This window comes from Miscanthus floridulus, chromosome 16 (genome assembly GCF_019320115.1).
Source record: "Miscanthus floridulus cultivar M001 chromosome 16, ASM1932011v1, whole genome shotgun sequence".
Classification (NCBI taxonomy): Eukaryota; Viridiplantae; Streptophyta; class Magnoliopsida; order Poales; family Poaceae; genus Miscanthus; species Miscanthus floridulus.
The window spans coordinates 93160406-93232346 of NC_089595.1; the positions used below are offsets into that span (position 1 = coordinate 93160406).

General features: G+C 46.0%; 3 protein-coding genes and 1 long non-coding RNA gene across 4 annotated transcripts; 1 reads left to right on the forward strand and 3 right to left on the reverse strand.

Annotated features, from left to right (window-relative positions):
- Positions 1-17517: 17517 nt before the first annotated feature.
- Positions 17518-18678, reverse strand: LOC136510039 (uncharacterized). The gene is made up of 4 exons (XM_066504616.1): positions 18607-18678; positions 18233-18368; positions 17925-18130; positions 17518-17830 (listed from the first exon to the last, which is right to left on the reverse strand). The coding sequence occupies exons 2-4, from the start codon at positions 18323-18325 to the stop codon at positions 17560-17562; spliced, it is 570 nt and encodes a 189-aa protein (XP_066360713.1). The 5' UTR covers positions 18326-18368; positions 18607-18678; the 3' UTR covers positions 17518-17559.
- Positions 18679-21583: 2905 nt separating this feature from the next.
- LOC136512254 (uncharacterized) lies at positions 21584-23603 on the forward strand. Its single transcript, XR_010773017.1, has 3 exons — positions 21584-21717; positions 21860-22027; positions 23395-23603. It is a non-coding gene; the product is annotated as an uncharacterized lncRNA (long non-coding RNA).
- A 7931-nt stretch (positions 23604-31534) lies between these two features.
- On the reverse strand, positions 31535-32554 carry LOC136511029 (uncharacterized). The gene is made up of 4 exons (XM_066505274.1): positions 32501-32554; positions 32213-32431; positions 31814-32129; positions 31535-31728 (listed from the first exon to the last, which is right to left on the reverse strand). The coding sequence occupies exons 2-4, from the start codon at positions 32420-32422 to the stop codon at positions 31535-31537; spliced, it is 720 nt and encodes a 239-aa protein (XP_066361371.1). The 5' UTR covers positions 32423-32431; positions 32501-32554.
- Positions 32555-44404: 11850 nt separating this feature from the next.
- On the reverse strand, positions 44405-45931 carry LOC136509848 (two-component response regulator-like APRR1). Its single transcript, XM_066504431.1, has 3 exons — positions 45425-45931; positions 45166-45342; positions 44405-45077 (listed from the first exon to the last, which is right to left on the reverse strand). Exons 1-3 carry the CDS (start codon positions 45929-45931, stop codon positions 44697-44699), a joined length of 1065 nt encoding a protein of 354 aa, XP_066360528.1. The 3' UTR covers positions 44405-44696.
- Positions 45932-71941: the final 26010 nt, after the last annotated feature.

Genomic DNA, 71941 nt, shown 5'->3' on the forward strand with positions numbered 1-71941 from the left:
CTCCTACCGACGATACGCGCCTAATGAGCTACCTATCTCGGCCTATTGCCGGTGTTAAGGATGACGACGGCGCCAATGGCGGCACGGTGGTGCGGACCGATGGTGAGCCATCGACGGCGACTAAGATAGCTCAATCCTTGGCTACACCTAGTTTCCCCACCCCAATGTGACTCTAAATCACCCCCTAACGGGACCCGTGGTGGTCGGAGATGGGCCAGCCACTGTGACAGGCCACAGCAGCGAAGTTCGATGAGACCGTGCGCGGCGTGGGAGCTTACCGAACGTGGCTAGCAAGCGACCTTGGGCGCGATGTGACGGTGGAAATGTGGAGGAGCTATGGAGGTGGCGAGTGGGCGAAGAGGTGCGAGCTTGCGCTGGCTACGATGACGGCAGAGCTGATCGGCGGCAATGGTGGAGCTGCGGCTTCTCTGTTGCTGCGCTCGGTGGAGGCGACGGAGGAGCAGAGCGCGCGGGCGAGCAGGCAGGCAGCAGTGCGTTTCCCATTTCAAGATAGCCAGCGCACGGCGCAGTCAGGGCGAGCCGAGCGCGTGGCGGACACGCGGCGGCCGGTCTCTGTTGCCGGTTGGCCATGACCGGTCTGAAGCTCGCGTTTCAGCGTTCATCGAGTCCGACTGACAGGCGAACTTTGACACCGATTAACTCCTAAACCGTGACATATTAGAAGAAATAATGAACATGAAAGTTGTAGCCCGTACTTCCATCTTCAATTTCTATTTAAGTGCCAAGGACTAATTCTCAATGAATACAGAGTAAAATTGAGACAAAGTCAGCTCCTTCAAACTGTAATTGCAATCAATACTTAGAAAATTTCTTAAGTGAAGAATCAGCCCTGATTTCTGGCTTGTGGGCCCAAATTGAACATGTTGTGCACATTTTCATGACTTGGCTTCTAAACAAAGTTTGTTCCTTATTAAATTTTCTACAACTTTGCTTTAGGTTGCTCAGACATGCAAACATCCTAAGCCACACTTTTTAAACAGTCAAACAAAAGGGTTCAGGGGTCAAATTTGGTCAAACCATGACTTGGGAACCTAATTAGCCAAAGTGATCAACATGAACCATGTTCCAAAAGACATTCTATGTGTAACTAAGTTACTTACAAGTATTTCTAGCCACACCATGCATTGGTCACACAAGAATCAATCAAGGTATATACTAAAACAATGAAAAACACAAGAAATGTTGCAAATGTTTCATAGTCATGTTTCACATGTTTCATGATCTTGTTGCATAGTATTAACTAATCTTGTTTCACTAAGTGAGTGTCACATGTTGCTCTTCAGTGTTGCACACTTTACATTTCATAAAAGAACAACACACATGAAATATACAACATGTTGCAATGTTTCGTAATTATGTTTCATGTGCTACAAGTTCACGAAGGGATGCATGATGCTCATGTTCATGAAATGCAGTGCAAATGTGGAAGGCAAACACCTGGGGTGTTACAGCCCTCCCCCCTTATAAAAATCTCGTCCTGAGATTTAGAAAGCGTACCATTGTTGATAGAATTCCTTATAACCATCCCTCAAATAGTCTTCCCTTTCCCACGTTGCATCGCGTTCACTACCCTGATTGCTCCACATGACTTTGTAGAACTTGACTACCCGACTCCGAGTCACTCGCTCATGAGTGTCAATCACTCGAACCGGCTTTTCTTCAAAGGTCAAATCAGATTTTAACTCGATATCCCCCAATGGAACTCTCTCTTCAGGGACGCGAAGACATTTCTTCAATTGGGATACATGAAAGACATTGAAGATAGCACTCATCTCAGGAGGTAATTGAATTTTGTACGCCACTTTACCACTTTGTCCAATGATTTCAAACGGACCAACATATCTCGGCGCAAGCTTTTGCTTCACACCAAAGCGTTGGACACTCTTCATAGGTGAGACTTTCAGATAAACGAAGTCTCCAACTTCGAACTCAATAGGTTTCCTACGTCGATCAGCATAACTCTTCTGCCTAGCTTGAGCTGCGGCCATGTGGGTTTGAATAGTATGGACTTGTTCTTCAGCTTCTTGAACGAAATCAATTCCATAATATCTCCTTTCACCGGCTTCTACCCAGTTCAATGGGGTTCTACACTTCCGGCCATACAAAGCTTCAAACGGTGCCATCTTTATGCTCTCTTGATAACTATTATTGTACGAGAATTCAGCTAGGGGTAACCATTTTTCCCATGAGCCCTTAGCCGAGATGACACAAGCTCTCAACATATCTTCTAAGATTTGATTCACCCATTCAGTTTGCCCATTGGTTTGCGGATGATAGGCAGAACTTCTTACGAGCTTAGTCCCTAATAATCCGTGTAAGTGCTCCCAAAAGCGAGCAGTGAACTGTGGTCCTCTATCCGAGACAATAGTACGAGGGATCCCATGAAGTCGGACTATCTGGTTGAAGTACAACTCCGCATAGTCGGTTGGACGAAAGTCTATGCGGACTGGAATGAAGTGTGCCGACTTGGTCAGTCGGTCCACAATTACCCAAATTGAGTTAAAATTCCTCTGAGTGGTAGGGAGTCCAACTATAAAATCCATACTTATCTCTTCCCATTTCCAACCTAGAATAGAGAGTGGCTGAAGTAATCCAGCTTTCATGTGTACCGCCTTGACCCGACAACAAGTGTCACACCTAGCCACATAAGCGGCTATCTCTTTCTTCATTTTGGTCCACCAAAATCGAGGCTTTAAATCATGATACATTTTACTACTACCAGGATGAATAGATAGTTTAGAGGAATGAGCTTCGGATATGATTTGATTTCTAAGCTCTCTATCCTTTGGAACTACCAACCTATCCTTGAACCATAACACGCCTTCCTTATCTACTCGAAAATGTTTGGTTTCTTGCTCTTTCATCTTGCGCTTGATGTGAAACACACCTGCATCTGTCTTCTGTAGCTCAATAATTCGACTCTGTAGAGTACAACTGACAGTGATGTTGTGCAGGACTGCAGGATGAAGGAGCTTTGACAAATGGACATCACTCTCAATCAACGAGTGGCAATGAGACTTTCTGCTTAAGGCATCCGCGACGACGTTTGCCTTACCAGGGTGATAGTGCACTTGAAGGTTATAATCCTTGATCAACTCGAGCCATCTTCTCTGATGCATATTTAACTCTGGTTGAGTGAAGATGTACTTGAGACTTCTATGATCAGTGTAGATGTTGCACACATTGCCAAGTAGATAATGTCTCCAGGCCTTCAAAGCATGAACAACTGCAGCGAGTTCCAAGTCATGCGTGGGATAATTCGCTTCATGCTTCCGAAGTTGGCGAGACGTATAAGCGATGACTCTACCCTCTTGCATAAGAACACCTCCTAACCCAATACCTGATGCATCACAGAACACATCAAAAGGTTTCTCGATATCCGGTTGCGCCAAAACCGGAGCCGATGTTAGAAGAGTTCGCAGGGTATGGAAAGCCGCATCACACTCAGGAGTCCAGACAAACTTCATGTCTTTTTGCAGCAATCGAGTCATAGGCTTGGCTATTTTAGAGAAATCCGGGATGAAGCGACGATAATAGCCAGCCAACCCTAGAAAACTCCGAACCTCATGCACCGAGATTGGAGCCTTCCAGTTCAATACTTCTTGCACCTTGGTGGGATCAACCATAATTCCACCATCGGACAACACATGCCCAAGAAAAGGTACCTCACGAAGCCAAAATTCACATTTGCTGAACTTTGCATACAGCTGGTGTTCTCGCAATCTAGTAAGAACCACCCGCAAATGTTCAACATGATCTTCTTCATTCTCAGAATAGACCAGGATATCATCTATAAATACCACCACAAATTTGTCCAACTCAGGCATAAACACTGAATTCATCAGATACGTAAAATGTGCGGGGGCATTGGTCAATCCAAAAGACATAACAAGGTATTCATACAGGCCATATCTTGTAGAGAATGTAGTTTTTGGGACATCCTCAGGCCGAATTTTGATTTGATGATACCCAGATCTCAAATCAATCTTGGAAAAGACTTTTGCTTTAGATAACTGATCAAACAAGATATCTATGCGTGGCAGAGGGTACTTATTCTTGATTGTAACTGCATTTAAGGGTCTATAATCTACACACATGCGTAGAGATTGATCCTTCTTCTTCACAAAGATGGCTGGGCACCCCCACGGAGATGAACTAGGGCGAATAAGGCCTTTCTGTAGCAGTTCATTCAACTGGGTCTTGAGTTCGGCTAGTTCATTGGGAGGCATTCTATATGGCCTTCTAGATATGGGAGCTGTACCAGGAAGTAACTCTATCTTGAATTCTACTTCTCGATCCGGGGGCAATCCAGGCAAATCATCGGGAAAAACATCCGGAAAGTCACACACGACAGGGATATCTGCCAGAGACTTTGCTTGCACCGCATTGGTTGTACAAGAAAGATTGATGTCTCGGGGTAACTGTATAAGAAAACCCTCCTGATTACCAGGATCTCTAAGCATAACTACCCTAGTCGATGTATCGATAAGCACTCCATGACGGCTCATCCAGTTCATTCCCAATATCACATCGATACCTAGCCCCGGTAAAACTACCAGATCAACCTGATAACTTCGCCCCTCTATCACAAATTGTACATCCCCAACTACCAGCTTGGTTGGGATAATACCACTGGCAGCCCTAATACAATAACCCTCACCCTCAACAATATATATTTTCTGCATAAACTTGGATGCAAATGCTGGACTAATGAAGGAATGCGAAGCACCTGAATCAAATAGTACAACTGCGGGGTGTTGGTCAATCAGAAACTTACCAGCAGTCACTACCTCTCCTGAAGGAATCTCAGTAATATTAGTGTGGTTCACTTGTCCCTGACGGCCACCCTGGTAATTATTCTTCTTAGGGTAAGGGCATTCCCTTGCCCAGTGGCCTGTCTTGTTGCAGTTCTAGCACGGCATGTTGCTTGGTGGAGCCCTGGAACTGCCCTGACTGGTAGTGCCCTTGGGAAGAGTAACTGTAAATGCCTTGCGAAACCCAGTCTTGGCGGGATTCTTCTTCTGCGGGGGGCGAAACTTGGCGGCTGACGCTGGAGGACGGAATGGAGCCCTTTGTGCGACGGGAGCCTTAGATTGTGAGGCGCCCGCCTCATAGGCCCTCTTACGACTTTTTGAAGCAGCATACACAGCATTGTTGTTCTCTTGCGATAAAGCATCACTCACAAACTCATTAAAATGAGCACACTTGCAATTTCCCATGGTCTTCATCAGTTTGGGGCTAAGTCCCCGCTTGAAGCTTGCAATCTTCTTGGCATCTGTGTCCACAAACTCGGTAGCATACCTTGTAAGGTTGTTGAAAGCTTGCAGGTATTCATTCAGGCTCTTGTTTCCCTAAGTCAGCTTCATGAACTCTGTATGTTTGATCGCCATAAGACCAGGAGGAATGTAATTTCCCCTGAAAGCAGACTTGAACTGATCCCATGTGATTTGGGCATTAGCAGGCATAGTGGACCGATGATGACTCCACCAAATGCTAGCAGGCCCATGAAGTTGGTGCGATGCGTACTCAGTTTTTAGCACCTCAGTCAAGCGGAGCAGACGGAACTTCTGCTCGAGAGTATTCAACCACTCATCAGCTTGTAGAGGCTCCTCAGCCTCCTTGAAGATTGGGGGTTTCGTGTCAAGGAAATCCTTGAAATCACTGTATTGATTTGGATCCGGTCCTTGGCGTGGACCACGGCCATCACGATTCGCAATCGTACGGAGGGCCTCGGCCATAGTGCGCTGTCCTTCCGCAAGCATTGCTATTAGTTCCGTTGGTGTGGGTGGTGGTGGCGGGAGATCATCATCATCACTCGCACCGGTGGAACGAGTACGAGGCATCTACACAATGCGCAACCAGTAATTATTGATGATGTCAGCACATTGGAGAAGAACAATATAATCGTGCCAAACTGTATTTACTGACGAGAATGAAAACTTCATACAATAAACAGAGGCAATAATTCATTCTCCAATCACCACATCATCAAGTAAATTACTAGCGCCATACGCAGTGCATTCCAACATGACAAGTTTTAAACTTCACCATTACGATACACATCCCGAAGGGAGCGAATTAAAGTACATTACCAGTATGACTGCAAAAGCTTAACTCATGAGACTTGCTAACGAACTACTCGTCGAAGTGATTACTGTCCACATTGGAGACACCTTGGACTTCTTCTGGGTATTCCTCTCCTTCAAACTTCTTGCCGAGAGATTTCACTTTAAACTTGGGATAAGCAATTATAAGGGAGGGAGTAATGCAATAAGAATGTCATGAGTGAATATGATGCATGCTCGTTCCGTACGTCTTCACAAACCTAAGAAATTTTAAGCTGTAGCGGACTATACGGTGGCATACATACGTTCTCTCAATTAGCGGTAACTAGTCGATCTACACGGTGCGTTGTTAGTGTACCTGCAGAAAAACTTCATTGCAGCCCAACCCAACAAGATATAATGCTAATTACATAAGTAGTACTAAGATACTCTCCATATATACATCCCCCGATATATATACTTCGGTATCCAAACTACCCGAGAAATGTACCCACAATTAAGTACTTTCATATATACATGTATGCAACATGTAAATACTCCAGTAACCACAACTAACTCTCCCCTAGACCGACGGTTGGACGGTCATGCCCTCACAACTCACTCTTACCTTAGCGTAGAGGCAATTGATCCATACATTACCATTGAAACGAATGGCATCCATGCAATATCACGCCGCATGGACGACGAAATAGAAACAATCAATTCCCCCAGTTAGTAATTATATATAAGCCACCTAGAAGTCCTTAAGTGGGCTATAAGGGATGTGATCACCAGTATACCATAAAAATTTTGATTTTTGAACACTTATATATAATTATAAGTTTGAAAACCATTTTTACAACAAAAGCTTTTTGTTTAAAATAGCCATAAGACATGTTTAATGTTGAATCTAGCTCTGATACCAGCTGTCACAGAACCGACAAATTTATAAGAGCACAAGTACAAAAACAATCGCCGGAACGATCAAATTCTCGAACTTGAGCCCATATAAACCCGGTAGTCAACCGAAATCTCGAAGGATTTCAAACCAACTTGCATACAACCAAGATCACAGTAATCCAACATAACATATCATACGTTACAACATTTCACAGATGTTCACAAATAGATTACATCATCACAGAGTCATTGTTATTACAAAACAAGTCTTGTAAAACATGCGGAAGCAAATAGTTTAACTCACACACACCGAGTTCAAATACACATACTGGTTTGCTGATCACGGACCACAAAAGCATTCAGATAAGAGAAAGGAGATCATGCCCATGATCTAGTCCTCATCACCCGCCGGGTGGAGACAATACTTGCAGAATCCCTGATATAGGAGGTCATCTACAACAAGAGGGAATAAACCCTGAGTATGGGAATGCACTCAGCTAGACTTACCCGTCGAAAACCAAACAAATGACACCAAGGATTATGCATAGCTTAATGTAGTGGAGCGGGCTGACACTTTCTTTTTGCAGAAAAGCATAAGTAATAATGATCAACTCTTAACCTGAACTAGCAGTGACTTTTTAGCCATTAACCTGTCATCTATATTAGCACCTGTACTAAGCAATCATTTTATTAGGGTGCAAACATTAATAACCATATCAGGTATTCATTGTGGCAACCTTATCATCATCCATTTAACCATATCGTTAAATTAATTGAATCTACGTTGCCGCTGCTCAGTCAAGTTCTCACTATCCGGGAGAGACGGCGATTCGAATCGATTCCTATCCAGCTGGAGGGGTATTCCTAAACACAAACCCTGCTTCCCCCGTCAGGGTCGCAAACAAGTCACCTTTGGTATGATTCAGGAGTCGCGAGTCCGAACAGATCGACATTCTCAGAGAACCACTCTGCCAAGGTCGTTCGGGACTTTAACCCGCCTTGGACTTATGCCAATGGCTCTCCGCACATCCTTACTACCTCCAGAATGTCGCCACCGCTCGCGTCCCCGGCCTGAGTCGAGCTACTAGGCTTCGCGGTCAGAACGACTTATCCGGCCAGCTAAGTGTTAGGCTGCATTCAACATGACATGAGGACGTACAGCGTATCGGTCCTTAAACGACTCAGACGGAGTCACTATGTTCAAACCTACACAAGACCCCGCCCGGTCTTAATTCATTATTCACATGGTTCTTTTCCACGATAGCAAATATAGCCAACCGTGATCCACCTCATCCTAAAGCTCGCAGGTGACAGGAAATCACCTGACTTCTACCGCACTAAGCATGGCTAAGCATTTAACCCGTTCCTGAACTTAAATAGGATTCCAGTGCGATATCTGGACATGGAAGGATATATAATGCAGCAATTGGTTCCAACCAATTCCTATACTTAATGCATCATCAACAATAAAAGATACTCAATGTATTTGTAAAAACATGGGAGGCTTAATATGCTCCGGGGCTTGCCTTTCAGGAACGAGGAAGGCTGGTGGTCAGGGCACTCGGGCAATTCCTCCGCGGCGACTGCTTCGTCGGCTTCCTGCACCTCGGGTTCCTCCTCCTGGTTGGCTCCCTCGAACTCCAGCAACGTCACTCCCTCTGGCACACCTATTGCATGAATGCGCAAGATAAATATCATGGATGCACATGAACAATTGTCAGGGATGCTCAGGGAATGCACATGTTCGCTGTAGTTTGCATATTCCAACTTAAGCCCTATTCAAATCACTTTCACTTACCATGTTTATACAACCTAAGGTATAATTGCTCATCTTTCGTTAATGACCTAGCACCTGCACCTAAGCATATTCTCAAGTTAGGCTAACCCCTAAAACAATCAATGAGAACATTGCACAAGCATACACTCAAGCATTTGTATTACAACCAAATGGAGACTATGTATCGGTACAGTAAACTAGCCATAACTGGAGATTTATAAATCCAAATGATATGCAACAAGACAATCTGGAAAGCTTACAAAATTGTCTACAAAACATTTTCAGACCTCAAAGCATGATTCAAACCTTTACCAGGTCGAACTCATAAATCAATAGAACTCTGTCCTCACAAGGCAGAGAATAAGCAAAGACTGGAACCTAACTTTAAACAGCTGTAGTTTCTAAACTACAAGGCCAAATGCCCTCAAATTTTGATAGGAGCTAGATACATAGATTATCTACAACTCTTGGATTCATTACAATCACAGAAAACCAAAACATCATGGGGAGCTTTCTGAAGTCCCCAGATCTGTCCAGAGGGACATAATGCAAACGAATTACTTAGTAACTCATGAGGTAAACATATAATTGGACAACACTAAATCTACTCACATGTCACACATATCACAAGAACACCAGAAAGTAGGGGGTTCATCACCAAAACATTTCCTCTAATACCTTTCTTAATTTATTTAATTAATTAGAGGAAATAGTAAACATATATGAAAGCTACACCATTAATTCTACAAACATTACAGTAGACCCTACATGCCCTAAGTAGACTACCATAAAAAATTCACACCATTTTAGTAAGTACAACAGCCTACACAAAAATGGTAAGGCAGAATGGCTTAAAATGACATAATTAGGAAACCTTAGTGAAAAGTGTCAAGTAACAGATTTCATATTTTTCCTAGCATCCTTAGGGTACTAGGATACTCTCCAACAATTTTCATGGCCAATGGATTCATAAATAATTTACTAAAATTCACCCAAGTATCTACCAATGATAAAAGGAAAATCTATAACTCAAAAACTACACATGCAATGACTCTCAAATTTTAACCAGAGCTTCTACTATACAAGACTAGCTTACCCACAAAATTTCATAATTTTTGGATCACAGAAACTCAAGATATGATTTAAACAAGTTTGCATGCATACAAAAACACTTTTCAAGTTCCTATTTAATTCATCCAAAATTTCTACATAATAGGCTCAAGACATATTTTTCTTAAATACTAGACCTAACTGTGAGTCTCACAAAATTGGAACCATCCAATTTGGATCTACATAACAGGAGATACAAAAATATCAAATAAGCATTCAAAACTGTATTTTTGAACTATCTTCACAAACTCAGTCACTGACGTGTGGGACCCGGCCGTCAGCCGGACCCACTGGTCAGCGACAGCGAAGCAGGGGAGGTGGCTGCGACGTGCGGAAGGCGGCGTAGCTCATCGGCGGTGAGGTCTCCGGCGAAACCACGGCACTGGCGTGCTCCTACCGACGATACGCGCCTAATGAGCTACCTATCTCGGCCTATTGCCGGTGTTAAGGACGACGATGGCGCCAATGGCGGCACGGTGGTGCGGACCGACGGTGAGCCACCGACGGCGACTGAGATAGCTCAATCCATGGCTACACCTAGTTTCCCCACCCCAATGTGACTCTAAATCACCCCCTAACGGGACCCGTGGTGGTCGGAGATGGGCCAGCCACTGTGACGGGCCACGGCAGCGAAGTCCGACGAGACCATGCGCGGCGTGGGAGCTTACCGAACGCGGCTGGCAAGCGACCTTGGGCGCGATGTGACGGTGGAAATGTGGAGGAGCTATGGAGGTGGCGAGTGGGCGAAGAGGTGTGAGCTTGCGCTGGCTACGACGACGGCGGAGCTGATCGGCGGCAATGGTGGAGCTGCGGCTTCTCTGTTGCTGCGCTCGGTGGAGGCGACGGAGGAGCAGAGCGCGCGGGCGAGCAGGCAGGCAGCAGTGCGTTTCCCATTTCAAGACAGCCGGTCAGGGCGAGCCGAGCGCGTGGCCGACACGCGGCGGCCGGTCAGGGCGAGCCGAGCGCGTGGCCGACACGCGGCGGCCGGTCTCTGTTGCCGGTCGGCCATGACCGGTCTGAAGCTCGCGTTTCAGCGTTCATCGAGTCCGACTGACAGGCGAACTTTGACACCGATTAACTCCTAAACCGTGACATATTAGAAGAAACAATGAACATGAAAGTTGTAGCCCGTACTTCCATCTTCAATTTCTATTTAAGTGCCACGGACTAATTCTCAACGAATACAGAGTAAAATCGAGCCAAAGTCAGCTCCTTCAAACTGTAATTGCAATCAATACTTAGAAAATTTCTTAAGTGAAGAATCAGCCCTGATTTCTGGCTTGTGGGCCCAAATTGAACATGTTGTGCACATTTTCATGACTTGGCTCCTAAACAAAGTTTGTTCCTTATTAAATTTGCTACAACTTTGCTTTAGGTTGCTCAGACATGCAAACATCCTAAGCCACACTTTTTAAACAGTCAAACAAAAGGGTTTAGGGGTCAAATTTGGTCAAACCATGACTTGGGAACCTAATTAGCCAAAGTGATCAACATGAACCATGTTCCAAAAGACATTCTATGTGTAACTAAGTTACTTACAAGTATTTCTAGCCACACCATGCATTGGTCACACAAGAATCAATCAAGGTATATACTGAAACAATGAAAAACACAAGAAATGTTGCAAATGTTTCATAGTCATGTTTCACATGTTTCATGATCTTGTTGCATAGTATTAACTAATCTTGTTTCACTAAGTGAGTGTCACATGTTGCTCTTCAGTGTTGCACACTTTACATTTCATAAAAGAACAACACACATGAAATATACAACATGTTGCAATGTTTCGTAATTATGTTTCATGTGCTACAAGTTCACGAAGGGATGCATGATGCTCATGTTCATGAAATGCAGTGCAAATGTGGAAGGCAAACACCTGGGGTGTTACAAAGGTCGTCGCCTTAGCACTCAACCCCGTGGATGCCAAGCGGCCAGCCAGCAAGTTTCGTCTTTTCGAGTCGCTGAGAAACACTCTGTGAGCGGAAACCTGATCTCCGTTACGCAAACAAATACCTCATGAAGGAAAAATTACAGTCGTATTCTTGTGCATGACATATTACATCTGGAAGCTAATCACTAGTGAGTAAAAATACAAGGCTACCAAAGAGGGCCTAACAGGATTCCTAGCGCCCGCACATCCGGACGGACACCCACGCCTGCACCCTGTTTCCTTCTTCAGTTGGGTTTTGTGGAGGCCAAGACAGATACATCACTCTTTGTATACCGTCGTGGCTCTAAGACTGCTTATCTTCTGCTGTATGTGGATGATATTGTGCTAACAGCTTCTTCTCCAGACTTGCATCATCGCATTATTGCAGCCCTACAACGTGAGTTTTCTATGAAGGATTTAGGCGAACTTCATCATTTTTTGGGCATCCAAGTTCAGCGCACTGCTTCTGGGTTATTCTTGTCACAACACCAGTACATGTTGGACATCTTGGAACGTGCTGGTATGGTCAATTCCAAGCTGTGTGCTACTCCAGTTGATATCAACCCGAAGCTCTCTGCCGATGGTGATCCTATTTCTAATGCTACAGATTACCGTAGTCTTGCCGGCGCATTGCAGTATCTCACCTTCACACGCCCTGATCTTGCTTATGCAGTACAGCAGGTGTGTCTACACATGCACGACCCGCGGGAGCCTCATCTTGCAGCTTTGAAGCGGATTCTTCGCTATGTTCATAGTACTTTGGACTTGGGCCTTCATATACGTGCGTCCAGTCAGTCTGATCTTGTGGTCTACTCAGATGCAGATTGGGCTGGTTGTCCTGACACTCGTAAGTCCACCTCGAGCTACGCTGTGTTCCTCAGTGACAACTTGGTCTCCTGGTCCTCCAAGCGCCAGAACACTGTCTCCCACTCCAGTGCTGAAGCTGAGTACCGTGTTGTAGCTAGTGCGGTTGCAGAGGCTTCCTGGTTGCGCCAGCTATTGTTCGAGCTACATACACCTCTGCGTCAAGCTACGTTGGTGTATTGTGACAACATCAGTACAGTTACATGTCTTCCAACCCTATTCAGCATCAGCGTACCAAGCATATTGAGATTGATCTTCACTTCGTTCGAGAATGAGTGGCTCTTGGTGCTGTCCACGTTCTTCACGTCCCGACGACGTCCCAGTTCGCCGACATCTTCACCAAAGGCTTGCCTTCTTCTATCTTCACAGAGTTTAGGTTCAGTCTCAACGTTCGCAAACACGACGCTGTGACTACAGGAGGGTGTTAGACTGTAAATGTATATGTGCGTGTGTATATGGGCCTGGGCCTTGGTATAGCCGGTCGGTCCTCTATTTGGTTAGAGAGATAAGAGGAGATCTCGGTTTGGTCCTATTTCTATAAACCACGAGATCTCCTCTCCCCTATATATATATGTACATAGGTCTCTCCAATTAATCATTCATTTCATTCTACGCAATCCTTATTGCTTTCAATCACGAGTTTGTGAACCTTTCTAAATAAATTGTAACAAAAAAGGACTGCAGCTCGTGGGGCAAAGGCAGGAGTATTAATAGCACAGTAAATGTCATCTTCTCTACACAACTTTTTTTAATATCCTTGCAGAACACTAGGGCTCTGTTCACTTGTCTTATAATCCGTACTTTTCAGCTTGTTTTTTCAGCCAGAACAGTGTTTTCTCTCACAATAAATCAGTCAGAACAGTGTTTTGGCTTGTTTTTTCAGCGAAGCGAACGGGCCTAACCTGTGCCAGATGGACAGAATTGCAATCTGCAACATCTTTTCAATACAAAATCTACATCAATTTGTAGATTTCATTTTCAAGAAGGCCATTGGTATATTTATTTATGTGTTCATTGTTGGATGAGGTCCCAGTCCTAGTCAGAGCAAATAAAATGGTTTTCTTTGCTCTTTGGTTGTCCTTGAGAAGATCCTTCCAAATCCTAGTGCCAACAGCATCATATTGTGTGGCCACGAGAGTGCCGGGATGGCATCAGGGCACATGGCAATTGGCAAACAGCAGTGGCCAGCTAGCCGACTCCATCGTCCAAAAAATCTGCCACATGTTGCATGCGTAGCTCAAAGTCTGAAATGATTCACTCTCAGTTGAATTGAAAACAAAGAAAAGGAGCTAGCACAAGACTCACCGGCTATGGACGGGAAGCAGAACAGACCGCAGCAGGTGTAGAAGGCAGAAGTAGCGGCTCCTCAGGATGGGAGGCCGGACTGCGGGAGTCGCCGAGGGGCCATGGAGGTGGCCAGGCCTACCTCTCGTCAACTTCAACCTTGAGTCCTCGACTCCCCTAGATCGAGCGCTGCACGGATTGGGATCCGCCCGGAGGGGACCTCGCCCTATGGGTGGCTCCGCCCACACTGTTGCGTCACCGTGCTTGGGGGCTTCTAGCGTCATCGCACATTTGCGCTGCCGCGCTGGGGCGCCCGCGCAGGACGCCGAGATGCCACGACCGGGCCTGCCCCTACCACGGCGCTGCCACGCGGGTGCGCCGCCATGCTGAGCCACCCCGCCGGGATGCCGCGATGCTGCGACCAGGCCTACCCGCGCCTATGCGCACCGTCGTGAGGGTGCCCTGCCACGTTGGGTCGCCTCGACGGGACGCCGCAATGTCGCGACCAGGCCTACCACCGCCGGATTCGGAGGCCTGCCACTAGTTGCCCAAAACCCTAACCCTAGTCGCGCCTATGTCGCAGCGGAGAGGAGTCGCGCGCGTGCGCGTGGGGGAGAGGAGTCTGCGAGTCGCGCATGTTGGAGAGAGGATGTCGGGGAGAAAGGGGCGGCTTGGATCCATGGTCACGACGTGCGTGGTGCACGTTTGAAGCCCGCGTGCATGGCATGGAGGGTGCGGGGGTGAGACCGAATTTTTTACATCTTAGCCTTTTTTAAGAGTTTCTCACAAATAGACCCCTGGCGGAAAGAATTCAAAAAATAGACCCTTAGCTCGGCGCCATTGATGCTGGCGCCGAGCTCCTGGGCACGGTAGATGACATGGCAGTGAGCTCGGCGCCGAGCCTTTAATACCTATGGGCCCCGCGCCTGTCTTCCTCTCCCTCTCTCGCCCAAGCAGAGCCAAGCTCCACCGCCGCCGCCCGCGCCCTTGCCTCCACCGTCCACCCTCGCCCACACCGCGCCATGCCCACGCCCGTGCCGCGCCACCGCGCCCACGCCCCGCTCGCATGCCTCGAGCCCCACGGCCGCGTCCCAGCGGACGGCCCACGCCGCGCGGCCCCAGCGGACAGCCCACGCCGCGCCCCCCCCCCCCCCCCGCGCCACGTCGTTGCCCATGGCTGGCTACTCGTACCACGGCCAGTGGCCCTCCTCCGCCCTCCACCACCGTTCTCATCTTAGCCTCGCCTTGGCCTCCACCGCCGGCCTCGGCCGTGGCCCACCTTGCCGCCCTCCACCGCCGCCCTCGGCCACGGCCACCGTGCCACCCGCGCGCGTCGAGCCGGACTCGCCGCGCGGAGCCTCGGGCATCCTACGCCTGCTGCGCGCCACCGCTGTCGTCGGTCGCGCCACCGTCGACCCCGCCACCTACAGCGAAAAAATCATGCAACAAAAAAATGCTTTCAAGCACTCACTGTCACATAATGCAACAACATGCTCGTTCAAGACCTGCATCTGTACTCTTGTCTCCTCCCTTGCCTCATTCCTTGCTCTCTCCTCCTCTAACGTCATCTGTCTCTCCAATCCCTATTTGTTAAGCCCAACATCGATCGGGTTACATATACCGCGATGTCTAGCAAACTCACGCATCTTTTCTTTGAGATGTTTAACGAATAGGTTGACGTAGTCAGGTGCATATCCCCTCTTCCGTACAATTACTTGCCTCTTCTTCAGTTCATCTAAGAACTTAGCTTGACCATCGTAACATTCTCACTTACATTTCCTAGTGCTATGTTCAAACGGCAAATTCTATCATATATGCCTTAGCAAAAGAAACAAAATACGATTTCATGTTTATCACAAAAATAACCAACCTCATCATACTCAACAATATGGCCGCAATAATGGCCTATTCCAAGCTCCGAAGGGACTAGGCCATAGTTGGATTTAACACCGCATTCGCATATGACAGGAGGTGCTTTGTAAATTACCCTTTCTTTCTTCTTTTTCTTAATCTTTCGCGGTTCTTCCGATCATTGGTTCTTAGGACCATACAACCACTTCTTGAAACGACACTTCGCCATTGAAAACACCTAAATAAGTATACATTAGTACATGAACACATATAGCTCAACATTTCAATACATACATTTTGCACTTACTTCATGCTTGTTTGGACACACAAACTCCAACGTATTCTTAGGGTTTATCACAGCTCGATCTCCACAATCGCATAGAGGAGGTTCCTCGAGTCGTCTAACTGCGGCTAGGTGCTTCTCGTTAGCCGTCATTGGCGGAGGGTTAGGGGGGTGGAACCCACCGCTTGAAGTGCTCACGTGGATGTCTCCCTCTAAACCAATTATCGAAAAGGAGGTACCTAGAATCAAACTTGTCTGCACCGTCGATCCACTGAAAGAAAAAGCACCTCTCATGGGCCTACACAACGAGATTCCAACAAAATATTAGTAGCATACTTACACAAATAAAGAAAAAGGATAGTGGAAACAATTTCTTATATTAAAACGACTGCATATGTAGAAGTAACGCGTCACTGTGTTTGGATGTTTCGATTGAAAAACATGGGCCGGAAAACCACAGTCACAGTTAGGGACAGGGAGGTCAGGAGGGACGGGGGCATCTTTGCTAGATGTGTCGGGGTATAATTCTCGAGGACGACCCTGTTTTCGCCAAAACTCTTCCCGAAACATTTCTTGCATCTAACAAAACGGATATAATTTAACAAACATAAATCAAAACATCACAAATAAATGTCAATGAGAACCATAACTGCAATACAACTAATTTCGTTCTAAGAACTCAAAGCAGTTAACATTAAACCATAAACCTAGGGTTTCTCATTTGATGCACAACAATGAACCCATAACATAATTACATGCGCCTAGGTTTGCTAGCTTTTCCACGTCTTGGCATCATCCTACGGTTGTATAATACATATATTGATGGATACAATGAAACCCTAAGTGATGACGATTATTACGTTAAAAAATCCGACTAATACATATCGAATCGATGCGAAAAAAAACTAAGAGGGGAGCGAGGATACCTTGCTCTCGAAGATCTACGGATCAAATCAAAGTTTCCAAGGTCCAATATGTCGATTCGTGAGGTATGGTGAAGTGGGGAGAGAAAAAACCCGAAAGGGAGGAGAAAGAAGAGGAAGAACGCTCGGGCAAGAAGGTTGGCCGAGGTTAAATGGCAGGGAGCTCGGCGCCAGTCACTATGACGGACGCCGAGCTCACTGCCATGTCATCTACCGTGCCTAGGAGCTCAACGCCAAAGACGCTGGCGCCGAGACGTGTTAGCTCGGCGCCAGCACCAATAGCGCCGAGCTAAGGGTCAATTTTCTGAATTCTTCTCGTCAGAGGTCTATTTGTGAGAAACTTAAAAAAAAAGACTAAAATATAAAAAATTCGGGGGTGAGAAGCTTCGCATCACAAGATCAGCCCTTGGTGGGTTTTGACTAGCCAATTTTAATTGAGACGAATTTTTATGTGTATTTTTTACGCGTATAATAATCAGAGGGAACTTTTTTTTTTTATGATCTAGCATAATTTTAATGGGTGCATTACAGTAAAGATACATATGCCAACGCGAACCACGTGCACGAACAGGTCACTTCTGTTCGATCCCCGTGCCGGCGACGCCACCGTCGCCCCCGTACCCGCCTCCGTGGTCGTCGAAGTAGTCCTCCCTGACGTTGCGGCCGAGCATGAGGCAGACGATCCAGAAGAGCATGGCGTCGAGGAACGCCGCGCCGCCGAGCACCCCGGTCTTGGCGGTCGGGCAGGCGTAGGCCAGGTCGCGGTGCACGTTCCGGACGTGGTGCACGGCCTCGGTCGCGGTCGCCCACACCGTCGTGCCCGCGCCGGCCGCCGTGACGCCTCTGCACGGGAGAGAAAAAAACCACGAGACTCCTTAGCGCACACGCGTGGTGGAGCGAGAGCGGTCGCGTGCTTCTCGCACTGTCGTCTCCTTACACGGCGACGTGGAAGAAGACGTAGAGCGGGGTGTGCGCGAAGAGCGACTTCCTCGGCACGCGCCTGCCCCCGTAGGGGAAGAAGACGGCGAGCGCGCCCAGCCCCGCGCTGCACGCCGCGGCCAGCGCCGACAGCGCCACCGTCGGGTCCGGCGGGAACCGGCAGACGACGACGTCCCGGCCCTTGATCGGCGTCCCGTACGGGGGCTAAAGACTAAAGATGGAGAGGAGACAGAAGTTAATTTCAGCAGGCAATGGACGGCGCCTGAGCGTCTCTGTAGAAGGCAGACAAAGCAGAGGACGCGTTACTTTCTTGAGCTCGGCGAGGACGGCGAGGACGAAGGAGAGCACGCCGAACAGCGCGGTGACGAGGACGAACTGCGTGCTCTGGCTCAGAGCCATGGCGCCGGCCCCGGTCGATCGATCCCCTGCTCAATTGGAGTCCCTGAGGATGGAAATGGAACCGGGTCGAGATTAGCGCAAGCAAGAGCGCCATATTACGATCTGCGAAGGACGTAATGTTTTCTGTCGTGGATCCGATTTGCAGATGATTGATTCAGCTAGTTGCAGAGATCACTACGCGAACAGAACGGGGGCTAGCGATGCGCGCAGCAATGGAAAACAGAGGAGGAAATCGAAGAAGAAACCAACCAAGAAAAGACGGGCTTAATTTGCCAGTTTACCTCATTGAGATGGTTCGAATTGGCTGAAGCTTGTCGGCCTGTTCGGAGGCCGTATCGTATCGTGGATTATTTACTGCTGGCTGGTTTGGTGTGAGAGAAAAACACTGTTTCTGGCTGGAAATTTACGATCGTTTACGAGCAAGCGAACAGGCTTTGTGTGTCTCCGTTGCGTGTCTCCTTCCGTGTCTTCGCACACGTGTCCAGCGTCCATTCGTTCCCCTCCACAGATAGGCCCTCATCTATTTCTCCATCCGCGCCGCATGTACGAGAAAACGGGAGGCTTTTATCTGTGTATCTAAAAAAAGATGTCATACTCCTACATACCCCTTAAAAGTTGGTCGTCACCTACATGTTCTCGCTCGAACTTTTCTTTTCCCTCACGCCATTCCGTCGGCATTTGCTCCTAACGGTAGGTAACGGCTTTGGAGAATGACTCAATTGCCCTTGGGCTTGTATGGGCGTCTGAACTTTTTCGTTTCCCCTGTGCCATTGCTAGGCCAATTGGCTTTGGTGCCAGACCTAGCACAGCGTATGCACGCACGTGGCGAATTCGGCAGCCAGCGCTTCCATGGGCACGCACGTTATCTGGGCCGTGATTGCTGGTGTCACGGACCGCACAATGAAGTAGCGGTTAAAATGTCACTATCTAATTCACTCGTGTCGTCATCTATTCTGGATAATGTATCGTTTAATTTTCTCTTTGTTTTCCTTTTGCAATCTATAAATGGCACAGGAGTGAGACTTGAGCATTTATTTCTACCAGTGATCCTAGAGAAAACCTGCAGGCCGGTAACGTGCTGGCCCAGGACAACGGTCAAACGTGTCTGATGTAATAAGGCCTTGTTTAGTTCGCGAAATTTAGATTTTGGGTCTACTGTAGCACCTTCGTTTTTATTTGGCAAATAGTGTCTAAACATTGACTAATTAGGCTTAAAACGTTCGTCTCGCAATTTCCCACCAAACTGTGCAATTAGTTTTTCTTTTCGTCTACATTTAATGCTCCATGCATGGGCCGCAAACATTTGATGTGACAGGTACTGTAGCAACTTTTTAGAAATTGGGTAGCAACTAAACAAGGGCTAAGTATAGATTTTGGCGTGTTTGACTGGACCAAAGCAAGCATACATCTATATCGTTGAAAATAATACTAACGCCACGTCCTTTTAGACCAAACCATAGTCTAATTCTCATGCAGATCGGCGGCGTTGATTAATTATTTATTTATTTTCGTGTCTTCATTCTGGGCTAGTTCTTCGTCGTTAAAGAGAGATGTTGACAGCAGTCAGCGTAGGGGCAGATGATACCGGGAAGCTAGCTTAATTTGCAGTCACCGCCGTCTGGAGGATTATACTATTTATTTATTTATTTATTTCCATACGTCGATCACAATCACAAGTGAATTCTGCATTGAAGATTGAACCACCAGCAGCCGTCTTCGTTCAGTGACCGGGCTCGAGAGAAACAAAATATCTAGACATTGATTAATTTTGGTGATGGATATGATATTTGGTTTCTTTAGATTAGAAAAGGCGTATGAAAGTACAAGCGCGCAGACTACAATGCCGTCGATTGACAAATTAACCAAAAGGATCGACAGTGCAAGAAACGACGACGACACCAACTCATTTGATATGCATAAACTTTTTTTCATTGAAGATCGATTGGTTTTGAAAAGAAAAAACTTGGAAAAGAAGGTTTCAACCAAGCACTTTCACACCTTAATTGTATGGCTGTTGCATCATTGCATGCATGCATGCCTTTTTGACGTCGTACCTACCTGCACTTACAATACGAAAAAACAAAAAACAAAAACATATGGATCCATCCATCGCCATGCATGACGACCAGACGATCTCCGTGTCCGCGATACACATACATATGAACCGATCGATGCATCGCCTTTTGCGACCACCTTTTTGTTCGCATTTGCCGGTTGGGTCGACGACACGGACACGGCCCGATCCAATGGCGATCGTCGTCGATCACGCGTTGTTCAGTGGAGCCCAAAGCAAGACAGCAAGAGCGAGTGGTTTCATATATATATACGAGTGAAACGACACAGAAGAAGCAGGCAGACATCAGAAAGTGGTTACGCCGTTGTTTAATCCTAACGGACCGACTCGTGCTGTGCCGCTTGCGCGACAGCAAAATGCCAAACTCAACTCAAGGAGGGGCCCTGGTAGTGGGAAGCTACGCGTAGTACGTTGTTGAAGCTTCGCGTGTCAGGGGCCTTTTGCCTTTCTGTGTTTGGCGTCAGAGGTGAGCGCAAAGCTTTTCTCGACAGGTTTGAACTTTGAACCGGATTAGAGTAGTGTGGCCGTGGCCGTTGTCGTGGTCGTGGTCGCGCCGACAGCGTAGCTAGCTAGTCTCGCGTTCCCATGGAATTATGAGAAAATGTGCGTGCGTCACAGGCCCAATTCTATCCGTTTATCTCCTGGTTAATTTAAACCCATATATAATTCATAATTAGAGAACATATATAATATACTACGTAGCAGGCGTGCTCCCATTTTTTGCTTACCGTTTTAGCAGGCGTGCTCAGTACTTTGAGGTGTGATTTAATGTAGCAAGTTAATGCATGCATACATTAACGTGCGCACGCGTAGCCCACGGACCGGACACGGGCGGCACACCCCGCCCACCATCCCCCGCGGTCTCCGCCCCTGTCACCCAGACCCGCGGTTCGTGACACCAGCAATCACGGCCCAGATAACGTGCGCGCCCATGGAAGCACTGGCTGCCGAATTCGCCACGTGCGTGCATACGCTATGCTAGGTCTGGCGCCAAAGTCAATTGACCTGGCAATGGCATAGGGAAAACGAAAAAGTTCAGACGCCCATACAAGTCCAAGGACGGAATGGCGTGAGGAAAAAGAAAAATTCAAACGAGGACATATAGGTGACGACCAACTTTTGAGATGTACGCAGAAGTATGACATCTTTTTTAAGGGTACGCACCTAAAAGCTAGTCCGTCTCCCTCTGCTTTCCCCTCTCGGCCTTTCAGCTCGAAGCTGGTCTTCTTGCTTATGGCATGAGAGTCAATCAAAGGAAACGTCAAATCCCATGGTGATAAACTCGATTTGGGCAACAACGACCTCAAGCTTCATAGCGGTGAGTTCATTAGATTTACTGGAACCTAGATTCTAGCTGTGCATTTTGATTTGGATTGCTAGGATCTCGATTTTGGATTGGGGATCTCGATTCGAGTTTGCGGATTTCGATTTGTGAGGTTCATTCTGCCTTTCCTCTTCAGGTCCATCGAGCTGACATCACACCATGGTGGAACAATGAGCTGGGAGATGTCATTTTGCATTGACTCAGTTGCGTATTCAAGATAGTTGGCAGCAGCTCGTAGATGCTGTTGAGCATGAAGGTGACGGTCTAGCTTCCAGGACCTGCTTCTTTTGCCATGAGATCAAAGGTAGCTTTATTTGAAATGGAAAAAGTCTACTTAACCCCCACCTTTCATACAGTCTACTTCACCCCAAACTATGAAACCGTCTGTTTACTCCCTGTACTTTCTAAAACCGTCTATTTTACCCCCTAGGCGGTTTTCAGCGGCGGTTTTGCTATAGTAACAGCGGGTCTGCTACAGTTATACATAGTCCAATGAGTACGAAATTTTTACTATAGTTCAAGCATACAATATTTAGCGTACCATAAAAATTTCACCACAATTGGACCATAGAAGCTGCAGCTATGAATTATTCCAATTAATTACAGACAAAATTAGATTTTCCAATTAATCTAAGGCTATAGTAAAAATTTTGTACTAAACCATACCGTATTATATATTCACTATGTAGATCTACTCATGTGGAGTCCAACAAAATTAGATTTTTTATTTTATGATTTTTCTATAATTTACTGTGATTTTTCAAAGATTCACCGAAAATAAAGGGAAAAATTCAAACCCACCATACTGTAGCAAGCACACCGTTACTGTAGCAGAACCGTTGTTACTGTAGCCCAATTGCCGCTGAAAACCGCCCAAGGGGTAAAATAAACGGTTTTAGAAAGTTCAGAGGGTAAAACAGACGGTTTCATAGTTGGGGGTGAAGTAGACAAGTATGAAAGGTGGGGGTTAAGTAGACTTTTTCCTATTTGAAATGCCGACTGCTTTAGCATTTTCTACACTTGCAAGTTGTGCTTCTGTTATTCTTCTTTGAGATCTTAAATGATGAACTTGACTGCTAGTAGCAAGAATATGATTATGTTCAGGCTCAAACTCATAGATGCAGTACAATCCATCTGTAAGACTTATCTTCATGCGAGCTTCACACATACATCGTGTCTCTGGATTACTATTGTTGGAAGATTCTTCTTTTTTTATCAGGACGCCGAACACCTATTGAGAAATAAATAATTGATCAAAATGATGTTCTATCCCTAATGATGAAGAAAGTGGCACAAGACAAAAGTGATTTAATACCAGCACGAGAACAACAAAAGGTTCTATTCTTTATGGTGGTGTTATTTTTCACATTATGTGAACTGCTCCTTCGAATACTGAGCATAGGCATTGTAAAAGCGGTATGCCTCTTCTTCAGTGCAGAATTTCATACCAACTAACCAACCTTAGGTATCCTGTCTTCCATAGAATTTTCTACCTGAGTAGGTTCGGTCTTGTTGGATTTGTAGCGGGTTTCATGCAAAATAAGTTAGAAATCGTGCAAACTTGCAGTGGAGGTTAAATTTCAAATATATTTGCATAGACAAAACAAATATAGATTATGAATGGTAATCCAATATGACTTGCATTTTCTAACTCTATTGCTACTGTGCCAGATGAAGAATGTTGATCTGGAGAAGTTTTGTGAGAATGTGACAACAAATGGAGGTCATATCAAGATTCTGGGTACCTGCGGAGAATCGGCCTCCATGTAGTTAGCCTCGTCAGGCATGGGGGGAATTGGTTGAGAGCCTGAGATGCCCCCATGTAGTCGTCAGGCATGGAGAGTACTGGCTGAGATGCCATTGTTGTGTAGATCGAGAGAAACAAGAAGAATGCTAGTCTAATAATACCCTTCCGTACCGAATTTTTTTACTATTTGGCCCTTTTTTCGAAAGTTTCTCATAAATAGACCCCTGGCGGAAAGAATTCCGGAAATGGACCATTGGCTCGGCGCCAGAGTGAGTGGCGCCGAGCTCGGCGCCACGGTCACTGGCGCCGAGCTCCTGGGCACGGGGAAATGGCCTACCAGGGGGCTCGGCGTCAGAGTGAATGGCGCCGAGCCCCCTAAATATCTGCCGCCCCGGCCTTTCTTCTTCTCCATCTCGCCCCTGCTCGCGCCGTCGCCGCTCCACCGCCGCGCCCGCGCCCGCCCGCCCACGCCACGCCCGCCCTCGCCCGCCCGTGCCGTGCCGCGCCGCGCCTGCCCTAAATTACTTAGTTTGTTGTTAGAAAGTACTTGTTAGGTACTATCTATCGTCTAATTTGGACTAAAGGACATGTGTTTCGTTACGTTTTTGAAATAGATGGACAACCTAGTGACCATATATCATGGAGGCACGGTTGAAAGCGATCGCTATGGATATGTTGAGTTTCTTGACATGCAAAGCGTGCCTGTGCTATTCAATGATAGGCCTTCATTTAGTGAGATGGTTGCAATGGCTCGGAAGGAGCTGCATTGCTTTGGAGATGATGACATTGCAGTTGATGGTGTACTGCACCTAGGTTGTCCTCCGAACATCTTCAGGCGAATGATCTCAATTGGTTGTGCGGATCAGTGGGACAACTATGTGAGATCGGCTATGAAGAGCCAGCTGCAATGTTTGGACGTGGTTGTGCGTCGGGTGTTAGTTGATCCAATCCCTCATGGGTTTACCCCAGCAATGGATCATCCGACACACGTCGATCCTCCCATTCCGGAACCTTACCTGCATGTGCAGATTGCGCCTACGGTTCCTGATGCTCAATCTGCCCCCAATGCGTTATTTGGAGATGGTTGTCATACTCATGTTTTCATGGCAGATCATCCTTATGAGATTCCTTTGACACAGAATCATCCAAGTAAGTGTCTTAACCGCATGGTTTTTGGGAGCTTATCCCGTTCCTTACATCTGTTTCTTTCATTCTTTCCTCATTTCTGTAATGACGTTGCAGGAGACATTCCTGAGAATATGGATGTGCCCCATGTTGCTGCGCAAGTGCACTTTGGAGATGGATTTCGTGGCTCCAATATTATTGAAATTATGAATGATTCGGAGCCATATGAGATGGCTAGGGCTCTTGATTCTGATGATGATCGTCCTATTGAAGAGCTGACGGAGAGTGATATTGAGATGATGAGGCGTATCTTTCCCGACCGTCGTGATCCTAGAGTTCATGAGTTCAGTGATCTTGCTCATTCCGATCTGGCGTTTGCAGAAGGACGTGATGATGAGCTCCTAGAAGCTCCTGAGGCTGGTCCTAACATGGTAATTGAGGAGGGGAGGGTGTTCAATGACCTCCCTGCTTTGAAGAGGTGGTTGCAGGCTTTTGCAGTGATACGAAAGAGGCCTTACAGGGTATTGCATTCATATGTGGAGCGCCGTTACACAGTTGTGTGTGACAAGGAACGCTGCCCATGGAGGGTTTGTGCAAGGAAGCAACAGGTGACTGGAAAATGGAAGATCACAAAAGTTGTTGGGTCACACAATTATGCTGACCATGAGCTGACACTAAGGCATCGGCAGCTGACATCTACCCTCATTGCCAAGCGGTTGATGAGAATTTTGCAGGGAGAACCCAACATGAAGGTGAGAACAATTATCAGGACCGTTGAGGCGTTGTATAGAGGATATGTGATAACTTATGGTAAAGCATGGAGGGCTAAGCAGCGAGCGTGGAAGATGATATATGGGGACTGGGAGGATGGGTATGAGCAGCTGCCAGTTCTTTTCAATGCAATCAAAGCGGTGAATCCAGGCATGCATTATGAGTACATCCCAAAACCTAATGCATGGAAGGATGGAAGGTAGATATTTTTTCGTGCCTTCTGGTGCTTTTCTCAGTGTGTCGAGGCCTTTAGGCACTATCGTCCCATCTTCTCCATTGATGGTACGTTCTTGATTGGCAAATACCAGGGCACACTTCTTATAGCCATATCCTATGACGCGAACAACAAGTTGGTTCCTTTGGCATTTGCTTTGGTTGAGAAGGAGAACAATGATAGTTGGGGATGGTTCTTGAGGCTAGTTCGGATACACGTGGTTGGCCCTGGTAGGGAGGTTGGCGTCATATCTGATAGGCATCAGGGCATACTTAATGCCGTGTAAGAGCAGTTAGAGGGGTATGCACCTTTGCACCATCATTGGTGTACTCGACACCTTGTCGAGAATCTACTACGGAAGGACGGTGTCAAGAAAAACTTTGATCTGTTCCAGGAGGCTGCTCGACAGCTTGAGGACAAGTACTTTAGGGAAAAGTTGGAGCAGGTCAGAACCATATCAAATGCAGAAGGTAGACAATGGCTCACATGTTTGATGAGGGATTTGGAGAAATGGACGAGAGCTCATGACGACGATGGCTGGAGGTACGAGTTTCAGTGCAGCAATATGGCAGAGTCATTCAATAAGTTGCTATTGGGGATACGTGGTATGCCCATGAATGCAATTGTTCAATTCACCTTCTATAAGCTTGTTGCCTGGTTCAACGATAGACACGCCCATGCATTGCAGTTGAGGAGTGATGGAGAGATATGGGCTCCGAAACCAAAGGCACACCTAGAGAAGGCAAGAGAAAGGGCTGGCACACATGAGGTTGCATGCTTTGACCACGCCACAGGGACTTATCAGGTCGAGCATAGGGGTGGTACAATGTCCAACGGTGAGGTCCGAGAGTCGAGGATACATGTGGTTGTCCTCCAAGATTTCAAGTGCACTTGTGGTAAACCAAGGCAATACCACTTTGTATGTTCGTATTTGGTGGCAGCAGCTAGGCATCGCAACTATAATATCGAGAGGAGGATACCTCACGAGTTCAGTGTTAACACGCTTGTGAACACATGGAGCCCCCGCTTCGTGCCTTTCTAGGACCCTGGAGAGTGGCCTCCATATGATGGGTCAAAGTACATTGCGGATCCAGCTTACCGTTGGAACAAGCGTGGGTCAAGGCAGAGGACAAGGCATAGGATGGTTATGGATCAGATACCTGAAAGAACTAGGCGTGGGAGAGGAACTCCATTTGTTACTGATCCCAAGCAGTACGAGTGCGGCAAGTGCGGTAGACTTGGCCACAACTCACGAAGTTGCCGTTGGCAGATTAGTGAGGTAGGACTATTGGTTTATAGTATTATTTTATATTTTTCTTATCATATATTTAATTATGCATGCCTCAATTTATGCTTATATTTATGTCAATTACTTATACATTTATAAGTTCATGTTTCATTGTACATTGCAATTCTAATTCATTCTTTTTTTGTAGGATGGAGCAATTCCACCTGCTCGACCCGACGTACGAGGAGACCCACCAAGGACATCTCGTTGCGCTAGGGCAGGTAACAATCTATAAGTTTTATTCGTACATGTGTTCGTGAAGTAACATGTGACTATGTTATATTCGATGCAGGACCTTCCACACCTTCGTTCTAGGACCCACAGTGGGTTCTTGGACATTCGGTACGACGATAGGTACACTCCTTTCCTGCAAAGAGCTGGCCTGGATGTCATCTCCTTTCAGGTTCGTCATGGGTTGCCCAAGTTCAACTCAACGGCGATAACTGTGTTGGCAGACAGGTATTAAAGTGAATCATTGTCTCCATTCATGGCCATTTGTTCATGCGATTGACTTTTTGACAAGTAATCTTGCTTGGTCTTAAATATAGGTGGCGGCCGAAACTCACAGCTTTCATCTACCTTTCGGGGAGATGATAGTCTCGCTTTAGGACTGTCAGAAGATGCTAGGCCTGAGGATTCATGGGAACCCAGTCACCGGGCAGTGCAGGTTAGAGGGCTGGAGAGCACAAGTGGAGGCCTTCCTTAGGCGTGAGCTTGGCGAGCAAGGGGCTCGCACTTCTGGAGTTCCCATCTCATGGCTACGTATAGAGTTCACACAGTGCCCCGAGGAGGCAGATGAGGAGATGGTTGGGTACTACTGCTGGGCGTGGATCCTACACCTTTTTGCTTGCGTTCTCTTTCCCAACGTGACGGGTGACAATGCGTCCTGGATGTGGATCCACTGCCTCAGTGACTGGGACCAGGCGAGTCAGTACAGCTGGGGCTCTGCAGTCTTGTGTTTTCTATACCGGCAGCTGTGCGAGGGGTGTCGTTGGTCTACGGTGAACCCGTCACTTGGTGGATGCGTGTACCTGTTACAGTTGTGGATGTGGGCTCGTTTTCTAGTTGGTCGTCTAGAGGTACTGGCTCGTCGTGAGTGGTTCCAAGGTTAGCCTCCAAGTTGCCAGCCGACGTGGGCGTACCTTTGGGACCAGGTCAGGGTTCCGCACACGAGGATAGACTGGGCGTACATTGAGTACACGAACAAGCTAGATTCGCTGATGGCGTCTAGTGTAAGTAAATTTTATTTTCCATGCTACTTTTAAAAGGATTAGTATACCATCTAACATCTTATTTGGACATGTTGCAGGTGGAGTGGGAGCCATATGGTGGAGAGGACACACTTCCTTTTCAGCTGAGCAACATCTGTGGGTCCGACGACTACTTCTATAGGATGAGGTGCCCTCTAATCTGCTTCTATGCTGTCGAGTACCACCTGCCAGATAGGGTTGCACACCAATTTAGAGTGAGACAGCTTTGGCCTATGCCTCTGTTCTCGACTGGCGTTGACTTACACAAGTAAGTGTTTTGATATTTCAAATGTCTCATGATGATGGTCCATTTCTTATAATATGGTGCCACGTACGTGGATTAATGTAACGATGACATACGTGCAGGTTGGATCGTCAGAGAAACAAGAAGATTTTTGATTGGGAGAGGCACCACTAGTCCTACATTGAGGAATGGGAGGAGATGCACGACAACCTAGATGACAACAACGAGCCGCACACGAACCATGAGTTCAGGCGGTACCAAGCTTGGTACCAGCGTTCAACACGGTGTAGGCTCAGGCTACAGTGGATTGAAACTGACTACGCCGACATCGAGTCCTCCGACGATGAAGACACGACGTACGACCGGTCCACTCGTGCAGGAAGGCAGGTGGAGGCAGGACCGATCTTGGACAGAGTGGTAAGCCAATCGCCTTATTTTGTTACATTGAGTTACATAACAATACATTAGGCGTTCTTGGACCGACATTAGGAGTTATCTATTGTAGTTATTGCAACCTTCGAGCCGTATAACCCTTATAATAAGTTACATTCTTGTACAAAAGAAAAGAAAACTAAATGCTATCTGTTCAGAAGTCTTATTATTGAAAACTTTGTTGCAGGGCAATACACTGAGAAGCTCAGTTGAAGAGATCGAGCGCGTTCGACCGAGAGTCAATGATGACTACATACTTGGCTTCCTAGATGTAAGATTAAAAATATTCTTTCAAACAAATCATTAATACGTTATATTCTTTCAGTTAACATAGTTTTGTACAATAGAGGCTGTCATGTCGTCTACGCCGTGCGGCTGGTCGTTGTGGTTGCAGGACAAACACGACGCATGACGTGTACGATCCTTCTGCAAGAAGAGGAGCCTTGGGTTCCTCTAGTCAAGCAGCTACAGGGGACAGGGACGAGGACGAGGAGGCCAACGACGACGATGACATGGACAAGAGGCACGATGAGCTTGGGCCCTCTCAGCTCCATGACGCTCCATCGACTCATCCTACACCGCCTCTAGGCACTAGGTGATGCCGTCCGCATGACCCTTACACTCCAGGCACCAACGCTCTAGGTCACAAGGGTAGGGGCAAGAGTAGGAGACAGTGAGGGACGATGTAGGTGTTACTATGAACTATTGTGAATTTTGTATTTACTTTTCTGTAACTATTCGGGACTGTATGGACATTGTGGACTATTTGGACTTTGCATGACATATTATGTTGGTTGTGATATTCGTTGTAGTTGCATTATGCTTGTTGGATGATTAAATGTTTAGAATATGTATTGATGTCTCTGTTTGTAACTATGGATGCTCCTAATACAAGACCGTATCTTGCGATTTTTTTGCGTGAACCTTTAATCATACTACACTTGTACAAAGGCACAAATATAGTACACAGATTAACTATAAATTTATTACGTGTATAATCTAGGAATATTTGTATATACGCTGTGTAGAAGAATCTAGGATTACCAAGCAACAGTGAACGAATTTATGCTTTTCAGACAATAAACATAGACTTTTCAGATACACGGACAGCATTGAATTATCACATCACTGATATAGACTTTTTAGATACACGGACAACATGCAAGGAAGCACAACTCAACTCTATCTCCACCATCCATCTTATGACTGTTTGATCCAAGGGCTGAGGTGAAGAGGCACACGGATCGCTGACATGACACATTGACAGGCCTCCATTCCTCCTCTCAACCTATAAATAACCACTCACTCCCTCTCATTTATACAAACAACAAGGAAGAACACTCCTCAGCATTTGCTTTTGTTGTAGTACCAATGTCTAGAGGGTCGTTCAGAGAGAGAGGAAAGGGGAAGAAAACTACCTGGGGTGGGAGGGTCCTCTTGGTCCTAATTTCTTTGAGGAAGCTCTTTATGAGAGGTTCCCAGTTGAGAGCAAAAGTGATTTCACCAAAGAGACACCACTGAGAGGATACGATGAAAGGAAAGAAGAGTGGCCAAAATGCATGCATGGTGAGGACTGCCTAGTGCAGATGTTCACCGAGGGAATAGATGGAGGTCTTCGTTTCTTCAAATGCCCGCGAGCATGGGTAATTGCTATTACTATTTGTTTCTTCAATATGTTTGTCTTGTATATCACTTACACGACATACTTTTTGTAGTCTTCCTTGGCCAAAGAAAACTATGGGTTCAGTAGGTGGGTCGATCCTCAACCTATTTATCCACATGCGGAGTACATCTACTACCTACAAGACCGTATCTTCGATCTAGAAAGGGAAGTTAGCAGCGGTTACAAGGACGACGAACAGGACGACAACAATAATGGTGCCGATTCACAGGAGGCACTCTGCAATGATCCATATTGCACCTACCCTAACCACAAGAAAAAGGGGCCTCCCCCGTCACCCCCGCCACCACCACCAACAACAACGGGAGGCTACTATAGAGAAGGTGCAACACAATTTGCTATGTGGCCACACTACTAGGATGACTTTATCTTTTTCACATGTACCCAGGTTTAATTACCTAAGGCATGTTAGGTTTAATTACCGAAGGCATGGTTTAATTACCTAAGGCATGTTAGGTTTAGTCAGAGAAAACTCTATACCCAGGTTCGGTACATGTAGTCACATGCCATTTAATGTGTTTCGTGTGTTGATTTCTATAATACCGTATGTCGTTAACTGTTTTTTGCAGCACGTGTTCAAATGGAAATACGTCCGTATCATTAAGCGGAATATTAAGACCATTGATAATGAAAACAACCATATAATGAAAAGTTCGATACTATGCCACATTACACAACATATTAATACTACAACTAAGTGCCGACAGTAGACATAGGGGCAAATGCACTTCTAAATCCTTAGTCTGAAACGTACTGAGTAAGCAACTCATCATCCGAGTACCAGTCCTCTACTACAACCCTGTTGCTGTGGCTAGGCTCAACTGCGTTGCTCTGACCTGCCTGTCGCTTGTAGTAAGCGGCCTCCGCTTCATCTGCGGCCGCTGCGGCCCGAGTGAAGAACGCGTCGTCATCCTCCTCTGCCTGTAAGCCCGCCTCTGCTAGAGCGATGAGCTCGCTTAGTCTGCCAGTGTCGTCGTCAGCCTCCTGCGCCTGAATGCCCGCCTCTGCTAGAGAGATGAGCTCGCTCAGTCTACCAGTGTCGTCCTTAGCCTCCTACGCCTATATGCCCGCCTCTGCTAGAGCAATGAGCTCACTCAGTCTGCCAGTGTCGTCCTCATCCTCGTCTCCGTCATCACACAACACAATCGATGATTGAACAGTGCGACCAGCTCGTGATCTATGGCCATCTAACTTCTTCTCCTCATACCTTGCACGAGCCACCTCTGCAGCATGTTCCCCGCTGCAACCAATCTCTTCATGTATAAAATGCAATCAGTTAGCAATGCGATAATATTATATTTAAAACCAGGCAATGAAAAAAGGTTTTCAAGCACTCACTGGCACATAATGTAGCAACATGCTCGTTCAAGACCTGCATCTGTACTCTTGTCTCCTCCCTTGCCTCATTCCTTGCCCTCTCCTCCTCTAACGTCATTCGCCTCTCTAATCCCCATTTGTTAAGCCCAACATCGATCGGGTTACAAATACCGCGCTGTCTAGCAAACTCACGCATCTTTTCTTTGTGATGTTTAACGAATAGGTTGATGTAGTCAGGTCCATATCCCCTCTTCTGTGCAATTACTTGCCTCTTCTTCAGTTCATCCAAGAACTTAGCTTGACCATCATAACATTCCCAACTGCATTTCCTAGTGCTCTGTTCAAAAGAAATATTATATCATATATGTCTTAGCAAAACAAATAAAATACGATTTCATGTTTACCAGAAAAATAACGAACCTCATCATACTCAATCATATGGCCACAATAATGACCTATTCCAAGCTCCGAAGGGACTAGGCCATAGTTGGATTTTACACCACATTCGCACATGATAGGAGGTGCTTTGTAGATTACCCGTTCTTTCTTCTTTTCCTTAACCCTCCGCGGTTCTTCCGGCCATTGGTTCTTAGGACCATACAACCACTCCTTGAAACGACACTTCGCCATTGAATACACCTAAATAATGAGATATTAGTACATGAACACATATAGCTCAAGATTTTAACACATACACTTTGCACTTACTTCATGCTTGTTTGGACACACAAACTCCAACGTATTCTCAGGGTTTATCACAGCTCGATCTCTGCAATCGCACAAAGGAGGTTCCTCGAGTCGTCTAACTGCGGCTAGGTGCTTCTCCTTAGCCGTCATTGCCGGAGGGTTAGGGGGCGTGGAACCCACCACTTGAAGTGCTCACGTGGATGTCTCCCTCTAAACCAATCGTCGAAAAAGAGGTACCTAGGATCAAACTTGTCTGCACCATCGATCCACTGAAAGAAAAAGCACCTCTTATGGTCCTACACAACGAGATTCCAACAAAATATTAGTACCATACTTAAACAAATAAAGAAAAAGGATAGTACAAACAATTTCTTATATTAAACCGACTACATGTGTAGAAGCAACGCGCGACTGTGTCCGGATGTTTCGATTAAAAAACATGGGCTGGGAAACTACAGTCACAGTTAGGGACAGGAAGGTCAGGAGGAACGGGGGCATCTTTGCTAGACGCGTCGGGGTATAATTCTCGAGGACTACCCCGTTTTTGCCAAAACTCCTCCCGAAACATTTCTTGCATCTAACAAAATGGATGTAATTTAACAAACATAAATAAAAACATCACCAAAAAATATCAATGAGAACCATAACTACAATACAACCAATTTTGTTCTAAGAACCAAAAGCAGTTAACATTATACCCTAAACCTAGGGTTTCTCATTTCATCCACAACAATGAACCCATAACATAACTACATGTGGCTTGGTTTGCTAGCTTTTTCCATGCCTTGGAATCAACCTATGGTTGTATAATACATATATTGAGGGATACAATGAAACCCTAAGTGATGACGATTCTTAGGTTCAAAAATCCGACTAATATGTACCGAATCGATGCGAAAAAACAAGGAGGTGAGCGAGTATACCTTGCTCTCGAAGATCTACGGATCAAATCAAGGTTTTCAAGGTCCAATATGTCGATTCGTGAGGTAGGGTGAAGTGGCGAGAGAAAAACCCGAGAGGGAGGAGGAATAAGAGGAAGAACGCTCGGGGAAGAAGTGTAGGCTGGGTTAAATGCAGGTGGCTCGGCGCCAGTCACTCTGGCGCCGAGCCCCCTGGCAGGCCATTTCCCCGTGCCCAGGAGCTCGGCGCCAATGACCGTGGCGCCGAGCTCGGCGCCAGTCACTCTAGCGCCGAGCCAAGGGTCCATTTCCGGAATTCTTTCCGCCAGGGGTCTATTTGTGAGAAACTTTCGAAAAAAGGGCCAAATAGTAAAAAATTCGGCCCTTCCGTATGTATCTAATCTGATGAAACCAACTATTATAATTGGCGCCATTTTTCACATGCTAGCGCCTTTTGCCTCCTTTATTTAATTCAATCGGCGGTAATTTAATGTGGGTCCGATAACACATGAACGTGGGACACAGAATACGGCTGGTCTATAAACCGCTATTGCTGATTTGTATGGCTAATTTGTTAAGAGAGAAAAATATTATACCATGACTGATAAGCCGGCTTATAATGGCAGCCAAACAGAGAAAATGTGAGGGTCCATCTCTGGAGGGAAATGAATGGATGGTGGACACGTGTGTGGAGACATCGAAGGGGACACGCCGAGGAGACACAAGCTTCAGCCCTTCGAATTGTGAGGTCCCCAACCGAGCGGGGTAAATTGTTATGCATGGTGGCTGACCAATAAATAGGGGAAGGAAACAAGGAGAACCTGCGAGCAGCGAGGATGACTGGTGGGCCTAAGGATCCTGGCGCTGAATCTCCGGTGGCCGTTGGAACAAGATTACTTAGGCCCTGTTTGGTTACCCCTCCTAAAAACTTTAGGAGCTAAAATCTAGATAAAATTTACCTAAAGAACCAAACAACCCCTCCTAAAAGCTCCTAAAACTTTAGGAGGGACCAAAAACTTTAGAAACTCCGCCTCCTCCAAAAGGCTCCTAAAGTCCATCCTGGACCTGGGGTACCCCTCCCGACCACACGCTCCCCCACGCCCCCCACTCCCTCGTGCCGCCGCACGGGCCGGCCGCGCGCCCCCGCTCCTCCTCGGCGCCGACGCCACGATGTCCGCCTTGGAGAGGCCGAGCGCCGGGCCGGTGAGGAAGGCGAGCACGGCATTCGGCACCGGCTCCGCTCTAATCTCCACCGCCGCGGAGCGGCAATGTCCGCCGGCGAGGACCTCTTCAGACGACCGCCATCCCTCATGGAGCCGGTGAGGGGGAGGCTTGAGCGAAGAAGCAAGAGGTCAGGGGGAGTGAGGGGGAGGCAGATCCGGGTAGCGCGGGCGTGGATCTGGCGACAGCGGCGGCGGATCGACGGCGACGTTGCCGAAAGAAGCGGCGGCGGCGGCGGAACGTGTGTGAGGCGTGGCTGCGGCATTTGAGGAGTGGGGAGGAGACTGGAGGGAGAAAGAGTGGCGTGCGGAGCTGAGGGAGAAAGAGAGTAGCGCCAGGGGTAACTAAAGAGGGCATCATGGTCCTTTTGCCACTGTATTTATTGCCTTTAGTCAGTTTTAGGAGGTAAAAACAAACACTTTTTTTAGTAGATTTTAGAAGGTTGCCTAAAATATTTAGGAGCTTAGAACCAAACAAGCCCTTACATAGTTTGATGATGGTTTCCATCGCCAATTAAATTTCAGGTTGTTCGGAGAAGAACAACCTGTTCGTTTGGTCGTATTTGACTTATAAGCCCAGCCAACGAACAATATTTTTCTCTCACATCAAATCAGTCAACAGTATTTTTAGCCATAACTTATAAGCCAAACCAGCCCAAACGAATAGGATGGAAGATGGTTAGTGCTTCAGTTTCCAGAACAGTATAACAAGTTTGCAAGTACGTAGTGCTCATGCAGAAAATGAAGCACACAAAAACGTTTCATTGTTAAAAAGAAAAGGAATACAAACAGACTGCGACTCGAACCCGGGTCTCTCGGGTGAGAGCCGAGTATCCTAACCAGCTAGACTACAACGGATGTTGCTTTGCAGCGTTTCATTAAGTCAATTTGTGTACAAAATAAAATTGGCACGATGTTTGCACACGAGGGCGAACAGACAAGAAGACCTTTTCCTCCGGAAAAAAAAAAAACAACGACAAAGCCTGAGTTGTTTGCTTGTGCCCAACTGCCCATATCATGTCGAGATACAATCGGCTCGGGGCATTTCGTCGAGCACATCTGCAGCCTGGTATGAGACGGCGCTGCACGTCTGCACCAGGCCGCGTTTCCAGGTCCACCAGGCCGAAACCGGCACATTCTTAAACAGCGCCTCGCTAAGCCCAGCTCGTCCACCACAAGGACGAGCCCGCTCGGCTGCCGGCCTGCCGCTGGTGTCCCCCCAGCCGTTTTGCCCCGGTGGTGGCGGCGGCGCAAAGCGTTCAAAAAAAGCTAGCGCCCGGCCGGTAACGGCAGGTGGGCAAGTGGCAACCGCCGTCGCCATGTGACGGCCACGGCGCACGCGCCGCACCCGGTCCATGTCCATCCCATCGTCGGGCACCGTCGGCTGCGTCGTGACGCGCCGGGGCGCGAAGCATGCCGCCCGCAGCCCCGCGCCGCCTCGTCAGTGGGCACGATAGCGGCCATGGCTGCACACGGCGTACCCGGATCATTTCGGTTCGGGCCGGTATCAGCTGCCAACTTGCCAAGTGCCGAAAGGCCGAAAAAAAGTTCCTTCTTAAAAATTATGTTGAAACCGTTTCTAATGATTCCTATTTGCGCAAACGACTCATTAGATTAAGATACTGTTTGTGAGAGTCTACGTTTGTATTGTCTAATTCGTAAATAAAAAAAATACGTATATGTTTTTAGGGCGTCGGTTAAGCTACGTGTGTTGAGCTTAACTGCTTAAGCATATATGTTTTCTGTTTCGCCTTGGCCTGGCCGTCGTATGTAATGACGACTTCGACAAAAGGGAAACCTTGGCTACAACTCAGTCAGTCACTACATTCATCGTATCTATACCATGTACTGCAGGCTCACGCGAAAGCAGTTTGACCACGCCAAATTCCGACCGCTTTGTGGAGTACTGAACATTGGAAAAAGGCTCATTCCCAATCCCACCCTGGGCTGAATACATTTTTCATATGCCGAGGTGAGGAGGATCTCGGAAAAGTCCGCAACATTTACCATTTTCTCAGTGGCTCAGTGGCGTCCCCTTTTTATGTATGTTGTCATGGCCGAAGATTACTAAATTTGCACGTTGGTGAATATTCCGGCCTCTTTTACACGCACACGCAGCGAGTGTCTCCCCCCACTCCTCGGTGGAATGTCTGTAGTAGGAACTTCCTCTGACCTTAATTGTTCCCAAATACAAATTTCTCTCGCGCCAATTAAAATTTAACCGGGTCAATCAACCAAACGAACCCAAAAAAATTCCGTCGAGTGCGCGAAGATTGCGATAAGCTTTTACCATACCCTCGATCGAGAATCGATTATTGTAATTGGCGAAGGGGTTTAGTAGGCAAATTTTGTTTTATATTCAGGGTCAAAATTAGCATCCAGGACAGGCGCTTTTTGCCCCTGCCATGTGTTCTTCCCTGTATGACTGATACCGTGCGAAAAGGCCGGGTGCCTGGGCCATCATTTTTTTTGTTCTTGCATGTTTCTTGTATAAGGGGGTGTTTGGTTCACCTAGCACCTTTTAAATTTAGTAGCTTTTAGTCTCTTTAGTAACTTTTTTGTCAAACACCTTTACTAAAAGTGACTAAACAACATTTAGTCACCTAGTCACCTAAATCTTACTAGCTGCTCCTAAAACAACGTTTGGACAGGCCTTGCCTTCATCAATGCGCACCGTACCCCCTCACTCACATCTCACTCTATCAGCTCGCTCACTCTCTCCCTCTCGCGCTCGCTCTCCTCTGCTTTCCCCGCCACCGCCACCACTTTGCTCCACGCCGCTGCCGCTCCTCCCAACCCCTCCGTCGGCGTAGCAGCTCCTTCGCTCACCGCTTCCGCCATGGACGGCCACGGGTCTGAGTATCCGGACTATTACTCGCAGTCCTCTTCTCCGGCGGATCTGAATGGCTCCGGTCTGTCGCCCCCCCCCTGCCGCCGGCGACTTCAGCGTCTTCTCCCAAGCTTCATCGTATGGCGCGGGCTCCTCCACTCGACGCGGCATGGAGGGGCTGGATCTGAACACCGACGCCGCCGGCTTCCCCTACATGGGCTCTTACTAGGGGCTCCTCCAAGGTGACTTTGCTCCCGGTGGTAGAGGGCTGCTTTCTCTTCGCATTGGTGCCAGATCCGGTGCTGGAGGGTTCGTTCCTCCTCGGCTGACCGCAGGAGGGACTGGATCTAGTAAACGCCCGGCTTCTCACGCTGTTGTGCGCCGCTCCAGGGTGGGAACCGGCAGTAGCCGTGCCCGCGCGCCGGCAGCTAGGCTACGTGGAACAGTTGCTTCGGGCAGCTCGGCTCCTCCAACTGAAGGAATGGAGCCAGAAGATGACGACGACATCCCGCACGAGGTGAGCTTGTTCTCTGATCTGATTCATACTTTGCTCTGTTTATTATCTATGTTATGCATGTCTTATTTATGGTTCCGTATGTCTGTTTTTACTACATTCTCATACTTTTCATTGATCTGATGTGTTAGGTTTTATTTGTTTGATGTATAGATCTTTATTTGTCTAATCTGTTTGATCTACAGGTGCGTGTTAGGTTGTATTTGTTTGATCTACAAGTTTGTATGAACTACTACTGTTTAGTTGTTTGTTATTGAAGTGTGTACATGTTTCATGTAGTATTGTGTATTTGTTTGATCTATATCTGTCTATTTCAATTTTTGTCTCTTGTTCTCTGATATGCTTCTCTACTAGTTTGACAAGACAAATTGGTTCGATGCAAATATATTTGTGTTCTCTTATCTTGTTGTTGATGAAATGAGAAAGGGCAATTCAAGTAAGGGGACAATGACAAGGAGAGGTTATGATAATTTGAGAGATTTGTATGAGCAACAGATTGGCCTAAAGCATGATCTTAGCTGTATGAAGAATAGATTCAGCCAGCTCAAGACCATGTACAGTTCTACAAGTGGGCACAACTACAAACAGGTGTTGGCCGCCAAGAAAACGGAGGGATAGATGCACCTCTATCTTGGTGGGATAGGCATACAAGGGTAATCTTTGTGCCTAATAATTTGTTTGCTTGTTCTACTTTCATGTTGGTTTGTGCTAACAGTGGATTCTTGTGATTTTTTAGAAGAAGCCAGAGTGTAGGAAATTCATGTATGGGTTGCCTAGATTCTTTCCTCAGATGGTTGAGCTCTTCCAGAATATTGCTATTGATGGCTCAACTGCCACCATTCCTGGGCTGTCATGCCATGACCAAGACAGAGGGATAGATGAGGATGATGAAGATGGTGCTGCTACTCTAGACGACTGTGGCTTACAGCCCAATTCACCAAGTATCACAAACAGCCACAAAGAGGGCAAGCAGCACAACTGACACAACATCAAGTCCTAGCAAGAACAAAAAAGTTCCAGTGAATGTTATCGTGCAAGGGCTGGTCACTCAATTGGAGATTGCTGCTAAGAAAGAAGTCAATGCACTGGAGCGAATAGCACAAAGCAAGAGAGGGGAAGCTACAAAAGCAAAGCAAGCTAGAGCTGATGATGTTGCTAGGTGCCTCAATTTGGCTGTGGAGGCTGGGGCAGACAAAGCTTCAAATGAATACCATGTGGCTACCATGCTGTTTAGAAGTAGCTACAACAGGTTGGTCTTTAGTGGCCTTGATACAAATGAGCAAAGGATCGCATGGCTGAGGAGGGCTGCCCAAAATAAATGAGGAGGATAGGATAGAATGGCAAATGGAGTCTCCAGTTTGGCACCCTTAATTTTATTTTGCTTAAGACCTTAAATTTATGATGAACTATGTAATCGTAATAAACCATGGTTTATATTTGGACCTTGTAATGCTTGTTGAACAATGTAACGGGTGTTGCTGCCATTGTTGTTGATGTAGGGGCTACTGCTGCTACCCAAGTATTTTTGTTCATGTCAACATTCAATGCTCTTTTAACATCTATTTCTTATGATGACCAGGGAGCATATGAAATGGGATTTACTGCTGGAGTGGCTGATGCTGGTGTAGGGGCTGCTGCAGGAGGAGCTGCTGTTGGAGGGGCTGATGTTGATGCTGGTGTAGGGGCTGCTGCAGGAGAAGATGCTGCTGGACTTTCTGATGATGATTGGTGGAGTACTACTGATGATGGTGTCCCTACTGAAGACTCAGATGACAAGTGGACTACTGATGATGATTGGTCAGATGTTGATGATGAAGGGGACTTCACTGATGATGAGGAAGCAGTTTTGATGATGCATGTTGCTAGGTGTCAGCAGAAGAGGAGAAGGATTGCTACTGCTATCATGCTGCTAGGTATGTACCACTGTGACAAGTTCATGAACAAGGCTGGTTATAGAGTCCCACATAAAACTGGATATCAGTGGACTATGAGAACCCTAGGAAATATGACACAATGCTATAACATGTTTAGGATGCACAACGATATTTTTTATAGCCTTCACACTTTGCTAGTTGAGAGATATGGTCTGCAGTCCACTACAAAAATGACTTCTATAGAGGCTATAGCAATGTTTGTGTGGATGTGTGGTGCCCCTCAGTCCATGAGACAAGCTGATAATAGATTTGAGAGGTCACTAGGGACATGTAGCAACAAGTTTGATAAGGTATTGTCTAGTGTGATGAAGCTAGCAATTGATATCATTAGGCCAAAGGATACACAATTTTCAACTATTCATAGAAGGTTACAATCTCCTCGGTTTGCTCCGTACTTTGGTAAATGCATTGGAGCTATAGATGGGACACATGTACCCGTCACTATGCCAACTGAGAAGGTAGTCCATTACACAGGAAGGAAAGGAATCACCACAGAGAATGTGTTAGCCGTATGCGACTTTGATATGAGATTTACTTTTGTTCTAGCCAGATGGCCAGGATCAGTTCATGATATGAGGGTATTCAATGATGCACTTGAGAAATTTGGTGACAAGTTTCCACATCCACCTCTAGGTATGTATGGGCTTTTACATTTCTTCATTGTCTTCGTCATGGTATTTGTCATGTTACTTACACAAGTATTGTATTGTGTAGACAAATTTTATCTTGTTGACTTGGGTACCCAAATCGATCGGGTTTTCTTGCACCGTACAGAGGTACAAAATACCATGTGCCCGAATGGAGAGAAGGGCCAGCACCTAGAGGTAAAAAAGAGCTCTTCAATTACACACATTCTTCACTTAGAAATGTTATAGAAAGGTTTTTTGAAGTCCTAAAGATGAAGTGGAGAATTTTGTTGGATTTACCTAGTTTTTCCATGGCAAAGCAAAGCAAAATAATAATGGCATGCATGGCACTGCACAATTTTATTAGACAGAGTGGTATGATGGATGACCTCTTTGACTTGTGTGATCAAGATGAAAACTATATACCAACAGAGGAAGGAACTTCAACTCAAGCAACTAGAGGCACCATACGTTTTGGAGACAAAGATGAAAACATAAATCAATTTCGTGATTGGATAGCGAATTGTTTGTTTATAAGGACATAGCATCGCTATGGTTTGTAATAATGAAGTTTTTTGTAAACCATTTGAACATTATTTGTGAGAATGTACATTGCGGCAAACAGCTTCCATAGCAGTCAAGCTGACTTGCAAGGGATCGTGCTAGCGTGCAGCCAAGCTATTTTCCAAGCAACTAGCAGAGCATGCCAGACAGAGCAGCAAGCCAGGTGTGGAATTGGCGCCAAGGCCGCACGCGGAAGGCAGCGGCGCTAGCAGGAGCCAGCAGCACGGCACTGTTGGCGCCAAATGCCAGGGGCACCAAGTTAGCATTAATTTGGGGTGTTTTGGCCTTTACAAACATGTACATGTCAGGTTTAGTCAACTAACCAAACATGGTCTTACTAAAATTTAGGAGGTAGTTTAGCTGACTAGATTTAGGAGCTGGGAACCAAACATGGCCTAAGTAATGCGACCAAATGTGAGTGAAACACAACATCTCATCTCATTCACATGATTCCAACACAACATCTCATCTCATTCACATGATTCCAATTTTCTTCTCACTCCACTCGACACAAAGTTATTGGTCCCTCTAATCTGAAATGCTTTGTTGACCATGCTGTTTATTACTGGACTGTACGTCATTATTTACATCATCTAAGACAATAGTCCTGTTCGCTTCTCTTATAATCCATACTTTTTAGCTTCTTTTTTCAGCTGGAATAGTATTTCCCTCTCACAACAAATCAGCCGGAACAGTGTTTTTACTCGTTTTTTCAGCGAAGCGAACGGGACCAATAGCAAAGCATTCACACCATCTTTCTTAAAAACAGAATACCAAATTGTTTACACTTGCAACTGATGTTCCCCAGCAGTTATATAGCTACATACATCTTCTTGAATGCTGAATTCTGACCGGCATGTCAGCCAGCAGTTTTTGCGTTAGGTTCACTGATCACAAGCAGGGACTATTTGCAGTGCAAACTTCAACTACACAAGAGCCTGCAGCAGTACCAAATAGTAGTAAGCCTGCAGCAGTACCAAATAGTAGTTAGACTTGTAATCATAGTGAGATTAACAAAGTTATCTTGGTCCGGTACTTGGCATTAGCGGCCGACAGAGAATCAGGCCGCCACACTCCCCACCTCTAGGGGGGGTGATCATCCAGAGGCGGTCAAGTGTTCCGTCGCTCTCGCGCTACAACGCAGCGCCTAGCCTTTTGGCTAAAGCTATAAATTCCAGAGACGCAGAGAAGCGTAATGCAGGTTTGTTTAGCCCTCCAAGCAGCTACGTTACTCTCTTTTGCTAACAAGTCCTAATATAAAAATTGGAATTTGGAATCATGTTTAAAAAAAAACTCAACGTTTTTCCTCCTTTAACTGAATTTAGTTAAAGGATTTATCGCGGTGTCGTCTTCATGTATGTATGGTTTGTGCAATTCAGGTAACATATGAAATTCGCTGCTACAGCTTTGTGCATTTAATCGTCGAATGAATCCAAATTTCTTTGAGTGGTGATAAGGTTTGAGCCATTGAGTTTGAGTGGTTGATATAACAATGTATGTACGTAATGTAAGAATTACAAGGAATCACTTGGCCAGCTAGTGACAATAAGCAATGCATAGACTGTAGCCTGTTGGAGGCAGGAGACTAAGGGTAAAAAGGCTTACTCATTGCCCCTCTCATCATTGAGTTGCAATACCTTGCATTGGGGTTCTGATTCCCCTTTGACCGATCTTGAGCTGATATCCTGGCCTCTGTTGCTGCACTTTTGCCAGTTGCAGAGACAGTTTGGCGTCTGTTGCTCCACTGACGGTTGTTCCAAAGTGCACGCGTACGCAACATATATGTATACACGATTCACCAGAGAAAGGAAGAGTCCGTGGAACTCTCCTTCATAGGGTGTTTTGTGCTGCGCCTCTTCGAATTTCTGTCGAGCTAGCTAGCTACATTTCTAGCTAGGCAGAACAATTGCTGCTTTATTCTCGGATCGGATGATGCCTGTTTGAAGTACCGCTTGCATTTTGGGCGGTTTCGGATGGTCAAAAAGGTCAGGTACTGGACATTGGCCGTGTTTCGGATATAAGGAATCAGATTGTTGCTTCAGAAAGATCGATCACGATATTAGGGAACGTTCGCACGGCTCCTCCGGAGCCGTTTTGGTATGAATCATTTGGTAGGGCTCCTCTGGAGGAGCCGGAGCCGGAGATTAACCCAAACAGGCCCTTAGTCTAGGACAGTGCGGTGACGCGGAGAATTTTCTCAGAGATTTTTCTCGATCGGTGAAACGTGAAACTGTTCTTGACTTAGACTCTATGTTTGCGGTAGGCGGGAGTGATGGCTTCAAGCAAACAAGATACCTTCAGCATCCAGACGACCGTCCATGTTCTACATTTAGGGTAATACTGCAACTTTTGCCGATCACATCAAGGCAAAAGTTGTTCCCATGACCAGATTCTGTAGTTTGCATTTTCTTTTCTTGTTCTGCCTCTTCCATCAGTTCTTCTAAGGAAAGGAGGAAAGTATGTTTCTTGATACGATGAATGAATTTCTTTCACTCAAGAGGAGGCACGTCCGTGAATCGACACAATTGAGACTCTTCTTCTTAGTACAATGATATGCAAATCTTTTGCGTATTCGAGAAAAAAATTGACACAATTGAGCAGGTGAGCTACGAATCGTTTCTCCCAAAATGCAGAATTTTTGCAGTATCATATGTTGGTTATTTTACACTATTCCTGCACAATTCTTATGAGGTAAGTAACCGTGTAGCACAAACCATACAAGCACATAGCGAAAAAAGAAGTACCAACGAATTGGAATCTTCCAAAAGCCCTGATAAAAATTATACAATCAGAATAGCCTTTAGTCTTGGTGAGTATATAAGTACAGTTTCAAGACATACACGTATGGGGTCTGTAGCTTGCCTAACTATGTAATGCCCAACCTTTGCCTTGCACACTTTCTTTCTTATACATGTGTTTCGTTTATTGTCCCACAATAATGTCTTTCTTAACCCTCGGAACTACAGTATGTATCAAGCTCGCTTCTGCATCATATAGTGCCACACTTCTGATAGCATGCCACACCTCAAACTGTTACACCTATCAGTGACAGTGACAATCACCATCCACACTTGGGAACCTTCGGAGTCGGAGGCACACAGCATAGGTTCAGTGGTCTCATAGATCAGCTCGTTGTCAGCTTGTCATGCCAGGGACAAAAAATGTTAAACCAAGGAATGCCGCCACTAACAGCAGCCAAACATATGCACCAGCACTATCAACTGCAAATCGCAAGCAAGACAAATCAAAACAGCTCAACACTAGACAAAAAATATGGTCCTAAAGCTGCAGCACTCTGAGGCTTAACGATTCAGGCATGTAGAAAAGCAACAGCAGCATGGCCAAACTTTGTGGAAGATTGCATTGCAGAATAGGGTAACACGGAACACCAGGGAACAATCTGTTCTTACATGAGATGAGACGGGGGTTTCCATCTCTGTGTCTTGTTTTTTTTTTACTACTCCTAATAAATATTACTAGGATGCACTACGGCACAAGAAGGTGAGCAACGCCACTCTGACCACAGCACTACCTCGGCAACGGGCACCGGCAGCCGCCGCTTGGTGCTCCCTGCCTTCCTCGCACTAGACAGCGCCAATCAGGAGACGACCCTCGCGTGGCCCAGGTCGATCAGGTCCCAGAGCACATGTTAGCCAGGCTGGCCCACAGATCATCTCCGTCCATGTCCATGTCGATGTCAAAATCAAGAAGCTGCTGCTGGTACTGATGGTGCCCATGATGCCCATTGGCTGCAGCTGGCGCGGCCACCGGCGCTTCCCACTTCCACTTGCCGTCGTCAAATGTTGTGGTTTTGCCACTTTCCCTGCACTGGGTGTCGTAGCAGCAGCTGGTGGTGGTGGTGAGGTCGCTGTAGTGACAGTGCTCGTAGCTGTAGTTGTCTGAGGCCTCCCTCTCGTGGCCTGCAACAGCCTCGGCCTCTGTCTCGGCATTCCTCGCGAAGCGGCCCTGCACCCTGGGCCTGCTGTCCGCCAGCGTCTTCCTGCAGGCATACTGAAGAGGTCCGGAGCAACAGATGCATTAGAGGACATGCAAACATTGAAATTGCATTTGCAGATTGCGTGGTGCGGGAAATCATTACAGTGATCTTTTTGTGGAAGTTCCTCTGGTTACGCTTCGTACGGTAACGCTCAATCTTCTCCTTGCGTTCTTCAGCGCTGTAACGGCCAACCTTCTGAGTGAAAGGCACCCCTGCATCTTGGCCGTGTGGGTCACCTGAAAGTGGTGGCGGTGGTGGAGACGCCGCGACATTCATCACCTGCTTTGTATAACATGGGTGAGAAATGATTAAAACTTGTTTATGACCAGCTATAAGACCAGCTTGTGGTCTGTTGGATTACCTGGAGGTCACCAGTACTGAAGACACGCCGCATGGCTCCAGTGCTGAACTCCAAAAGGTCACCGGAAGATGAGGAAGGGGAAGAAGGAACATGGGGAAGAGGCAACTGGCATGCCGAAGCCGAAGGAGACGAGCAAGAAAAGGTGGCATTACTGCTGAGCTGTTCAGACAACTGGAGGTGAATAGGGAGGAAATGCGAGTTGATGTTGCTATGTATGTAGTAGGAAGGCAGGGAAGATGGGTAGGGAGGCGGCGCTGATGCAGCAACATTGGGAAGTGCTAGCAAGCCACCGTTGCCGTGGAAGAAACCCCCTCGAGGAATTTCAGTCGGAGCTGTGGGCACAGCAGAGGAGAAGCCCACTGCATGGTGCATGGAGAGGTCACTGTAGTTGGGTGGCGACGAGGATGAAGGATGGAACATGACTTTTGGGCGTGAATCCCTCTGATGTGTTTGGGGAGTCAGTGCAAGTGAAGGAGGGTTGGTATAAAAAGAGAAGATTTGGTGCATGGTTCAATAGGCCCGGCCCTGGGGCGGGGCGGGGCGGGAGGGGCAGGCGTCCCAGGCCCAGGTTGCCGATGCCCCAGGTATGCATACAGTACTAGTACTACACAGCCCAAACATACGCCAGAGCAGAGTCCAATGAATCGACGACACCGGTGATACGCATTCAGCATCCGCGTGAGTCGCGCACTCGCGCCCCTTCCTTTCCTTCGAGTTTTACGGTTGGACTTCCTTTCCTTCGAGTTTTACGGTTGTCGCAGCGACCCAGCGAAGCGAATCGCCGCCCGGAAATTCCAGAGACGCAGAGAAGCGTAATGCAGGTTTGTTTAGCCCTCCAAGCAGCTACGTTACTCTCTTTTGCTAACAAGTCCTAACATAAAAATTGGAATTTGGAATCATGTTTAAAAAAAAACTCAACGTTTTTCCTGCTTTAACTGAATTTAGTTAAAGGATTTATCGCGGTGTCGTCTTCATGTATGTATGGTTTGTGCAATTCAGGTAACATATGAAATTCGCTGCTACAGCTTTGTGCATTTAATCGTCGAATGAATCCAAATTTCTTTGAGTGGTGATAAGGTTTGAGCCATTGAGTTTGAGTGGTTGATATAACAATGTATGTATGTAATGTAAGAATTACAAGGAATCACTTGGCCAGCTAGTGACAATAAGCAATGCATAGGACTGTAGCCTGTTGGAGGCAGGAGACTAAGGTAGCGTTTGGTTGGGAGTCAAGGTGGAGTGGGACGGTCCTGTCTCTGATTTATGGGACGGGACGGCTCCATTTTCTATTTGGTTGACGAGGGACGGGATCGACCTATTTTGTGTTTGGTTAAGAGACATAAAAAGTGGGATGAGCTACCGACCAGTGGGACCCATTTGTAAGTTTTTTTTTTATCTTTTTTTAATTTTTTTCTTTCTCTTCTCCTTATCTCTTCCCCTCTCTCTCTCTCCTTATCTCTTTCTCCCGAAGCTCGCTCACTCTTCCTCTTCCTCCCCCTGCTCCACCGGGCCTACACGCGCCGCCGCCTCTTCCTCACCCGCGCGGCATGGCTTGCGGCAGAGATGAACCGCGCGGCATGGCCGGCGCCGGAGCTCACCCACATGTGCCACCTCTCGCTGCCCGCGCTCGTCTTCCCTGTCGCGGCTCATCCCAGGGGTGCTGCTTGCCCGCCGGAGTTGGGGGCGCTGCTCGCTCGCCGACGCCCGTCGGAGTTAGGGGCAGAGCTAGGGGCGCTGCTTGCCCGAGCGCACCTGCTCTCCGCCCAGCCGCGCGCCGGAGCCGGGACTGGAGCTCACCCGCCCGGTCGCGTGCCTAAGCCGGGGCCGGAGCTCACCCACCCGGCCACGTGCCGGAGCCGGTGGCGGAGCTCGCCCACCCGACCTGCGCCACCGCTCGCCATCTCGCGCTCGTATTGCGTGCGCCCGCCTGCCCACGAAAGCCGTCCTAGGTGGGACGGACTCTGTCCGCCGAAAAATGAGGGACGAGAGTCATGACATCTAGCGAGAATATTCGTTGGTGGGATGGTCCTATCTCCAGTTCGCCTCTGAACCAAACAACAGCAAAAGTGGGATCATCTCACCCCATCCCACGCCATCCCACCAACCAAACACACGGTAAGGGTAAAAAGGCTTACTCATTGCCCCTCTCATCATTGAGTTGCAATACCTTGCATTGGGTTCTGATTCCCCTTTGACCGATCTTGAGCTGATATCCTGGCCTCTGTTGCTGCACTTTTGCCAGTTGCAGAGACAGTTTGGCGTCTGTTGCTCCTCTGACGGTTGTTCCAAAGTGCACGCGTACGCAACATATATGTATACACGATTCACCAGAGAAAGGAACAGTCCGTGGAACTCTCCTTCATTGGGTGTTTTGTGCTGCGCCTCTTTGAATTTCTGTCGAGCTAGCTAGCTACATTTCTAGCTAGGCACAACAATTGCTGCTTTATTCTCGGATGGGATGATGCCTGTTTGAAGTACCGCTTGCATTTTGGGCGGTTTCGGATGGTAAAAAAGGTCAGGTACTGGACATTGGCCGTGTTTCGGATATAAGGAATCAGATTGTTGCCTCAGAAAGATCGATCGCGATATTAGGGGGCGTTGGCACGGCTCCTCCGGAGCCGTTTTGGCCACAAATTGTGGCTCCTCCAATGAATCATTTGGTAGGGCTTCTCTGGAGGAGCCGGAGCCGGGGAGTAGCCCAAACAGGCCCTATCTAGGACAGTGCGGTGACGCGGAGAATTTTCTCAGAGATTTTTCTCGATCGGTGAACGTGAAACTGTTCTTGACTTAGACTCTATGTTTGCGGTAGGCGGGAGTGATGGCTTCAAGCAAACAAGATACCTTCAGCATCCAGACGACCGTCCATGTTCTACATTTAGGGTAATACTACAACTTTTGCCGATCACATCAAGGTAAAAGCTGTTCCCATGACCAGATTCTGTAGTTTGCATTTTCTTTTCTTGTTCTGCCTCTTCCATCAGTTCTTAGGAAAGGAGGAAAGTATGCTTCTTGAAACGATGAATGAATTTCTTTCACTCAAGAGGAGGCACGTCCGTGAATCGACACAATTGAGACTCTTCTTCTTAGTACAATGATATGCAAATCTTTTGCGTATTCGAGAAAAAAAAATCGACACAATTGAGTAGGTGAGCTACGAATCGTTTCTCCCAAAATGCAGAATTTTTGCAGTATCATATGTTGGTTATTTTACACTATTCCTGCACAATTCTTATGAGGTAAGTAACCGTGTAGCACAAACCATACAAGCACATAGCGAAAAAAAAAGTACCAACGAATTGGAATCTTCCAAAAGCCCTGATAAAAAATTATACAATCAGAATAGCCTTTAGTCTTGGTGAGTATATAAGTACACCTATCAGTGACAGTGACAATCACCATCCACACTTGGGAACCTTCGGAGTCGGAGGCACACAGCATAGGTTCAGTGGTCTCATAGATCAGCTCGTTGTCAGCTTGTCATGCCAGGGACAAAAAATGTTAAACCAAGGAATGCCACTAACAGCAGCCAAACATATGCACCAGCACTATCAACTGCAAATCGCAAGCAAGACAAATCAAAACAGCTCAACACTAGACAAAAAATATGGTCCTAAAGCTGCAGCACTCAGGCTTAACGATTCAGGCATGTAGAAAAGCAACAGCAGCATAGGCAAACTTTGTGGAAGATTGCATTGCAGAATAGGGTAAACACGGAACACCAGGGAACAATCTGTTCTTACATGAGATGAGACGGGGATTTCCATCTCTGTGTCTTGTTTTTTTTACTGCTCCTAATAAATATTACTAGGATGTGTTAGCCTACAGGATCATCGGCTCAGGTGAGTCGATCACTCACTAGTCTTGCCGAGCACGGCCGACCACGACAGACGTTGTCCGACCACACACTATGGCTAGAGGTAGAAGGAGGGAAAACAGAGCATACACACACGACAGAGACACCAGCGTTGACCAGCGCCCTGTATAGTAGATGGCAAATCTGAACTCTCTTTACTGAGTTGCAGTAGCAAACTATTTATACAACTATATCCATCTAGTCCTAGTACACACAGTGACTAGATAACACAGCGCCCTGTATATCCGTCTGTCGCTGCCGTGGCTACAAAACGGCAGGTGAGCTATTTGGCCCCTGCCTTCTACAGCGGCTACAGTACCACAACAGGGAGCCTTTTCGGGGCCGCCTTCCCTCGCTGTGTGTTCACACAAGAACGCAGTAGATTATCTAATAATTCTTTCCCTAATCCTACTGCTATCCCTTGTACCCCATCCATGCCGATCATCTCCTTCAGCTCCATGAGTCGAAGATGTCCGAGCGTCTTGGTGAGAATGTCCACGAGTTGCCGACCAGTTTCGACGAACTCGATGACGATCTGCCCTTCATCGACACAGTCCCTGAGGAAGTGAAACTTCACGTCGATGTGCTTGCTCCGGTCATGAAGAACCGGATTCTTCACGAGGGTGATGGTGGGTTGGTTGTCCACCATCGGTGCTGGTAGGTGAGCTTCCGCACCGGTTAGCTCGCCCAGCAGCCAGCGCAGCCACACAACTTGGCACGCCATTGTGGCCGCTGCTACATACTCTGTCTCACACGTAGACAACGCCACCACCTTCTGTTTCAGCGACAACCATGAAATTGGAGCTGACCCGAGGAAGACGAGCACGCCAGAGATCCAGACACTAAGCGCCCCGAAAGCCTGCTACAGCGGGCGGTATCCTGCCGGGACACACCCCAAGGGAGAACCCTGAAAGATCCATATTTTTCCTAAGGATCCTAATAATGAGAACGAGTTACAATACTTAATCCATTTCATACATTCAGAGTTCTGAGAAATTCATTATTACATTGCCAAATGTCAGAGTGCGGAATATTAACAGCGGAAATCGAAATAAACATCTAGCGATAAAGAGCAAGGATCCATCTGTGCCCACCAGATGAATCCTCCACACAAAGATACTTCCTCATGTGCTACCTGCAACAGGGTAAATAAATCCCTGAGTACACAATGTACCCACAAGACTTATCCAACTAGTGGGAATAATTTCTCGACTCCAAATGAATATGATGAGCTTTATGGTTTACTGGTTTTCTTTTTGCAGAAAGCAATACTAATAGTGAGTCCTTATTTATGTTATTATTAATAGTCCGTATTGATTTATTATCTAGCCATTCTATGTAAGCATCTGTTCTACTTTCAAGCAGGAGTTGAGCCATCAGTTTCATTTCCTCACATTCCATCTTCCAATTCTTACTACGGTGCTAGAGTTTAGACAAGCCGTACCGGATTTACCGGTAATTCACGAATCAATGCCCTCAGCTGGGTACCCCAAAACACACGCCCTGTTTGTACCCTAGGCACAAGCAGGACCAACCCATCACCCTTCTGTCCTGGGTGTCTAGGTCCCCGTCCAAACTTGGACTCCAAGCCCCCACTCCTGAGTCCTAGACTCAGTGCGGTGCAAGGACCTCCACCATTCACGCCTCCAATCAGTCGGTCCGGAAAGAGCCAGATTCACGATAAGAGAGCAACGAGTCTTCCCTACGCCCATACCCAAGTATGTGCTCAGGATAATAAGTCTGTGACTTGCCTAGCGTCCATTGCAACGACCGGTCCTTAATCGACACAGACAGGAAAAAATTATAACCAAGCTATGCCCTATTGGCCGCAAGACACAACTCCTTACACCCACCAGTACCCAAACCATATCCCTGCCCTGGTCACCACTTTCCTTTCCACCATTTTATCATGAGTGATCATAATTATCACCTATTCGTGAGTAACGGCAGGTTACTCACACTACTGATATCCTAAGCATAGCAGCTATGCGATCCTGTACTAGTAGGACTCATAGGTAGATATATTTATGCATGTAGTTTCCATAAAATACCTATAACATAAATACACATCATACATATATTCAGTGATTATTAAAAATAGGGGTTATGCACCGGGGCTTGCCTTGGGCAGGCGACGGGTCAGCAAAGTCAGCACCAAAAGGCTCCGGGACTCCCTCCTGTACATGAGGATCTCCTCCTCGTACTCCTCAATGACCTCTTCATATTCCTATTCGTCCACGGGCATGAATTCTATCAACTCGTGATCTATATGCATAAAATGATGATGCAACACTTAATAATATAGCAACAACAGCTCTTAAAATAAACTACATCTATCAAGTTACTAAGCTAGTCCTACCGGCTCAGGTACTAAGTTACCTACTGTTACCACTAACAAGTATGAAGCATGACATACATTATCATAGCAACTAAAGGTATTTTTACTCCTAATACAGATTTACTCTATATATGATAAAAACAAGGATAATAGCTACTCTATTTATCAACCTACTCTAGGGCTACAAAATTTACAACAGGTACATAATAATCTAATGAGCCTACTATAAAAATTTCATAGCTATAGCTATCACCAATTTACCACAAAAATTTCTAGAAATATTAATCTATATAATACTAAGCTCTCTAGTTTGGATTTATGAACCTATCACTATCACATCCAACTGTAAACTAACTACACTAACAGATAGATGGTATTTTTGTGAACCTAACAAACTTAGTTTCACTATTTTTCGACACCTACAGAATTTACTACAATTTATCAAAGTTTAGCTCAAAAATTACGAAGCCGATGCCTACCTGGGAGTGAACGCGAAGCGCTGGGCGAAGGAAGCGCGAGCTAGGATGCCGCTAGCAAGGATGGACCATGGTGGCGGAGATCCTGCAACCACGGCAGTGGCAGTTCCGGTGAGTCACAACAATGTCGAGAAAAAGGGCTAGCTAGTGAGCTCAAGGAACTCACCACTGGAACCAATCGAAGGCGGTGGTTCGATCGAATGACGGTGCCGAGCCAAGCTAGGCCACAGTGCGCACGGACGGTGCGACTGGTGCACGGTACGGTGGCAAGGCTACAGTCAAGGGAAGGCTGGGCGGTGGTAGAGATTCAGGCAAGGGTACGTAGGGTGCTTAGCAGGTGGAGGCGAAGCTAGAGGCACAAGGAATCGACATGAGCTGCACTAGGTAGGTGGCTTGCCATCGGCGCATGCCAACACTGGTCTTATCGACCCGACGGACTGGCAACTCCAAATTAGAGCACTGGTGCGGCGAGACTCGCTGCAAGGTGAGGGTCGGGTGGGTGACTAGCTACTCTGCTGGAGCCAAGGACTGGGGTTAATTGGATTGCTGGTGCCTCCACCACGGCAAATTGAAGGGAGCGGGTCCGTCGGCCAAGGTGACAGCGGAGACAGGAGAGGACAGATGAGGCTTGGCTCGTTGCTACCGTGGCATGACACGGCTGTCCACTCAGTGCTCAATCATGCACGGGCTACAGGGTAGTGGGGAAACAGCGAAACGTGCTCCAGACGACTGGCTGCCCTACCTAACACTCAAGTCAACGGCGGCTCGGTCCTTTGCGCCATAGTGGACGACATCGTCCAGGGAGAGTTTTCCGCGTAGCATCGCATCAAGCTCAGACGTGATGGCAGAGGCAGGTGGGCAAGCTCACGCATGTGTAGCTATGAAGGTCAACCGCAGCAGTAGTTGCACGGCAGCGGCGGCCAAAGCGCAGCATGACCGAGCCATAGCACAACGCGATGGTGGGCATCAGTGACACCGCGCAATAGCAGCTGAACTGGCCAAGCCACAGGCTAGCCAAGGATGGTTCAGGTAGACACGACGGCGGTGGAGTGGCTGGGCCCGCCAGGCGCGACGTGCGCGTGCGGCATGAGACACTTGGCAGAGCATGGCCACAGCGGTGCGGGTGACGGTGGCCAGAGGCAGGCCCAGACAGTGGTGCTTGCGGCGCGTGCGTGTGTGTGCATGGTGTGCCAGGGCGCAACAACGATGGCGTGGCCTACAGCACGGGGCCAGCGGTAGGGCCGGCCAGCATGGTGGCCCACGCATGGCGCACGCATTGAGCAGCAGGCGCGGCGACGACGAGTGCCCGCACGGTGATCGCGCCTAGTCGCTGCAATTGGCCGGGAAAAGTGACTTGCACACTTTTTAAAGCTGCCCAAAAACCCAACTCGACGATCCGGTTGCTAAACCAACTATTTTACGCTCAAGATGGTATATCAAGCAACTAAAACAAACCCTTAAACCGTGACACTACCTAACCCAATCCTCCTATAAAAATTGTCGAACTCAGCTTCGTCGACCCATTTTCAGACTTTAGAAAAGTGACTAAGTTTCGATCGGTTTTGCGTCAACTTCGATTTCCAGGCTACCAATTAAGCTAGCTAGTGACTCCCATTCTCGACCGCGAGTATTTAGCCAGTCACCTACAAAGCTTGTACTATGCACTTTATTAAAGTTTTGCATATGCGTTCTATAACATTTTCGTTCAATAAAAATTCATTTAGAACACCAAGTAATACATGCGGACATGCAATGTAACATTCGTTTCGTGTTTTCCGATGAACTTTTCAAGTTATGTATATTGCTTTACACTCTATAATTCATACATGTACACATAAGTGTGATGCTCATGTAGTGTTTTAGCAAAAACTGTACAGTGTAACATCGAGGGTGTTATAAATCTACCCCCCTAAAACAAAATCTCGACCCGAGATTTCATGTGCCTAGTGTGAGAAGGAGATAAGAAGTACATTTCAACGCAACGACTACTCATCAGAACCAGAGAGAAGGTGGGGGTAATGCTTCAATACATATCTCTCTTGTTCCCATGTGGCCTCATCCTTAGAGTGGTTCTGCCACTGCACCTTGTAGAGCTTTACCACACTATTTCTGGTCACTCTTTCTTTTTCATCCAGGATTTTGACACAGGTGCTCAACATAAGTCAAATTAGGCTAGAGTGGTAGTCCTTCAATTTCTATAGCTTCATCAGGAACCCTCAAACATTTCTTCAATTGCGATACATGAAACACATTGTGTACCGCAGATAACATATTAGAAAGCTAGAGATGATAAGCAACTAGGGCCACACTGCTTCAAAATTTGGTAAGGACCCACATATCGGGGAGCTAGCTTGCCATGGATACCAAACCGATGCACCCCTCGCATAGGAGACACCTTAAGGTACACATAATCCCCAACTTCAAACTGCAAGGGTCATCTTTGCTTGTCCGTATAGGCTTTCTATCGGCTCTGAGCTGCCTTCAAATGACTGAATAATGATGACTTGCTCTCGAGCGTCTTTGATGAAATCAGGCCCAAAGTATCCACGGTCTCCCACTTCAACCTAGTTTAGTGGTGTCCTATATTTCTTCCCATATAGAGCTTCAAATGGTGCCATGCGGATGCTTTCTTGGTAGCTATTATTGTAAGAAAATTCAGCCAACTTCAGGCATCCATCCTACTTCTCAGGAAAAAAATGGCGCAAGCTCTCAATATATCCTCGAGCACCTGGTTCACCCATTTAGTTTGACCATCAATTTGTGGATGATATGCTGAGCTTCTGAGGAGGTGAGTACCAAGACAGTGCTGTAGTTGCTCCCAGAAACGAGAGACAAAAACTGACCCTCTATCAGAGATGATAGTAAGGGGAACTCCGTGTAGGGTCACAATCCGATCAAAATATATCTCAACATACTTCTTGGCTGTGTATTTAGTGTCCACCGGGATAAAATGAGTAGACTTAGTGAGACGGTCCACAATGACCCAAATGGAATCATAGCCCGTGGATGTGCGGGGCAAACCCACCACAAAGTCCATGGAGATATCTTCCCACTTCCAAACAAGAATGGGCAAGGGTTGCAAATATCCTGGAGTACGCATATGATATGCTTTAACTCTCCCACAGGTGTCGCACTCCATGACGTACTGGGTGATGTCCTACTTCATGTTGGACCACTAGTACAAGTGGCACATATCATTATACATCTTGTTGCTACCAGGATGGATAGACAACTTTGAATGATGGGCTTCACTCAAAATCTTCCTTCTTAGCTCCTCATTGGATGGAACCACCAATCTATCCTTGTATCTCACTACTCCCTGCTCATCAACACTGAAGTTAGGGCCACGCCCTTCGATAATCAATTTCCTAATGTGATGAATTTCTTTAGTGTCTTGCCTTTGCTCCAGAATAATCTGCTCTACCAATTCTGAGGTCAAGGCAATGTGAGCTAACACCTCTACATGGTTGAGAGACAAAGGTGTTTCTTTGATCTGATGTGACTTTTGGCTCAAGGCATTAGCTACCACATTAGCCTTTCCTGGGAGGTAATGAACTTCCTAGTTATAATCCTTTATCAATTCTAACCATCTCCTTTGCCTCATATTCATCTCAGACTGAGTGAAAATATACTTGAGGCTCTTATGATCTATAAAGATGTGTACTTTGTTGCCCAACAAGTAATGCCTCCAAATTTTTAGGGGGTGGACTATAGCAGCTAGCTCTAAATCATGAGTGGGATAATTCACTTCATGCTTTTTCAGTTGGCGCGAAGCATAAGCTATCACACGCCTATCTTGCATTAGCACACATCTCAACCCCATCTACGAGGCATCATAGTATACATCAAAGGGCCTATCAATATCTGGTTGGGCCAACATAGGAGCAGTGGTTAGAAATGTCTTCAAAGCTTGGAAGGCTTCTTCACAGGCCATGCTCCAATCAAACTTGGCTTCTTTTTGGAGTAGCTTGGTCATTGGTTGTGCTATCTTAGAGAAATCTAGGATGAAATGCCGATAGTACCCAGCTAGACTAAGGAACTAACGAATCTGGTGCACAGACTTGGGAGACAATTCAACACATCTTGCACCTTGCTGGGATCTACTAAAATGTCGTCAGGTGTCAACACATGCCCCAAAAACTATACTCGATCTAACCAAAATTCACACTTGCTGAATTTAGCATACAACTTGTGTTCCCTTAGTCAAGACAATACTATCCGAAGGTGTTGGGCATGCTCTTCATCATTCTTGGAATATATCAGGATATCATCAATGAATACTACCACAAACTTGTCTAGCTCTAGCATAAAAACTGAATTCATTAGGTACATGAAGAAGGCAGGAGCATTGGTGAGACCAAAAGGCAATACTTAGGTACTCATACAGCCCATACCTAGTAGAAAAAGTTGTCTTTGGTATATCATGTGGTCTGATCTTGATCTGATGATAGCCAGAACAGAGGTCAATCTTGGAGAATACCTTGGCACCAGCTAGCTAATCGAATAAAGTATCTATGTGGGGCAAAGGATACTTGTTCTTAATTGTTAGCCGCATTAAGAGGGTAGTAATCCACACACATCCGTAGAGTACCATCCTTCTTCTTCATAAAAATGGCTGGACAACCCCATGGCGAAGAACTAGGATAGATAAAGCCCTTTTCCATCAACTCTTCTAGTTGCTTCTTCATCTCAGCCAACTCCTTTGGAGCCATACGGTACGGGCATTAGGAGATAGGACCAATACCAGGCCCTAGCTTAATAGAGAATTTCACCTCTCTGTCCGATGGCAGCTCAGGTAGATCTTTAGGAAATACATCTAGGAACTCGCATACCATAGGAATGGAGGTAAGATCAGGAGAGGCTTTAGCATGGGCAGCAACAGGTAAGACTAGATCTGAGGGTACAAGAAGAGACATCATATCCTTAGAAGATGGAAGCCGTAACACCACACTTCTCCGCTTTATATCCAAGACTACCCCATATACCCAGAACCAGTTTATTCCAAAAATTGCATCAATGCCTTGCCCAGGCAGTACCATGAACTATAGGCGGTAAGTATGAGTGGCTAATACCAAGTTTACTATGTCCGTTCGAGTATTGATGCACATCTACGCACCCAGGAGTACAGGATTCTATAGGCATATGGTATAGCCATAAGTGGTATATTGTGCTAGTCTACAAATCCCATGCTCATAAGTGAATGTGATACACCTAGAATCGAACAACACATAAGCTAGATGGGAATCGATGGTAAACATACCAGCCATCACTGGATTCCTGCTGCAATATCTGCTCAGCATCCATGAAATTCACCTATCTAGATCGGCTGGCTGGCACTTTTCTCTTGATCACTGTCCGCTTGACTAGTCCTAGAGTTCGCCAAAGCTTGAGCAGACTAGGCTGGCTGGTTCTAGGGACACTCACGGGCATAATGGCCATCCTTGCCACATTTGAAGCAAGCACCAGGCTTGTTTCCAAATCCTTGGCGAGGTAGGGACCTGCTGTCCCTGAGGCTGCTGGGGTTGCACCTCTATGGGTGGGTGCACAGGTATTGCATGGAAGAAGTCTGAGAAGTTTGCTGGGGCTACCGAAATGAATGCCCGCTTGATGATTGATAGGGCACCCGTCAGACAACCTGTACCTTCTGAGTATGAGGGTGGCTAGAAGACCCCATGTGGCCACCCGCTTTCTCTTCCACTCTACCTAGGAATCCCGCTGCAAGCCCTCCATAGCGATGGCAGCATTCATCATTACCCTGAAGGTCTGATAGTTCTCAGTGTATAATTTCTCCTGAAGGATGTAAGAGAGGCCACGATAGAAGCGATCCTTCTTCTTCTCGTCGGTGTCCACATGAATTCCAGCATACTAGGACAAGTGATAGAACTTACTGACAGTAGTCCATCACTATCATACCCCCTTGTCTGAAGCTCCTAGGAACTCAGTCAGCTTCCTATTGCGGACACCAATAGGAATATAGAACTCTCTGAATGCTGCTGGTGAACTCCTGCTAGGTCACCTCTATGATCTAGGCTGCTGCATGGCATGGAAGGTATACACCATGCACTTGCAGGACCCCAACAACTATTGCGCTGTGAAGCGCACTTTCTGCTCATCAGCCACGTTGAGCAACAGAAACTTCTATTCTAGAATGCGAAGTTAGTGCTCTGCATCTAAGGGCTCAGCTGTCGGTGTGAAAGTGGGCGGGTGGGTCTTGAGGAAATCCTGGTAAGAGGAGGGTCCCTCCGGACAGCGGGCACCACCCCTGTTCCCACCATTGCCCCCGTGGCCTCCGTGGGTGAAGCCAGCGATAGCTTGTGCCATTAGCTCCATGGCACGGGCTGACTCATGGTGAGCAACCATCAGTTCTGCCATCATCTTTGCGTGAGTCATTGGAGGCAGTGGTGGTGGAGGAGGAGGAGCCAGAAGTGGAGCCTTATGGCTCTCCCCGTTGTGCTCATTGGCCTAGCCACTTTCCCTTTGGCCTTTGCCAAGACCATGAGCCACCCCAGCACTGGTGCTCCCACGTCCCGACCTTAGATTCATCTGTAAGAGATAATGAAAGGTCCTAATGGCTAGAGGGGGGTGAATAGCCTAATAAAAATTTCTACAACAATACTTAGCAAACCGGTTAGACAATTATGAGGCGAAGTAAGTGTTGCGCTAGCCTACTAAAATTACAAGCCACCTACCACAATTCTAGCTTATATAGTTTCTATCCACACAATAGCTACGTCACTGCACTAAGTTATTGTGCTCTTAAAGACTAACTAAAGAGCCACACTAACTAAACTAACAAGCTCTCACAACAAGCTACACTAAAGAGCTTGACAACTAGTTTGCGGTATTATAAAGAGAGTGAGAAAGATAGTTATACTGCCGTACCGAGGAGTGAACCAATCAATCACAAGAATGAATATTAATGAAGACCAATCACCTCGGAATCAAATGATGACACAATGATTTTTACTGAGGTTCACTTGCTTGTCGGCAAGCTAGTCCTCGTTGTGGCGATTCACTCACTTGGAGGTTCACGCGCTAATTGGCATCACACGCCAAACCCTCAATAGGGTGTCGCACAACCAATACAAGATGAGGATCACACAAGCCATCAGCAATCCACTAGAGTACCTTTTGGCTCTCTATCGGGGAAAGATCAAGAACCCCTCACAATCACCACAATAAGAGCCGAAGACAATCACCAACCTCCGTTCGATGATCCTCGCTGCTTCAAGCCATCTAGGTGGTAGCAACCACCAAGAGTAACAAGTGAATCCCATAGCAAAACACGAACACCAAGTGCCTCTAGATGCAAACACTCAAGCAATACACTTGGATTCTCTTCCAATCTCACAAAGATGATGAATCAATGATGGGGATGAGTGGGAGGGCTTTGGCTAAGCTCACAAGGTTGCTATGTCAATGCAAATGGCTAAGAGTATGAGCTTGAGCCAGCCACGAGGCTTAAATAGAGAGCCCCCATGAATAGAGTTATTGGGCTCCTCACTGCACTGAACATGGGCTGATCGGACACACCGGTCAGATTGCCCAGACACTGGACCTCAGTGTCCGGTCGCGCGATGCACGCCACATGTCCCTTCTCTTCAAATACTGAGCGCCCAATGCCAATGGTCAAGTGATGACCGGACGCACTACTGTGAAGTGACCGGACGTAGGACCTCAGCGTCTGGTCGTTTCTAGTAAGCATCCAGAAGCAAAAAAATCTCGACCGGACGCGTCCGGTCATGCTCGACCAGACTCACCCAACGTTCGGTCACTCAGCGTCTCCTCTATGAGCTGCCACGTCAGCAGGACCGGACGCAACCCTCTAGTGTCTAGTCACTATGTGACCCAGCATCCGGTCAGGGACCGACGCCAGTGTCTTCGCTGCTTCTATTGACCGGACGTGTCGGTCCAACCAAGGCCAGCTTCCGGTCACTTATAGTGACACTCCACTGGTGAAGTTCCTAACCCTTGCTCAAATGTTGAAAGTGCATCTAGCCCTTTAGTGGGTTTTGGATGGTTGAATGACAACATGATTAAAGGTCTAACCCGTTTGCTAAGTGTGGACAGGTAATAAGATATCTCACAGGTACTTAATGAAAGCCAAAATGATGCGTTGTTGTATAAAATAATCGAGTTCAAGCACAAGACAACAATACAAATGGAATTCATGCAAAGGCTTATTTATTGTGGTATTTCTATGTACTATGTGAAAGCAAGCTCGTAAGAATTAATTAATGAGACATGAGGGTTTGCATATGGAATGGTCTCATATTTGAAGCTTGCTAAATTAAAATGAAAAAGATAACAATACAAACGAATGGTTGATTCAACACAAGATGTGACTTGATGGCTTGAGATGGTGAAGATAGCAAGGAAAGGCTTCGAGGTACTAAGTAAGGGTGAAGGGCAAGCGACTGGCTTGACGGGCCGAAGAACCTAGCTAGGGTGAAAAAGGGAGTACTTGCATTTAGTTGAGGTACTAATCTAGCTACGATGGTCATATTGATGTGGAGGATCAAATCTATATTGGACAAAGTGTTTGAAGTGACTTGATGCATTTGGAGTTATTCATATTTGATGAATGGAATCAAGTCATGTGCCTCAAGATGGCTATGCTCAAGTGACGAGATCAATATCAACATGTTGACACCCTTACTTGATGAAGATTGAAAGAGACGGCATTAATTCAAAAGAGGTCAACTCAAGCGGTATAAATTCGTTTTTCCTTTAATCTTGAGTTTAATAGGTATGCCGTACTATTAAGAGGGATGCATCATGTTGATAGATAATGTTTCATAAGTGTTCAAGCCAACCCATGTGAGTTTTGAGTATTTTAGAGACAAAAGAGCTAACTGATTTCTTGCTGGTCTAGCAATACCGGACGTGTCCGGTATTCATACCAGACGTGTCCGGTATTTGCCCAGCAATGGTAAAATTATTGTTCTTGGGTTGGTTAGCTGGGAGTTTCGACATAAGTCGAGAGTTTCGACGGTCGGGAGTTTCGGCAATGGTCGAGAGTTCCGACGTCTCACGCTTTAATTGACTTGGAGAGTTCACTGTGGTGGTCATACCGGACATATCTGGTATTCATGGATGACCAGAGGCCAACAGCTAGTTTTCAGATGCCTTGAGAGTCAGGAGTTCTGACGTAAGTCAGGAGTTCCAACGGTCGGAAGTTCTAGCATGAGTCAGGAGTTCTGACACCTCACATACTTTAACTCAGTTACATGGTTTTCAAATATGCTGAGGGTTGGGAGTTTCGACGTGAGTCAGGAGTTCCGACGCCTCACATTGACACTGTAACTTAGTTACCGTTGGCGTAGTGTAAGTCATACCGGACATGTCCGGTATGGGAACGGCTATAAAACGACTAGTTTTTCTAAGGGGGTTATAAATAACCCCAAGCCTTCACCTTTGGAGGCTGCTGATTCTGCTGATACACATACACATTTTGAGCCTTGCCAACTCTCCCAAACCCTCTCTTAGTAAGTGTGTGATCCAAATAGCAAAATCCATTTGTGGGTTAAGAGAGAATTTGAAAAAGAGAGCAAACCACCACTTGAGCACTTGTGCATATTGTCTATTTCGTGATTTGCATTTGTTACTCTTGGACTCTTTGGTCCTAGACAGTTAGGCATCACCGGAGAGCACCCGAGAGATTGTGGTGTGTCTCGAAAAGTTTGTAACAGTCGATTCCACTGCCTCAGAATCAACTAGTGGAAGGAGGAAAAGGAGTTGGAAAAGACTCTGACTAGAGTGACCTTCGTGGTATCCTCTAGGGCTAACCTTCAATGGGTTGCCCACAGCCCCCTCAATGGAGAGTAGGACTCGAACGAGTCTGAACTTCGGTAAAATAAATATCCTGTCTCAATTCGAATTTATTCGATATTTGTATTGCTCTTGCTCTTGTGCAGGTTATCTATGTATATTGTCATATCTAGTAGGTACCTACAATTTGATTTGAAGTTAGAAATCAAAAGAAGCAAGTTTAGGGCTGTTCCACTGAAACCATGTATACCGGAGCTACCGGACACGTCCAGTATTTCCTGCCTGTGCTGAATATATTCATTCTCTGTTCTAACTTTGTATTATAGGGTTGTAACTTCTATATATATTCTTTATACCTTGTTTACTCTGTGGCTAACTTGTGAGGGGTGGTACTACACTTAATTTAGAGTTTCCATTTTGAAGACTCTCTTTACTAATCGTTTCCGCATTTAAAGGTGTTAATTTTCAGGAATGCTAATTCACCCCCCTCTAGGTGGCATCCTAGGTCTTTTCAATTGGTATCGGAGCAAGGTTCTCACCTAAAGCTTCACCGCCATGAGAAAAAGAATGTCGATGCCTATCGAGTTGGAGCCTGGTGCTTCTCTAAAATGATGGTTCAAACTTTCTACCCTGGTCAATTCATGTACTCAATGCTTTTAGGGATATTAGTCCTCTTGTTGAGCATATTGTGGATGCAAGCATAACTCTTCCTATAGTTGATTGGAGCAACTACAAAAATTTGTTAAAAGAGGAAGAGATGTGTGCAACTCAATGCTCAAGCTATTAATGTCATGTTGAGTACATTGAGTGTAGAGGTTCAAGATGAGGCAATCTTCAATGGACAACCATCTCCAGAGAGTGCTCATCTCATTTGGACTAGACTTTTTGATTTTTATGGAAATCCAAATGTGATGATGCACTTGAGATCGTGTCAATGGAAAGTATGTCCGTTGTGTCTTCATGCAGCGAAGAAGCCTCACAAAACCTCAAAAGCGCCGAGCCAGAGCAAGAAGTGCAAGCAGCGCATGACTTGCTGTCTGCCTGCACATACCGGACGTGTCCGGTATGGCCGAGGCAGCAGACCATCAAGCAACTGTTTGCAACGATGCTCAAGTCCAATGGCGACCAAGTGATGAGTCAAACTCAGTATCTTATGATACTCATCATTTGTGTCTCATGGCCAAGAAAAGCAAGAAAAAGAGTAACAAGAAAGATCAAGAAAAGGAGAAAGTACAAGTAGATGATCAAGATGAGAGTGATGTTGAAGTTGAAGACAACTATAACCTTGATCATCTCAACCGCAAAGACAAGTTCATCATCATGAAGATAGTTGAAAAGAATGATGAGCTTGAAGAAGAGATTGAGAAGCAAGAGCAATCACTTCAAAAGCAAGAATTGTTTCTCATCTCCAAAATGGAAGAACTAAAGGCTCTAAGTGAAAGTGTTTCACTACTAGAGAAGGAAAACTTTGAGCTAAAGGCAAGGCTAGATGAACTATCAAGCAAGTATAATGTGCTACAAGCAAACTATGTTCATCTAAAGTGTTCTCATGATGAAGTAGTAGAATCAAGCATCATGCTTGAGGTAGCTCATGAGGTTGTGATCACATCGATAAAATTTTCTCAACCTCTCACACATTCACTCACTAGTACACCATCTCAATTAAATATTTCTTGTATTAATGAGTGTGCTCCTCAAGCAAGCCAATCTTCGATTGAGCTAAATATTATAGAAAACTTAGAGCTCAAAGAAGAGGTGAAAAGATTAAAGAAAGATGTGATTCAGTTGAAGGGTAGGGAGAAAGCACAACCTTCTCAAGATAATCGTGATAACATGGTGAAGGAGCTTGAGAAGGGTTCAAACCTTGCTTCCTCCAAAGCCCAACAAAAGAATCACATTTCAAGTAAGGCCAACACAACCAAGAGCAAGAAACATAGAAAAAGGTTATGCTATGGTTGTGGATTATATGGACATGAGTGGGCAATGTGTCCCTATAAGAGTTGGTCCGACAAGTGTGAAGTGGCTGAACAAAAGGCCTCAAACAAGTTGGCCAACCAAAAGAAAAGTGATGGACAAAGTGCTTGTCTCATGGGCAAGAAATTGGGGCATCCTACCAAGAAATGCCCAATGTACAAAGAGGCAAGAAAGAAAGCCCAAGTTGCAACAAGAAGATGCTATGGATGCAATGAGATGGGCCACAAGGTTGATAGATGTCCATACAAGCAAAACAAGCATAGAGCAAACAAAGGTCGCATATGCTATGCTTGTAGAAGAAAGGGGCATCTAAGCTATGAATGCCCAAATGGTAACGCTCCTAAGCCGAACGCATTTGTTTATAATGATAAGCTTAGGAAGGACACAAATGGAGTTAGCACTAGCAAGGTGATGTGTTCACCACAAACTAGTGCTAAAGCCATTTGTGTGTCTAAGCACTTGTTGACTAACCAAAAAGGACCCAACAAGAGTTGGGTGCCAAAGTGTGCTTAGGTTAATGATGTAGGTACTTGGTGATGAGATGAAGGCTTAGGGTGGTTGAGCAAGCAATTTGATTATATTCACTCAATCTATCAACCAATTCTTATCATAATCTCTTATATGGTTGACTCGAAGATAATTCAATGAATATATCATATATTTCATCCGCACCATTGGTAACAAGTACCTAAACCTTATAGGATAGCCATCTTGTTTGTTTTGTGTTCAATAGTTCACAAATAGGCATATTTGTGAAATATTAAAGTGGCTAATTGAAAAGTATTTTATTTTGCCATATGATGCTTTTAATAGCTCTCTAGTAGAGCAATTCATTTGTTGAGATGCAGGTATACAATAAATAATAGAGCTAAACGAAGAATCACAAACAACGAATTAATTGGATCTATCCTGCCCCTATCGAACGTGTCCGGTATTACTATCGGACGTGGCCGGTATGGCTAGGGATAGAAAGAAAGTGTTTCTGTTCTACGTATTCCGGACGTGTCTGGTATACCTACCGGACGTGTCCGGTATTGCAGGAACCAGAACACTAATTGAATTGCAACTGAGTCTTTAATCCATATATTTTCATATATCCTCAATTTACTCAGAAGCTTGTGGTTTACCAATTCTAAGTGGATTGTGAGCATCTCTTGAACTCAATTTTAGATATGGCAATTTATTTGGTTTATGGTCAAAATGGAAAATTGGCTCCCAATTTCTTAATAGAATGAAGTGCTAGTTGAAAGTCTTTTAAATTACTTAAAGCACTTATTTAGGGGGAGCTCAGTTTCTATTTTGCACCTTGTGGACTAACAAACTTATCTAGCATTCTTTGTAGTCCTTTGGATGAAAATTTGATTTAGTATCTAGCATGATTATTTGGCAACTAAGGTCAACATAAAGACTATCATGCTATATATCTTCTTAGTGGTATTCTTGTGGGCTCAAGGCAAAGATTGTGTTTACATACATGCATTGTAAGTGCATCTAAGACCCTTTATATGTTAGAATGTGCGTTTGTGTGACATAGAAGAGATGTTTTTCAAAACCCATAACTAGCATGTGTAGGTGGTGTGAATTTGAAAAACTATTTGAATCTTGGTCTTTGTGACCTAGCCTTGTCATGTGATAATTATAGCTCTCCTTGATTATTTGATTGGCTAATTACACATGACATGGCTTTCTTAAGTCCACAATCTACTATGTCTCACAATATCTCTCTCAAGTAATCAAAATCTATATATGCCAAATATTTGGAAAAGAGAAGTGATACTCATGGCATTTGGATAACAAAAGTAATTACACCTTATTTAGATCAAGGACATACATGTTTTTGGATCAAGAAATGATAGAGAAGAAGATTGGAATTAAGTGAATGAAATTTGGAAAAAGATCAGCCAGCCCACAAATACCAGATGTGTCCGGTATGCCTACCGGACATGTCCGATATGAGCGGGATTATAAAAACAGTTGGTACCCCTTCGACCAAGTTAGGTTATTCATCTTCCAACCAACCCAGCCGCCTCTCCTCGACCTTTATTGGTGATTTCAAGTTTCCACCATGAAAAGGAAGAGAGGGAGATTGGATCGGAGGAGTTTTGCATCAAGATTGAAGACTCTAGGACTTGGATTTCCAATCGTATCTTCATTCACTCTCACAAGGTACCCTAATCCCGGACCTCATCTGATCTAAGCGGTTAGGGCATGATTTTCAAATCCCTTCGGTAGAGATGCTACATTACCTATCTAGAAGCAATGCCTAGAGTTTGGATTGGATTGGTTGAAGATTGAGCCGAGGACCCTGGCTAGGGTTGTTGTCCGCTCATACCAGACGTGTCCGGTATGGGACAGCAGAGCAGATTTTGCTCTCTTGTTTCAATCCTCTTAGTGGTTGATTCTTAGGACTAAGTCTAATTGTCTATTGTGTTTTGTGAACCTTTTGACCTAGGTTGGTTAAGGTGATTACAAAGCATAGGATAATTATTCTTATTTCTATATTTCAACTAAAATAAGCTATCATTTGGGCATGTATCTAAAATTCCTTGCAAATCTTTGGATACAGGACAACAGCTATGAGTGGAAGACAGGAGCCTAGGTCCAAGCATAGGCATGATCCAGCACAAGAAAAATATAAGAAGGCAAGACAAGAAATGCATCCCAGATATAGTCAGTAGGAGCAGGGCAGCAGCAGGGGACTCTCTAGAGCTACTAGGGGTGTTCCACAGTACAAAGAGGGAGACAATAGTTCTTCCTCTAACACAGATACTAAGGAGTATAGAGTGGAGCCTAGTACCAAAAAGAGGAAGAGCACTGATAGAGATTCAGATGGTGGTAGCTCAAATGATGAGCAAGAGATTGAGGAGCAGGCTGTACCTCCAGCTCAGCACCAGCCAGGTCAGGGTATGCACTATGGTTTACTTGAGCCACATCCACCTAGTGTACCCTCTTATGTTGCCAGAGTTGACTATCGAGGGAAAGGCATGACTAGAAGGGCCAGAGATGAAAGAAGGATTGATCCAAGGGACTTGTCGAGGATTCAGTTTGATCATCGATTTCATATAGCCTTTCATATAGACTTCTACACCAGTGTGATCCTTGCTAGGAACCCAATGATTGCTAGGTCTTAGTGGATTGACTGGTAGTACATCAGAGATTTGCAAAAGGCCTCCATTGATCATGCTATTGCTATTTGTGAGCATACAGGGGTTTATGAGATTATGGAGTTTCAGCATGACTAGAACACAGAGGTAGTAGCTCAGTTCTACACCACCCTATATGTTGAGGAGGATGAGAGGCGTATGCACTAGATGCTTGAGGGCCAGTGGTACAGTGTTGATTTTGATGCTTTTGCAACTCTACTTGGCTTCTCAGATGATGATCTTCAGAAAGATAGGATCCACACAGAGTAGGTGTTGCCTCTAGAGTAGCTTGCCTACATGTACCCCTACCAGGGGGTGAGAGAGGAGCAGTGGGGAAGGTTCTAGGTCTTCACCCTACTTACAGATACCTGGATAGGATGTTCAAGAAGACCATTGATTGCAAGGGTGGAGATAAGGGAAACATTGCAGATTACTCTAGGAACCTGCTCCATAGGATGGCACCTGATGCATGACCTTCTAGCGTCTTTGATTTCATATGGTGCGAGATCAGAAGTGTCAGCGAGAGACCCCTCAAGGGCTATGGTTTTGCTCCCTACATCATGCACATGATTGAGCAGGTCATAGGGCATACCTTTGAGTATGATAAGGTACATAAGGCCCTGAAGATTGTTGCAGATTTGACTAAGGTTGGGGTACCTCCAGCAGGACCAGAAGAAGTAGCAGCAGCACCAGAGGTAGATGCACCTGTAGGTGGTGGTGTAGCAGGATGAGCTTCTCCTCTACCACATGCTCCTTCATGTTCTTCTCCATGTCGCCGCAATCCTCCTTCTCCTATTCGCAAGATGTTCAGTGCTATCTTTAGGATGTGCAAGGACATATGGACCTGTTAGCAGAAGGAGAGGGAGGCTAGGAGGAAGGATACTTGGACTTTGAAGCAAATTGCTTCTAGACTTGAGCTTGATCCTCCTAGGTCTCCAATATCAGATGAGGCAGCTAGTGAGCCTAAGACTGAGGAGGAGCAGTAGGGTAGGTACGACGTAGAGTTTGCTGATTTCCTTCAGCGACAGCAATAGCAGCAGCAGGCACCAGAGCACCCTAACACTTTACCACTACAGGCTCGTGTGCCTCTTCACTCTCAGCCACATCCTAGTGTAGCAGACAGGTATGCTTTAGACTAGTGGAGTGACCTCATGGGTAGTTTCTATGACCTGTCTAGTGCGGGTGGTTCTCGTCCAGCCGGTGCCACACACTCAGATGATAAGGATGCTGGTAGAGATGAAGATGATAATGAGTGATGACAGCTGTCAGAGATAGCTTGCAGCCCCTTTGTCCTTAGTATGTCATTATTGGACCTTTGTGGTGATAGATGACAAAGGGGGAGAGAGACTGATTAAAGCTTCAAGATATTTGTTTCTTTTGCTTATCTTTGTACCTAAAGATATGTATTGTAGGCTATAGTTTTTGTTTTTGAGCTTCATTGATGTATCTTGGATTTGAGATAGATTGTATCCTATGAGAGATGAGACTCGTTTATGCCTTATCTATGTATCTCTTGAGACATGATCTTTATTTATATATTAGTGGCTTGTGGACTTGAAAAAATGTGTAATGTGTGCTATGTGTGACATACATGTGTTATATTTATTTTCATAGGGACTATGCATGCTAGAATAAAAATATTTGATGTGATGTCTTTATATTTATTCTTGTGTGATATATCTTGACATATGCATCATGGTTTTACTTTGTCACACACACATGTATGTCGCACCCGGTTTTAAAGACGACTAGATACACACTATATGTGAGTCCAGGAAGTCAAATCTCACATATAGCCACAAATAAGGGTAATATCAATAGACAATGCTTAAATACATAACATATTAGTATAAAGAATATAACCTCAGAGTATAGACAGTGGAAAGACAACTCCAATCTTCAGACTGAGACTCCAAATCCACAGGGATGACTGACTGGTTGACCACAAGCCTAACTCCTTCAGACTGGCAATCTGGTACCCATCCGGGATTTTCATTGGATGTAAAGCAAGTGTAAGCTCACATGCTTAGCAAGTATATCAAAGGGATCTATGAGGCTCAAAAGGATTGACACTGTTTGACTATAGTTCGCAATTTTAGTTGATCAAGTTTTAGCATCCTATATCACTACTTTAGCGAACAATCCCAATTCCCAAGTAATATTAAAGTATAGTCAAGTTTATCTCAATTCCCAGCCATCCACCATCCACAGTAACCACTAATCTTGAAGGATCCAAACCGCTTATATCCATGAGCACGACTATTATAATAGGTCAAATATTTCTGTAGAAATTGTACATCTTTACCCACTGAGCCATGATTCCCAATGTCGGGGTTTGCAAAGCCCACTACACCTCTACCTAGGAAGTGTGGCAGGGTTTCACTATGTAACCCTTAGCTAGTCGCACTAACAAGTCATAGCTACTAAGGAGTGGCACGCGTGGGCAACGCAGCACGGTACACACATCCTAGCAGAAAAAGGAAAGATACCCTCTTACCCTTACTGGAAGCTACAGACGAGCTAGTACAATCTAGTTAACATGTTAAAGTCAGAGCCATATGATATTCGGGGTTGTACGGAACCTCCTGGGTTGCTGCTTCAGGATTAAGTCCTTATGGAAAGGCACTAGAGTACTCAACCCCGTACTCTAGCCCCCTATCTGTTGCTAAAAAGCTTCATGTTATCATATTGCATAATGCCTTTAGTCGTGTTTAACTATTATTCTATGTTCAGCGCTGCAACATCTATCCAAAATGCATACCCAAACCCTAGGTAACAAGGATATGTGGTACAAGTATTCATCTAGGTAAAATCCTTAAGGGTATATCAAATTAGACACATGCATGAATATGAAGTGTAATAATTCATAGGTACAAGGGCCTTTGGTACACTTGCCTTAAATACCGATCCTTCGGTAAGCTTTAATCTTCAATGTTCTTCTTCTTCTTCTGGATCACCACGTATATCTCACCGACTAGACATAATCGTAGAATACCACACAACATCCATACACATACATGCATAGCATACAATTGCATCTATATCAGAACAATACACCACTCATAGAAAAATAAGTAAAAGAGTTTGAAATATGATTCTACGCATCGCTATGAACACACAGTCGCGAGAGGCACGCTAATCGGATCTACGTTTGAAATAATACAACTACCGAGAGATTTGCTTATAAAATAATATCCTAAAAGAGTGGGATCGTCGCTACAATCACGAAAACACAAGAATCATCGATAACGAAACTATCATTAAAAAGAAACGACTATCATGATTTTATATTATAAAAGAAAAGCCTAAATGTTTGATTTATTTTAATTAAGAAAAACTACATGAGTAGTATTAATTCAGATTACTCATAACATTTTTAAACTGGAAAACTAAGTTGAAGCTAATCATATTTTATTTTATAAATGTTATCACCTAATTCATTAAACAAGTTATTAAGCTTTATCTTTGCAAAAGCAATAAACATGTGAGAGCATCTAATTTGAATTTTGTACGAACCTGTTTAAACTGAGTATAATTAGAACACATTTAAAGTTAACAATTAATCATATTAACATGTTATGTATAATCTCCGAGATATAAAACCTATATTACTTTTAATTATAAAACAAATTACAAACATATTAATCAATTTAATATTTAGCTATATATCGAAAAACATGTGACATGAAAAAACATTAGCTCTACTACGTAGAGCGCATCGACATGAATCTAACGGAATTAAAACTAATAAACTATTGCTAATCTTGTCTGGTGGCAAAACTGTAAATAAGCACACCTTCTACCTTGTCTTCTTCATCGGGCTGTAGCAGATCGCAGTCTCCATGGCCAAGTCCAAGGGGGCTTGCTATCCAGGGAGCTACAGCAGGCCAGCTGGGCGACCGAGAAGCGGTGGGGCGGCGCCGACCACGTAGGTATGGCCACGGGCAGGAGCCCTAGCCCACACGGCATGGCCGCCGGCGGCAGCCTACCCTGCCTGCTTGGAGCAGGAGGCGCGGAAGGGACCTGGGGCCTTGCGGCACAGCCCTGAGGTGACCGCAGGGTCAGGGGCGGCTCTAGGCGTTGGGCTTCGGAATGGGGTGATGCGGCCAAGGGCTAGGACGGCCGGAATGAAGGAGCTTCGTGGGCGTCAATGGAGTTCGCCGGAATACCTCGACGGAAAACAAAGTGTAACACCCTAAAATTTGAATTCTTTTTAAAATAGTAAATTTGATTTAAATGTGCAATTATATGTGCATTTCAAATTTAGGAAATAATATTTCTTTTATGAAATTAAAAGAAAATACAAGAATAGAAACATGCTGATGCATTCATGCTATTGCATATTTATTTCTGTGACGGGTGGTTTTGTTCAAATGCTAAAAGATTTTAAAAACCTTTTGAAAATGAGTTTGAAAATTTTATTTATAAAAAGAAAAAAAGGAAATTTCCTTCCATCTCCTCCCCTTCCTCACATTCGGCCCGCTGGCCCCTCTTTATTTCTTTCCGCGGCCCAGCACCAGCCACAACCCAGCTCGCCTCCCCTTTTCCCGCTCGGCCCAGCTACGCGCCAGCAGCCCAACCGCGCCAGCCCAGCCGCGCGCTCCGCGCCGGCCCAGCTACGCGCGGCCCAGCAACTGCCGTTGCCGCGCGCCTTCGCCCCGCGCCCAGCCGCTGACGCCCGGGCCCGCTTGTCGGCGCCGTCTTCACCGCGCGGCTCGGCAACCGCCCGCTCCTGGCGCTGCAGCAACCGCCGCCACGACGCGCGTCGTGGGAGCGTCCTCCCCGCCCCTCGGCCTCGTTAAAAAGGCAGCCGAGCCCCCCCTCGCGCGCCCCCTGCTGCCCCCGCTCCATTTTCGCCTCATTCCCGGCCGCAACTGCCGCACGGAGGAGCTCCGAGGATTGCCGTCCACCGTCCGCGTCGCCGTCTTCCCCAAGCCACCGTCGACTCCATCCTTCCCCGCT

What these genes read in the sequence shown, in the direction of transcription:
- LOC136511029 (XM_066505274.1), bottom strand. Translation starts at nt 32,422, where the DNA reads ATGGCGAAGTGTCGTTTCAAGGAGTGGTTGTATGGTCCTAAGAACCAA. An exon ending in ATATGATTGAGTATGATGAG is followed by an intron (nt 32,130 to 32,212) that starts GTTCGTTATTTT and finishes TCTTTTGAACAG; the next exon opens with AGCACTAGGAAATGCAGTTG. An exon ending in TGTTGCTACATTATGTGCCA is followed by an intron (nt 31,729 to 31,813) that starts GTGAGTGCTTGA and finishes TTATACATGAAG; the next exon opens with AGATTGGTTGCAGCGGGGAA.
- LOC136510039 (XM_066504616.1), bottom strand. Translation starts at nt 18,325, where the DNA reads ATGGCTCTGAGCCAGAGCACGCAGTTCGTCCTCGTCACCGCGCTGTTC. An exon ending in TCCTCGCCGAGCTCAAGAAA is followed by an intron (nt 18,131 to 18,232) that starts GTAACGCGTCCT and finishes TTTAGTCTTTAG; the next exon opens with CCCCCGTACGGGACGCCGAT. An exon ending in GTCTTCTTCCACGTCGCCGT is followed by an intron (nt 17,831 to 17,924) that starts GTAAGGAGACGA and finishes TCTCCCGTGCAG; the next exon opens with AGGCGTCACGGCGGCCGGCG.
- LOC136509848 (XM_066504431.1), bottom strand. Translation starts at nt 45,931, where the DNA reads ATGCACCAAATCTTCTCTTTTTATACCAACCCTCCTTCACTTGCACTG. An exon ending in TCAGTACTGGTGACCTCCAG is followed by an intron (nt 45,343 to 45,424) that starts GTAATCCAACAG and finishes TATACAAAGCAG; the next exon opens with GTGATGAATGTCGCGGCGTC. An exon ending in ACTTCCACAAAAAGATCACT is followed by an intron (nt 45,078 to 45,165) that starts GTAATGATTTCC and finishes GGACCTCTTCAG; the next exon opens with TATGCCTGCAGGAAGACGCT.